This window comes from Dermacentor variabilis, chromosome 5, assembly GCF_050947875.1.
Source record: "Dermacentor variabilis isolate Ectoservices chromosome 5, ASM5094787v1, whole genome shotgun sequence".
Classification (NCBI taxonomy): Eukaryota; Metazoa; Arthropoda; class Arachnida; order Ixodida; family Ixodidae; genus Dermacentor; species Dermacentor variabilis.
Window position 1 is genome coordinate 12,031,922 of NC_134572.1, and position 72,089 is coordinate 12,104,010.

General features: G+C 45.6%; 2 protein-coding genes across 3 annotated transcripts in view; one reads left to right on the plus strand and one right to left on the minus strand.

Annotated features, from left to right (window-relative positions):
• Positions 1–18,044: 18,044 nt before the first annotated feature.
• Positions 18,045–49,998, minus strand: LOC142582250 (serine/threonine-protein kinase SIK2-like). The gene is made up of 9 exons (XM_075691721.1): positions 49,749–49,998; positions 48,785–48,901; positions 46,385–46,448; positions 42,487–42,602; positions 36,175–36,220; positions 32,918–33,042; positions 26,220–26,343; positions 23,481–23,701; positions 18,045–23,370 (listed from the first exon to the last, which is right to left on the minus strand). Exons 1-9 carry the CDS (start codon positions 49,869–49,871, stop codon positions 22,435–22,437), a joined length of 1,872 nt encoding a protein of 623 aa, XP_075547836.1. The 5' UTR covers positions 49,872–49,998; the 3' UTR covers positions 18,045–22,434.
• Positions 49,999–61,289: 11,291 nt separating this feature from the next.
• The window catches only part of LOC142582251 (homeobox protein engrailed-1-B-like), a 108,011-nt gene continuing 97,211 nt past the window's right edge, over positions 61,290–72,089 (plus strand). For both annotated transcript variants that reach the window (XM_075691722.1, XM_075691723.1), the window contains exon 1: positions 61,290–61,731. In XM_075691722.1, coding sequence (XP_075547837.1) covers positions 61,320–61,731 — 412 coding nt within the window. In that variant the 5' untranslated portion in view covers positions 61,290–61,319. The remainder of the gene's footprint in view (positions 61,732–72,089) is intronic.

Genomic DNA, 72,089 nt, shown 5'->3' on the forward strand with positions numbered 1-72,089 from the left:
CATAAGGAACGCCTGGGAGCCTAAATAGACTAGCAACTCTTTGGAGAAGAGCTGCAGGAAGCAAACACTGCGTAAAGATATGAACTGAGTCCTCACGAGCGCCACAGAAAGGACACACTCCACGAGCCGGGATGGCTGTGAAGGGCCTGTAGCTCAACGGCAGGCACCCTCGCGCCAGGCGGTACATAAAAGTGGTGTTCCAATCGGTCGGCCGAAGTAAACGGACGTGTCGTCGGCGCGCTCCGCAACCACCGAGACTACGCGACCTTCACCGACCGCCCTTGACCGCCCATGCCCGGGCCGCTTTCGCCGGGAGTCGTATGGGAAGCGGCTTTCACGCCGTTTCCCACCGACCGCCTTTTCTTCCCGGGACTTTGTTGCCGCTCCCCGCGCCTCTACAGCTCTGAAGCAGTTCCAACGAGGCTGCCCCTGCCGGGGCCATAGCTGCCTTGGCGTGTATTCTACACCATGAACCAAGAGCGCCAAGCGACCAGCTCTTCCGAGGCCCATGTTCTAAACGGGCGTGCAAAGGGCCTTCGACCAATTCACCGCTCTGTTTCGATGGAGCATTTATCTACCGCAACGTCATTTTCCAACGAGCAGAAGACGCAATCGGCGACGGAGAACGCCGACGCGCGTTCCTCGACAACAACGAAGACGCCCGAGGTGGATACCGCGGGAGTGGCCGCCGATCCCATCGTCGCCGATTTTCCTTCCCAACAACGAGAGGTAGACACTCCGACCGGGGAAAGGATGGAGGAAGATGCTGCCCCGAACATTTACGACGACAAAACTGACGACGACACAGGTGGCTGTTGGAAGACAGTCATACATAAGCGACGCAACCGTCAAACGCGCGCTAAGACGCAACCCTCCGAGAACATCTTGGGCATTCCGGACGCCTCCCAGCCTACCGTACGCAAGCGCATTCGGAATCAGAACCTGCCTCAACTTCCTTTGCACGATGAAAAGATAATTCTGCGGCCTCACGGAGGACTTTGTCTCGATAAGTGGACGCGCCCAGAACTCGCCAGTGCTCTATGGAGTGCTGCCGGCTTGACCACTGAGGATCGTCAGGACATCATATTCCGACTTCGACCTCAGCAGAACTTGGCAATCATCAGCACACCCCAGTCACACGTAGACGACGCATTGTACAAGGTGAGGGAGCTGAACCTTGGTCAGCGGGTTTATCCCATCACGACATATTTTGCGGCCCCAGACAACTCATGCAAGGGAATTGTTCCTGGCCTTTTGCCCGGTACATCGTCATCCAAGCTAGTGGATGAGCTTGTGGCTCCTGGAACTCAAATACTTCAAGCACGAATGATGGGTCAAACCAACGTTGCGTTGGTAACATTTGAAGGACTTAGTGTCTCGCTACGTGCGTTTCTATGGTGCCGAACTCCGCTGCTACCCCCATCGACCCCGCCAACTGGTTTGCAAGATATGTCACAAGCTCGGCCATTGGGCTGATTACTGTCCTACGCCGCACGTGGTCATTTGCGCGACGTGCGGGACTGACAACCCCACCCCGTCACATCCGTGCACCCCACACTGCAGATCCTGTGATGGCACCCACCCTACAGCGGATCCAAACTGCCCGCGGCGTGCTAGGCAGACACTGAACAAAGCTTGGGTGCGGAAAGCTCTCGAGAAAGAGCAGCGTGAACTCCAACCCTCCAGCGACCCGACCACTACCACAGATACGGCGGAGACCCGAACGTCGCGCGCCCCAACGAAGGAGACCAGAAAAGTCCGGTCGGAGACCCACCCGTTCGAGCTCCCGTCACAAGTTCCGGACCCGCTCCAAGTCTCGGTCCCCATCCCGCGAGGCATCGGTGCGCCTCCCAGAGAGGCGCCCTCCTTGCCCATCTTCCCGAACACCCTACAAGAAGGCCCTGCAGACCAACGCCCCAGCCAAGGTGACCCTGGTCCCTTCAGTGGTGCAGCGGACCCCGGAGAAGAAAACAGCAATGGAGGCGCCTCGGGAGATAGGTCGGGCGAAGGGTACCCCACAGCTCGCTCCGCCCAGTAAATCTCTCCCTACCCCTTCCCCTATTACCAATTCGTTACCAAATCCCGATCCTCTAATAGAAATAGCCCGCCTACGTCGTGACATGGAGGCGCGCTGTGAGCGCCTACAAAAACAAATTGACGCGCCGGTGGCAGACATGAGCACTAGTATGCAGGCGGCTGTGGACAGGATAGAACGCCAAATGGAGGCCCTTCAAATAGGGATTACGGAGCAAGTAAAATCATGTATAGAGTGCACTTTCGCACGCATGCAAGTTCCTGAGCTTAGCGGTAACAACGAAAGCGCGCTTTCCGACCAAGGCTCTCGGCCGCAACCTTCAAATGTGGGCACCCGGCGCCCGCATCCCTATGCACGACCGCCTGCTTCCTCTCGCGATGATGATGGCGCCGCGTAACGCGGAGCAACTAGTGGTGTGGCAGTGGAATTGTAGGGGATTCCGCCGAAAACTAGGTTCCCTACAGCAGTATATCGCCACATCCACGAACCCTCCCGATATCATCCTCTTACAGGAAGTCAATTGCACCCCTTTTTTATCCGGCTACAGCACGCTCTCGGGTGTCTCTCCTCTTGTGGGAGCCTTAGTTTCGAGATATGTTACATGTCGCATGCATAACACTAACATTGACATTCCTCACCAAAAATTGGAAATAATTACGCAAGGTAAACGCAGCAAGAGTTTGTTTATACTCAATGCATACAGTTCCCCCCGTTCGCGAACGCACTGTTTTCAGCACCTACTAACAGAATTTGGTAGGTTTGGACGGGTTTGTGTGGTGGCCGGCGAATTTAACGCTCCGCATACTGCATGGGGTTACGTTAAATCGCAGGCTAAAGGGACCCGCTTATGGAATGCCATCTGTAACATGAGATACACACTCCTTACCGACCCAGAGCACCCCACTCGGATAGGCAACAGCGTATCTCGTGACACCTGCCCTGACCTTACCTTCGTGCGCAATACTGGCCCAGTCGTTGCGCACGGGCTTTTAGAGGAACACCTTGGTAGTGACCACTACATTGTGGCGACCACCTTGTCATTACGGGGTGCGCGCAGGCCCGAGCGAAATGTGCGTATAACGGATTGGGCGAAATTCAGGGAACGTCGCGAGGACCCACCTGAGCGCCAAGGGTACGAACGCTGGCTTGACTCTCTCGCACAAGATCTAGAGGCCACCACGAGCACACTGCGCACCACAACCGAGACACCAGACATAGACCCGCATTTACTTCAACTTTGGAACGCCCGCAGAGGGTTGACACGACGATGGAAACGACAACGCCTCAACCGCAAACTTAGGAAACGTATAGATCAAATTACACGGGAATCTCAGGAGTATGCAGAGATCCTTACGAGGAATAACTGGCGAGGATTTTGCGATCGCCTCTCAGGCACATTGAGCACAGCAAAAACGTGGTCGATTCTTCGCTCGCTCACAGATCCCACCACAACAAAGGGAAAAACATTTCAACAGCTGCACATCCTAATGCACGAGTACAGGGACGATGTCTCGACACTCCTCAGAGAGCTAGAGAAGCATTTCATACCCACAGGCCCGCCGCCGCAGTACCCTGACTACCCTTATGTAGGCGAGGTGAACGAATTGCTAGATGCGGACATCACATCTGACGAGGTGCGGGTAGTCCTACAAGACCTACGCCGCAACACGGCACCGGAAGCCGACCACATCCGATTCGCCACCCTTCGTAACCTCAGTGACGCGGATATTAACCACCTCCCCCATATCTTCAATGATTGCTGGCGCAAGGGCATGCTTCCCCAAGCATGGCGACACGCCGACACCACACTGATCCCCAAACCGGGCAAGCCTGTTAAGGTTGAAAACTTACGACCCATCTCCCTAACATCCTGCATTGGTAAGCTCATGGAGCATGTACTCTTGCGGCGTCTGCAGCCCTTCCTCGAAGAAAAATCATTCTTTTCTAACTCTCAATTCGGATATCGGGCTCATCTGTCTGCCAAAGATGTGCTTTTACAATTGCGGGAGGAGGTCATAGGACCTCCTTCGTCCGCCCAAACGAGAGCACTCATAGCCTTAGACTTAAAAGGGGCATTCGATAATGTTGAACATGACCTCATCCTTCGCAATGTTGCACATTCACACTGTGGAATTCGTATGTACAACTATATCCGCGCATTTCTTCGAGATCGCACAGCCACCGTAGGAATGGGACCGCATCGATCCGGTACGATTCGCCTTGTAGGACGTGCGACACCCCAGGGCTCAGTTCTTTCCCCTACTTTATTCAATATCGCGCTCGCAGGGCTTTCCCGACTACTCGACCAGATCCCTGATGTCGCCCACGCTATTTATGCGGACGACATTACTATCTGGTCGACACGGGGTTCCGACGGAGCCATCCAGGACCGACTGCAGCAAGCAGTCGATACAGTTTCCGAGTACGCGAGAAAATGCGGCTTAAGATGTGCTCTGGAAAAGTCGGAGCTCATAATCATTCGCCCCCGGAGCCGTTCCTCTACTCCCCCTACACTCTAAGAACAGTTTACACCCTTTGGCTTGCCCCTTCTGCCACACAAGAATAATCGTCATCTGCCTTGATGCGTTTCCTTTCTTTATCGCTGCAAGCCCGGAACTTTCCAGTGACGAACGGCACACGCGTTATCAGAAGGGGCACTCCAAAGGGTGTAAACTGTTCTATGCTGATAACGCGCGTGCCATTCGTTACTGGAAAGTTCTGGGCTCGCAGCGATAAAGAAAGGAAACGCATCAAGGCAGATGACGATTATTTTTGTGTGGCAGAAGGGGCAAGCCAAAGGGTGTAAACTGTTCTTAGAGTGTATCACTGTGCACGTGGATGGCACACCGATACCACAGGTTAATCGTGCTCGTATCCTCGGCCTACACATTCAAGCGGATGGCAGGTCAAACTACACTGTTTCCCTTCTATCCAGACAGATTGAGCAAATTCTGGCCATGATCCGGAGGGTCTCCAACAGGCGCTCGGGCCTTCGAGAAGAGGACCTGCTGCGCTTGGTGGAGGCATGCGTGATCAGCCGCCTTACATACCATCTCCCATTTCAGGGGTTGACCCAAGCGCAACAACTTCGCATAGACGCAATGATTCGCAAAGCGACGAAGCTGGCCCATGGCCTCCCGAACTATACTTCCACACACCGTCTCCTTAACTTAGGGACACATAACACACTAGGAGAGCTGCTAGAGGCACATTGGGTCACCCATCGCCAGCGCCTCCTACTCACTCCTACTGGCCGCCATCTTCTCATACGGCTAGGATACTCTGTCCCACCCCTTGAGTCTGAAACCCGTCCAACGATCTTGTCGTCAGCGATACGCCAAGCACTAAGTATTCATCCATTGCCACGTAATATGCACCCCGAGCATGACAAAGGGCGGCGCAAAGCCCGTGTACGATGCATTGGCCGCATGCTTGCAAACATCCCGGAAACACACACTTTATACACGGACACATCACGCACTCAAGAGGGCTATACCTCGGTAGTTTTGGATGGCACCGAATCCCTGAGAGACTTTGCTGCAATGCGCGGAACAAATGCCGCTTACGGAGAAATTCTCGGTGTTGCTCTTGCAATTCGATACGCCATCCGTGTTTCTGAGGAAGTGTATATATTGACGGACTCGCAACAGGCATGCCGGGCGTTCCTATCAGGACATGGCATCCCGAGAGCGGCGCACGAAATTCTCAAACAGATCCCGCAAAATACACTAACCAAACCTCCCCGCATCCACTTACTCTGGACCCCTGGTCATACCTCGCTGCCGGGTAACGAACGCGCACATGCGGTTGCCCGAGAAATTTCCCTCCGGGCGACTCGGCGTGGTGAGGCGACTAGTTCAGAGGGGGGGGATCCCTTTCTCCGTTATAAAGACATACTCCGTCATTATACACGCATTCGTCGCACCCACGCCGCACCACCGCCGTCCTTCTCGCGAGAGGAAGCAGTGGCATTACGCCAGTTACAAACCACAACTTTTCCTAATCTTGTCTCTCTCAATAAATTCTACCCACACTGCTATGCAGATCGTTGCCCTGGCTGTGGCAGCTCGCCCACAATCTTCCACGTCACGATTGAGTGCACTGCAAACCTCTTTCCTCCCTTGCCAACTCTCCTTTACCCCCTACGCAACAAAGAGCTGTGGGACGATGCCCTCCGCGACGGACCTCCCGAAGTCCTCCGAGCAGTGATACAACGGGCTCGAAACATCGCCGGAATCATCTTAGGGACCCTGGACTGAGGGTTCCTCCCACACTGCTCTCGCCATTCCGATATTATTAATAAAGATGTTTTACTCTCTCTCTCTCTCTCTTCATTAACAGCGATCAAGACACCCCCACCGATACGAACATCGCGGTCATATCGATAAATAGCGTATTTCTTTTCACAGTCAAAGATTTCACTGCTTTGAACTTTTGCAGAAAGCCATGTTTCGGATAGAATAACAATCAGCGGAACAAGAATCAATATGAGCCGAGAGTGCCGCTCGCTTGTTGAGAACACTGCGCGAATTGCTAAAAAGAAGAGACACATCATTTGCGTGGCGGGAAGATAGCTACGCGGACGAATTGCTAGTATTGCTTCTTTATTTATTTATTTATTTATTTATTTATTTATTTATTTATTTATTTATTTATTTGTCACAATACCCACAGCGCCCGTAGGCATTACAGCGGGGGGAGGGGGGGAGAAGAGAAGGAAACAAAGAACCAATAAATAAAGCAGGCAAAAGAAAACATATACCCGGAATGCTTTCATACTCGCACATACACACCAAAACAAAAACACTATCTTACTACAGTGGGCGTATAGAGTTTGAAAATACATCATTTGATAGAATCATTGCGACAACGAATCGTAGCTTGTTCCATTGGCTTATGGTTCTGGGGAAAAATGACATTTTAAACGCTTCAGTTTTGCAGGCTATTTCTTTAACCTTATTTTCATGGTCCAGCCATTGAGAAACGTAATCAGGCTTGGAAAAATATTTCCCCGGATTTATACCTGTTCGAGAGTGGAATAAGTTATGAAAGAGTTTCAGTCTGAGATATTTCCTGCGTTGCTGCAGTGGCTCCCAACTGAGGCTTTCTTTTGCTCTTGAAACACTGAAATTCCTAGTGTAATTTGAATAAACAAATCGAACGGCTACGCTTTGAATTCTGTCTAAACTGTTCACGTCACGTGCCGTCCACGGAACCCACACTGCACACGCATAATCCAGAACAGATCGGACATTTGATTTGTACAATGATACCTTTGTCTCCAGTGGCAACTTTTTTTCATTTCTGCGCAGGAAACCTAGAATGCGGCATGCTTTAGATGTGATATGATCAATGTGACGGCTCCAAGAATGAACAGGTGTGAAATAAACGCCGAGATGTTTGTGCTCCTGAACCGATATTTTCATGGTTGAATTTAAAGAGTAACAGAAGTCATGAGGGGTTCTTTTCCTCGAGAAACACATATGAACGGTTTTTTTCATGTTAATGTGCATGTGCCGCTTGTTGCACCACTCATTTACCTTGTACAGGTCGTTTTGTAATACATTGCAGTCATGGGTAGTATGAATAGTCCTGTACAAAACACAATCATCGGCAAATAGCCTGATTTGCGATGAGATACCGGAGCAAATATCATTTATATAGATAAGAAATAAAAGTGGTCCTATGACTGATCCTTAATTGGGGCACTCCAGAGGACACATCAACTTCACTGGATGTTTTGCCATTAAGCACAACTTTTTGTTTTCTTAAATTTAAGTGTTCTTTTATCCAGTTAACAACCGTACTGTTTATATTATATATTTCCAATTTTTCTATAAGTAAAGAGTGAGGAACAACCATCAAACGCCTTCTTAAAATCTAGAAACAAACAGTCAACAGAAAAACCCTTATCCAAAGCTCCTGCTAAATCATGCGTCAGCTCAAGCAACTGTGTTGTACAGGAAAATCCACTGCGAAATCCATGCTGCTAGGGGCTCGGCAAAGAGTGCACGTTCATGTGGCTCATAACATTAATGTAAAGCACATGCTCAAGTATCTTACATGCAACGCTAGTAAGCGAGATAAGCCGGTAATTCAAAACACTACTTCGCGGTCCACCTTTATACACAGGGTGGGTTGCGACTACCATGTGACTCACGAGGGGAGTCAACTTCACAAACGTTATCAGTGAATGCGCACTAGATGTAGCGCTTTTTGTTGATGATAAGTTTGTTAAAGCGCAGCGAAAAAGGTTGGCCGCTAGATTTTCCATATTCAATTAGTTTTTTTCGTGACAGTCGTGTTGATCTGCAGCAGTCTTCGCCTACAGAGATGCCAGCTGTTTTCAGCTTAGCTTCCTGAGAAAGAACTAACTCTTTGGTTTTAAAAGACGCAAACTTGACGATAACTGGGCGTGTCCTTAGTTGCACAAAGGAAACCAGCCTGTGCGCTCTGTCGATCATATTATCGGTAACGTTCAAGATTAGATGACGCGACAGCACATCTTTAATACAGTCTTCGGACTGTGCCCACGTCTCGTTAGCATTGTCAGATATGCCATAAAATAATAAATTGTCCCTTCGAGACCGATCTTCCAATTCGTCGAGCCTTGAGTTGAGTACGGCACCTTTAGTTCTAACAGTTTCATGAACAAGGCGGTTAATTTCAGTTGGCGCCGACGCATTTTCAATAGATAATCAACAACAGATTCTAAGGTTACCAATCTTTCTGTAAGATCTGAAACTTTTTGCGTAAGTGCCCCTTGGTTTTCCTTTAACTCGGCCAAAGATTCCATTACTTCCGTATGACGCTTGTCAAATTTTGTTGACAAGGCAGTAATGGCATCAAGCAGTTCCTTGTGCGATTTGCTAGGGTCAGGCTGGGGAGGTCCGTGGTTTTATTCTACGTCACCGCTTAGCATCAGAAGTTTAACGACAAATATACAGTCGTTCAAGGTATCGCAAACAACACTTGGGCACGGGCAGAGCAAGAGACACCGGTTGCTTGAACGTTTACAATAAAGAGACGGCGCTGCACCAACCTGCATATGAAAGCAAAAGGGGATTTTGAGCAACAACATCGTCGCTGCTCTCCCGTGCCCACTGAAGGCGGGCAGCCGATGCAAGTCCTTTAAATCCCGGCGGCAAGATGCTGTCGGTGGCAGTGCTGATGCCGTGCTTGACCATGATGGGAATGTGGCACCAGGGCAAAGCTCGTATTGGACATAATCGTTCGCTGTCGCCGAAGGTATCAAGAGCGGTGATAACGGCAACGGCGTCGATGCAGGAGCAGTTGGTCCAACCGCAAGCGCAGGCGCGGATAGCCATCCGAAGAATAAGGCGATGAAATGCATATGAAAGGAGAAGGGGATTTTGAGCAACAACATCGTCGCTGCTCTCCCGTGCCCACTCCATTTCATATCATATCCATAAAGAAACCTATGAATTTTCTACTGTACTATATTTTTCTATTTTTTCTGATTCATTTTGAATTTCGTCCCCGGTCGTCTCAGTGATTTCTAAATAATTGTAATTATTCCAGAAACTTCAGTAACTCAACGTGTAACTAAACTTATGCTGTGGTATCATATCTATAATAAAACCCATAAGTTTTATCCTGTACTGTTCTATTTTTTCTAATTTATTTTAAATTTCGTCCCCGGTCGTCTCAGTGATTTCTAAATAATTCTAATTATTCCAGACACTTCAGTAACTCAACGTGTAACTAAACTTATGCTGTGGTATCATATCTATAATGAAAGCCATAAGTTTTATACTGTACTGTTCTATTTTTTCTGATTTATTTTGAATTTCGTCTCCGGTCTCAGGAGATTATTCGGAAGTGCTGCGCAAGAAACGAGAGTGTCACTGGATGCTCGTGCCACTAAATAATCACCCAACGATTACGATATTCCCTAATGCGAAATTTGAGCGCAGCTCTATACGTGTTTTCATTTCGCGATATACTGGCGGGAGTGGACAATCAGTTTTGCGTGACACGTTGCAAACGGAGCAAAGTGTGGCGTGACTGCCTCGCTAATCGGGAGACCGCGAGAGTCAGCGCGTGGGTGACGCGTACGTGGGCGCGATTCACAGCAGCTGCCGCAGGCAGACCTCCGCTCATGCAGCGCTTTGTTTCCACACGTGGTATCGGTGCCGTCATCGGCGAAGAGACGACGCGCGCTACTCTGGCGTCATCTCGTAGCCATCGTCGCCGCAAAGCCCGTCTTGCGCGGCGTTACGCTTTTCTTCTCACGCTTTCGCCATTGGCGGCGAGAATTTGGAGTGGCGTCCTCTCGCGAGTGACGTCACGGCGAGGACGCCGCTCGCTACTGCTCGCTCGGCTGCCGCGCGCGCTCGTTCCCTTCGTGTATGCTTGAAACATTGGTGGCTGGAGCCGCACTTATTGAAGCGTATGACGGCTTCTTTCTGCGTCGATGCCTGAACCACAGTTTCTGCTTCAAAAGCGCGTGAGTCGAGGAAATTTGCGGCTTGAATATCGCAAGCTATGTAGCGTTGACGAGGTCTACTGGTTCTACAATGCATATATGGGTCGTGTCTTTCCATAAATTTTGCGTACAAAAAATGTCTGCAAATTTAACAAGCAAAGTTGTGCATGATGCTTCACTGAACACTTAACATTCCCTTAGTATTTAGCTATGAGAGACATTGCATTTTACATGGAACAAAAATCTTGGTAATTGGCGTCAACATGGTATCCGTGTTAGAAAGACACTGCCCAGCGAAGCTATCATCATGATTCTTATTACTCTGGTAAGTTGTTCTAGTCAAATGTGGCCATTTATTAATGCATAGGAGAAAGAGTTAGGCGCGCATTTCTTATGAAAAAGTTTGCTGCTACTTTCACCCTCCTCTGAAACAGGCCTCCAAAAAACGAATTGCTCATGGCTGCTAACATGACGGCGCGTCGTGTAGAGTATTTGCATAGTTAATTCACAACTACCATAGTAGCAATCACGTGAGAGAAAAGCTACGTGCTTAAGATCGAGAGCCAATCAATTGCAAGCGATGAAATGTTTCATGGTGGCCCTCAGTAGCCTTTATCGACAATATGGCACATCCCTCACGCAACGGTAGCAACCGACTCTTGGTATGGCGAGGCACGCATTGTTCGAAAAACCCATCAGTCCACTACAACTTCGACTTGAAACCATAAAGCATTTTTTTACAGCGCCGATTTGAATGCGTAAAGTATTCTCAAGGTACTACAGCGCAGCTTACATTGCCTAGGAAAGGAAAATTCAAGCACCTTCTGCCAGCGCTGTTTAATTATACAAACGGAGAACTCTTCGCGCCGTCGGTACATAAAAGAGAACCTCGCAAACCTTCATAAAGAAAACACCACAAGCCTTACTTATCTCACTTGATTTTTCACCCTCCACCGGGGAATTATGATATCTTCAATATGTCCCCACATTACTAATCGTTGACGCTTCGTCTTCTTGCTGGCAGCAGCCATACGGTCCAAAAAGATGGCCACGGTTTCACACGCCACAAGTCATTGTATCACAATCGTTTTTGAATCCGTTAGACGTAAATATAAATGATGTAATCACGGAAAACAGCATCTCAAATTCACTAGTTATTACTTATGATGACCTATACCTAAATAATGCAAAGCAGCTTCCCTCGCCTATTCTTAACGGCTTACTCCAGGACCACTTGGATCAACTTGGAGCAACCAAGACTGTTGCGATACCGTATATACATGGTGTGTCCCATCGCATCAAGAAAGCCGCAGGCCGGGCTGGTATAAAGGTCGTGTTCACTGCGCCTAACAAGTTGGGAAGGATGTGCAAAAAAAAAAAAAAAACGAAAGCCGGAGTACACCTGCACCGTGCAATAAGCAACATGTCGCCAAGCCTGTACATTGCAGTACCAATGTAGTGTATTCCATTCCTACCACTTGCGGCTGCACTTACATAGGGCAAACAGGATGCTGTATTAATGAACGTTTGTGCGAGCATGCTCACTGTGTCAAGATTAAGACTGGCAGTAATCTGGCTGTTCATTGTGCCAAGTGTGGCTGTACTCCACTCCTTGACCACACACGTGTGTTGAAAAGGTACAGCAATCAGATGACCAGAGAAATCTTTGAGGCATTTTCAATGTGTCAGTTAGGAGCCACCTGTGTTAGTTCCCCTTCTATTGCACTTTGTGATAAAGAACTTCAGTTCCTTAGAAGTTAAGCAGTTTGGCCTGTGTCCACCATGTTATGGTTTCTTTTATATTGTTTAATGTCATTGACGCATGCGCAGCAGTAGTTGACCGACAATGACTCGTTTTCCCCTCCCCTTCTTTCACTCTCTTTATGCCTGTTGCAAATTGTATATATTTGCGCAGGCTCCAATAAAGTTGTTGTTGGCAGTCAGCGCTCATCCTGTGTCCTCCCTTGTCCATGTTATTTGCGCTGTTTTAAATATCAATGATCCGTACCAACTAGCTCGCACCCAAACCCTTCTGACCCTTGCTATTATACTGCCTAATGTCCTACCTAGGTTAAAAAAGAAAAAAACTCTATGAACTCCTACAAACAAATTTTCTGATCCCCTATTGTGAACTTTGCTTTTCTATGTCTCCGTTTTTTGTTGTTTCCCTACTTTTCTTCCACCAATCTTCCCATCGCCTCTTACTAACCTCAACTGCGGACATGTTTACTTTTCTACTGCTCTCATTGGACTCAAGAGCCTCAAGGAGGCCAGTGGCGCCTAAATCTACCGATGGGCCTTCACATTCTAATAAAACATGCTCCATCGTTTCCCTAGCTTTACCGCAGCAAGCATGTGCTTCTTCTTCCTTCTTCAAATCTCGCTTTATAGGTGCGTGTTCCAAGGCATCCCGATCTTGCTTCAAGAAGTAATGAGCTTCCCTTTGAGTTATCGTAAATGTTTTCTTTCCTGATTTCATTTTTTCCTCTTATGTAGTTACTCATGGTAGGTTTCTTTTCCATTGCCGCCACATATGAGATTATTTCAGCCTCTGTTACTTTCCACTTGACCTTCTTTGTTGCAGTGTTGCCCACCCTACAGGCCGCATACTTGTTGGTAAGCTTCCTAGTTTTTTTCCTCCACTGTGAATCAATGTTTTTCCTGTACAGATACCGCAACACTCTCCCAGCCCATTTACTTTCTTCCACATTCCTTAGTCGTTCTGCATAATCAATTTTACTGTGAGCTTCCGTCACTTCAAAACTAGTCCAGCCCATATAACCCTGCACAGCTTCATTTGTAGTCTTCCCGTGAGCGCCCAATGCGAGGCGACCCACTGACCTTTGGTTCCCGTCGAGTGCTGATTGTACCCCTGATTTAAAGCAAACAACTGCATTTCCAAAAGTAAGTCCTGGAACCCATTACACCTTTACACATACCTCGGAGCACTTCGTCCCCATAGCGCTCTGTGCTTCCATTATGGCTGCATTTCTCTTCCCCTTCCCTGTTATTGTTCTTCCATGTTTCCATATATCTATTGCCCTTGTTTATCTATATACCAAGGTATTTACATTCTCTTACCCGAGGCATTTCCTGGCCCTGTATTGCCACTGTCTATTCACTGTTTTCATTGAATGCCATAACACCTGATTTTATAACACTAAATTGTAAACCTAAATTGTTGCCTTCCTTTCCACAGATATTAGCCAGACGTTGCAAATCACTTTGCTTATTAGCTAGCAACACAATGTCGTCCGCATAAAATAAACCTGGAAGCTGCTGCTCTACTACTGTACCCGCCTGTTTGTATGAGAGATTAAACCCGATATTGCTTCCTTCTAGCGCCCTCTCCATCTTCACAATGTACAGTGCTCACGGAATGAAACGCGTCAATTTAGGGCTAAATAATGCGCATACTTTCGTTTTTACCGGCTGCAGTTCGTGTTGCATCGACGTAATCCTGGCGCGTACACTTACATCGGACTCATCGGCACCTTTGGTGACCAAATTCCTAGCGACATGACATGGTTTTCTCGCGTACTTTGCACATATGCAAGGCTCTACTAAATGCTGCGTGTCGCGTTTCATTCCGTGAACACTGTACATCATAAAGAGCAATGGAGATAAAGGACACCCCTGCCTCAGTCCCTTGTTGATATGAAATTTATCCTCGCTCCTCATCCCTTCCCATTCAACACAAACGGTATTTTCTAAGTAAATCTCTCTCAAAAGTTGTAGACACTCATCACCTAAACGTTCCCCTTCTAAAATATCCCACAAAATCTTGCGGTCTATGTTGTCATAGGCTCCTGTAATCTCTAAAAAGGCCACATATAACGGTCTGCTTTCTACTCTTGATATTTCAATACACTGAGTAAGAACAAATAAGTTATCATCCAAACATCTGCCTATTCTGAAGCCATCGTGAAGTTCTCCCAAAATGCCATTATTCTCTGTCCATGCTTGCGGCTTTGATTGCCTGCATTGCTAACCTGTATATTACCGATGTAATGGTCAACGGTCTATACGAAGGAATTCTATCTTTCTCCCCTTTATCTTTATAAATTAAATTCATTCTGCTTTGTCGCCAGCAGTCTGGTATTCGTCTATCTTTTAAAGCTTTTCCACTGCTTTCACTAGAGTTTCCTTACTTCTTGGTCCTAGTTCATTAATCAGCCTAACAGGAACCTCGTCTAGCCCTGTGGCTGTGCGCTTAGGAATTTTCTCTTTGGCTTTCTTCCAGTTGAAATTTGTCAGCACCAGCTCCTTTCCCACCTGACTCTCTTTCATGCTCTTTTTTTCTTCAAATACAACCTCGTCCTTGCCTTGGAAAGATTCGGCTGTGACTTTTTGGATGTAATTTATTGCCGCTTCTCCTTCCAGTCTGTTTTCATCTTCGTCTAGGATATGTTGTTGTATTGTTGTTGACTTCCTGCATAATAATTTTATGTGGTTCCAAAATATTCTAGGTGCGGCCTTCTTTTTCCCACGTATTTCTGACAACCAACATTCAATTTCACCTTTTAACTTTGCTTGCACCAGTACATGAACCATAGACTTTTTCTCCCGGTATATTTCCCATTTACTGGTTACTTCATCCTGCGGCAACTGCACCTTCTTTGCCTGCCTGTGCTCTCGGGAGGCTTCCTGTCGTTCAGCGATCGCTTCTCATATCTCCTTGTTCCACCAGCTTTTCGGTTTCTTTTTTACTTTCCAACGAACATGTCTGTATTTCTGTCGCTATTACACTTAGGAGCTCACTATATTCCCACTCCTGGCCATTTGCCAAGTTCTTCCTCTGCTGACTCTAGTGACTACATTTGTTATTTGTTCAGCGTTCAAATTTGGACTGGCCATTTTGCACTCCTTGCTCTCTTTCCCAACTACATACTCCATTTTCAACATGATGCGTTTATGGTCACTCCCTGTGCTGCTATAACCCTTCCTCATCAATTACCATTTCTCTCAACTTATCATGAATTCCTTCTGTCATCAGATAGTAATCAATGGTGGAATGCCGGTTTCCCACTTCTCACGTGATCTGCCCTTCACACTTAGGCCCTGTATTCATGATAACGAGGCTATGTTGCTCACGAAGGTCTAGCATTGACTTCCCGTTGTTGTCAGTATAGCCATCTAAATCCTGTATGTGGGAATTCATGTCATCCAATAGGATAATTTCAGCACCATTCCAGAAACCCTTAATATCAGCACTTATGCATTCCACTAACCCTTTATTCTTCTCTGTGCAATTATTTCCGGTCCACAAATACGTAACACCCAGCCAAGTTTTTTTCCCTCTCACCGTACCTGATAACCAAAGATGCTCTTGACATTTTGAATTTAGTCTTTTCCATTTGGCTCCCTGATGGATGAGCATTCTGACTACCCCTCCCTTCCTTTCCGACTTAGTTCTGTTGCACCCTTCCCAAACATAATGCTCAATCACTGGCGGCTTTTCCGAGTCTCTAAGGTGCGTTTTTATAACCACATACACCCCTATTTGTTCTCTGTGTAACTGCTCCTCAATCTCTGCCCACTTTTCCTTTCTTCTGCCGCCCTGCATGTTTATGCTCGCCATGGCTGCATATGTAGCCGTGGCGAGCTCTCTTCTTTCCTTTCCTCCTTTTTCTGTTATTGACGGTGACGCTATACTGAGGTCCCCTTAGGGGACCTTTTTGATTACTACCTACTCTGGCCTCTCCTGAGTGCCCGTGGGCTCCTTAAAAAACAGGTGTGGTAGCGCCACCTGGTCGAGATTGTGAGGCCTACGCCCCATCCTCAGCGGCCCCACCCCACGAACCACCCTGGTTCCAGCTTTGTGAAGACCCCACTACCCCTCGGTGCCCTGGAGATCCTGCACCACATAGTTGTTATCTCAGGTGTTCTCCGAAGGCCTCCATTTGCCAGTTACATGTGTCCTTCTGAAGCAGCGCTCGCTGCCTGAAAGTCCAACGTACGTGCCGGAATTGTCGGACATTCCGTTTCGGTTGGACATTCAGTCTCATTGGACTTGCGTCTCAGTTCCCTTCCCATGTATTTTGATAGCAGCCCCTGAGCTAGATCTTCCTCTTAGTGCTAATCGCATCAACGTTGACATTCATCGTCAATTGGCTGCTGTCAGAATTGTCTCATATCTTAACGTTTTGCATGATTCCCGCTTCTTCAGTTCAAATAAGGGTTCAATGCAGGAGCCTTCGCTGATCAAAAAGACCAAGTAGTTGTGAAGTTACGATCCAGTTCTTATTGCAATAGCAATTATATGGACACCCCGGGTGAATCGTCGCCGATGTGATGTCCCGTATAAAGTCCAAGTGCGATAAGATCGCAGCTACGTGCCGCATCTTGTATCTGCGAGTGAAAGCGTGCGCGGGTGAGCCGAGAAGAATGGTGGCTTTATTTCGCGCGCACGAGGGAGGGAGGCGGGGAGGAACCGCAAGGTCTTCAGTCGCGAATAAGGCAGCAGGCGGGAAGGCGGAATTCTACTCCAGTTGCGTATGGCATGGCTGAGCGGGGCTGCGCGGGCACCATCTTGAATGTAATCTGCCTTGGGTACAGAGTCTAGACAAGGCGAGGGCTGATAATTTTATCTATGCCGTTTTCTTGCTGCTTAGTTCGTGTTGAAGCGAGAGTCAGCACGAAGGGCAATTCGATCGCTGCTGCTGCCACTCTTCCTCACGGCGGCATTCTGGCAGAGTGTCTGTGGTGATCGAGTGAGATATGTTCATGTTTGCCTGTGCGAGCAACACCATGCTTGTTAATAGTTATTAAGCGAATATTTAAAAGTTTATGTGGCCAATAATACGACGATCCTCGCTTTGTACAGCGGTCTAATAATTTGCTGTCGCAACCGAGACAGTGCGGCATTTCTTTTTTAATCTCTCAATTTTCAGTATAATTGTTTTTGTAATTTGAATAAAGGTTCGATGCAGACAGTACTCCTCATTAGTCTACCACAATGCTGTTTTTCTAGCCCAAGTAGTTGTAAAGTGACAATGCAGTGTTTTTTTTTCTTTTTTTTTTGCATATCTGGAATGTTTATATATTATCTTGAGTTTGAATAGAGTTTGTACAATGGTAGTGCACTGCTGATAGCTATAGCGTGAATATTATTTCCATGTAAATTATATGGACACTCTAGGCGAGTTTCCACCACCAACCACCACCACCACAGAGTTCCACCACCACCACGGTGGAACACGAGTTTCCACCGTTGACGTGTCGAGTTTCCATGTTCGCAAGGTAGGAAGGTGAGGAGGATGCATGCCGTCTGCTCACGTGAGCGATGGGGGGGGGGGGGGTAGATGTGTGCATGCTAGGACGGAGGGGGTGGGGAGGGGGGAAGGCTAGTGGTGCGTATCCTCTTCTACTCCAGCTGTGGCGGCTGAGCGCGGCTGCGTGCATCTCATCTTGGAGGCAATCTGCGCTGGGTTAGTGTCGTTATGTTAGCTATGTCGCTATGTTAGTGGCCATTGACATGGTCTTCCATAGACTTCTGTCCAGCACACAAGCTCTGCATTAAAAATGCATGGAGGAAGCAGCACCACATACACAACAATGGCCTGCTGAGTGTGTTTTATTCAATTCCTGGCGACACATACGGCATACATTTCAAACTCTCACTCGTGGACAAGCAGGTTGGCTTGGTGCCATCAACCATGCACAGCAAGATGTGCTTTGTACCCAGAGGCTTCGCACACAGCGGACAGTTTGGCAGGCACACATACCAGTTCCACACATGTACGACTCTGGTAGCTTCTGATTAAGCTGGGTCTTTGGAAGTCCCACAGTGGCTGCCACCACAGTTATGGACACTGTGGGATGTGATTGCATTGCTGAGCCAAGGATAAGGCAATGCATGCATCTGGACTCGAGAGGAACACATGATGGACAACAAACACTGAGCCTTCTGGAGTCCCGGCATAATCAAAGCAGATCTGCATACATGCACACACACACTTGAGACTAACTCTAAATTCCTAGTGAAAAGCACACGTGGGAAAAAATGTGTGTGGGCAACGTGTCACTGCCTATTGTATACCAAACTCAACTCTACTATGTCTTTGGTGCCACTTTGATATATCAAGTTGACAGCACCGTTGCTATGAGGCGCTGCTTCATGAAAAAATGTATGCGAGGACTGAACTAACACACACTGCACATCATTCAGGTTTCACTCAGACTCTAACCTCCAAAGCTGCGAGAGGCCCTTTGCAAGGCGCTGTACAAACAAAGCATTGACAAGTGGAGGGCTACATGCTCTACTCCACGAAGATGCAGCACAGGCAAAACGGCAGTGCTTTTCAATGTCACAGCTTCATGGGGAGCACAAACTCGCAAGGGCTTTGGAGGCGCAGAAGCCAAGTTTCAAAAGCTACAGCTGCATCACTACACCTGCATCACTACGCTGCCTTTTTTTTTTTTTCTGCATGCTAGTTCACTAACAACGAGCAAATAAATGACAACTGCTGCTGAAAACACAACAGATATCTGCTTTGCAAGCTGCAGCAGAGAGGTCCAGCACAGGGGCTCATGGTAGAACTGGTACACACTCAACCCCACCCCCTTCCCCCTCTCCACATAAAAAACAACCAAAGCTGCCATGAACGTCACAAATTGACACATGTGAAACTTCATTAGTTTCCTGTTTCCTAGTAATAGTCTCAAATTTGTTTCACAATTGGCAGGTATGGCCCGTGAATAGTCTCAGTGCCTGACAAATCAGAGCCCTATTTCTATAACAAAGCTCCAATAACTTGTGAATGCACTCTATGCATTGTGCATTTTCTATGCACTAGAATTCTACGCATCATGAAGCAAGTCTAATGCCAAATTGGGAGCAAAAAAAAGGGCTGGCACAAGCGCAAATATACCTACTTTGCATGCACCAATCCAGAACATGCAACTTGCTGCAGTTGCAGATTATTCGGTGCATTTGTTGAAGGAGCATGAAGAAACTTTTCAATGTAGGTGATTTTTTCAGGAAGAAATCACTGCAACATTCTAGTGCGGCCAAAACAGAGTGCACAACACAGCTGTGCTGCTGACATGTGACTAGTGTGTCGAGTGAGACTTTCAACCCCCGCATTCGTACATACACAGTCAGATTTTAAAAAGCAGGCAGGGCTAGCTTGTGCCTATTAGTGCTTTTTCCATTAAACCAGGCAAGTTCAAAAGCTTAAGGCTCCTCTTCAAAGAATTTTATTGTTGCTTATTCAGTATCTGACGATGTCATGACTAGCATAAAGAAGCAGTAACACATACACCTTGCTAAACACGTACTATATCCACTCTCAGGGGCAATGGATAAAAAGGCATACTAAGGCATCGCAAATAGAATGGAGTCAGCTTAGACAAAATGACGATGTAGTCAATGTTAGTGTGCCTACTAGGCACCACAGATATCCATAAGAATATGGTGCCTTGACACTACATTAAAATAAATTACTCTCAATTTGAAGACTGTCAGAGCCCCACTAGCTTCTATCATGCTCTCTAAAAATTATGCCCCTGAGTGCAGACACAATGTACCTAATGGACCATGTTTAACCCAGTTACATATCAATGCTTACATATACAAACACTGGCTTACACTGAAAAAAATCCTATTTGCTAATCACTGGCTAAACAAACAATTACACAAATTTACATGACAAAAACAACACAAACAATGCCAGCCAGATTAATGAAATGATGGCAGATACATGACAATTTCTGCCAGCACATATTCTTTTAAGTGTATCTTCAGATATAGTGTCAACAAGTGAGTCAAATTGGCAATTAGCTGGAGTATGCCGGTAAACGTGCACATTTACCTGGGGCCGTGCTACTGAATGCTAAACCAACGAGTCAACAGCATATTCAGTAAGGCATGGTCGGTTTGGGGAAGCAGGTGACATTCGCACACAGCATTAACGTTATGCGACAGTTTTGCGAGCTCACTTGAAGCAAACATGGCCTGCAAAGGGACAAGATTAGGCAAGTTGTCAGGTGCCGCAACACAACAGCACACCCTACCCGCAAAGCGCAGCGGAATGTTTTTAAAATGCCAACTTTCCTGCCTTGCAGTATGCTCCTCTGCCACTGCAGCACTTACACTCTCCCCACTTTCTTACAGTCACACAGTGCCCCAGAACATCAAAGTGGCTGCATATTATGATGCACGAGAATACACTAACCACATGACCAGGGCCTTAACGCACAAACAATTGACCAATGCATATACAGGAGCTGACTAGATCGTCATGAAATGCCTTGTTTAGACTGACCCAATTTCAACCTGAACCAGCCACTGGCTTGTGTTCAGAAACAGTGCCGTCTTCAAAGCAAGAACAAAAAACGGTGATGGCAAAAGTACAATGCAATGTTGCATGCAAAATTGCCCATGACCATAGAGCCCAAAGACAAATTACCCAGAATATGGAGATTCAAAAAGCAATATATATATTTTTTTCATCACTGTCCAGTTATGCTTACACAGCTAAGCTAAGCACTCCAGCTGTCTTTTTAGTTTGGTATCCTTGTCTTAACCCCTCTAGGCAAAATACTGCTACTGATACAATCATAATTTAAACTTTTGCTTAGTTTTTAAAACCAGTCAAAGTATTTCAGTCCTGTAATGAATGCTTTTAAATCTGAGCTTGTTCTCGCCATTCATGATTCAAGGTGACCAAAAGCTGATGCATCCAGTTATGGATAGCGCAGATTTAGCAGTGCAGTTTGAAGCTGTCAACTGCAAATGTCAAACCTTACCTCAAAAAGCCAATGTTTGCATCTTGCTGCCCATGAAATACGAAAACAAATGTTCCAAGCCTGTGAGGCAACTGCTTTGCATGCTAGAATGCTAATGACAAGCATGACTAAGGGTATTCAGCATGAAGGTCTGTGTTAGTTGAGAGCTGCCAGCCATATACAAAAGTTCTCAGGAAGAGGCCCAACAAAGGTGACAAAACAGTATGAATTGAGCTTCTTGTTCTGAAGCTCACTCTCCTAAAATTACACAGTGTTGGCATTCACCACTAGGCAATCTTGGTGCTAAGATATGCCACCACAACCACTACTAGTAGTATGCCGCATATCACAAGGTGGCACTGACAACAGACATCACCACCACTATTAGTGCACCCTATGGGCCGTGAAATGCTTAAAAGCTGACACACTATTCAGAGCCAGAAACACAGGAAAACACCTTTGCCCAAAAGAGAGTAGCAAAATGTGTGAGCGACCGCAATGTCTGCAACGTCAATCTCCATTTAGGCTAAAGGACACTTCTGGCCGTAGCACAATCCTAGTGTACTCCTTCAAACGAGCATAGACAAATTACAAGTGGGTGGAGACAAGCGGCTGTTGCTGCTACTGCTAGATGCTGCCTCAAAGGACAAGCACAATTTGGTAGTTTTGGTAGTTTTGTCAGCAGTGGAAAGTGATCTGCACTGTTGTGGGAGCATTCAGGTTACCAGCACTAAACAATTAATTGCATAGTGGACGCAGGGCTGGACAGTGCACGCTTAGCAGGCAGTCTGCAAACTATGGCCAGACATAACGTGCTGCTGCGTGGGAGCCTCCTTGGCAGTGGCGAAGAAACCAAAAGCAGTTTCGTGGGTAGTCAATGATTCAGAAGAGCGGAAGCTGCAAGAGCACCTGGTCCTCTGCGACACGTCTGCAACTGAGGCATGCAGGACAGAAGAGATCCGTAGCATGACAGCAGGGACTCTTCAAGCCACTGCTGAAGATCCAATTCACAACTGAAGAGTTCCTGCATATGCATGCAATGCAACATAAAATTGCTGAAAATATGAAGAGAAAGCGGCGCCAGCAAGTTGGGTGTAAGACTGTGCCTGAACAAATTCATGCAAAGCCTAGAGTGGAGTGTGAGCCACCAATGAAACCGAGTGAACAATAACCCAAGAGTTCCTCGCTGGCTCTGTTGAAGAGGAGAAGAATGCACAGTTCACAGCGTGTCCATCTGCTCCAGGCTGGGGTCCCAGGAGGCGTGGTGGCTCGCACTGGCATGGTCGCCTGCACCGTACAGATGACTAGATGGGTTGGCAGCACGGCCACTTGCCTCCCAGGCACGGCCCGTCCACGGGCATGGCACATCGCCCAGTGAACCGCCGCCACAGGCTGCCAGTGGTGGCCGTGGTGGGGTGGGACGCCAAGCTCGTGCCCAGCGGGGCCGCCGCTGCAAGGGCTTGCTCTGGCTCCACAGTGTCAGTGGAAGCACCTCAGGAGTTGGCGGTGGCAGCCGCCGGTCGCTGCCAAACAGCTCATCGCGGGGCCCACTGCCCATCAGCGTTGTGGTGGCGACAACAGAGGCCACTGGTCCTGCCGGTGATGTCACGAGACCATCCGAGGCACGGCGGCCTTCACGGAAGTCGCCTGCCGACCGGTGCGGTCCCTCGGCACCACGACATGGCTCGAGGCAGGCTGGCGGAGGTGGTGTGCATGGTGGAGCATCAGACAGGCTCAGCATCTGAGTAAGACTGCACAGTGGCGGGCTGTCCCTGTGCTCGGGCCGGGGTGGTGTGCCGGGCGGGTCCAGGTCTTCCTCAACGCCTTCATCGATGGAGCCCGTGGCTGGCGGTGCGGCAGTGTGCCAGCCCTTGAGCAGCGCCGTAGCTGGTATGCGGCATGTGGCCAGGTTGCCATCTGTCGTCTGGCAGAAGGCATGCCCGCGCACACTGTCGATGGTTGGGTGAGCGGCCAGTGCGGCTTGCATGTGTAGCACGGCAGCAGTGGGCTCGTGGCGCAGCGTCTGCTCAGCCACTGTGCTGGGCCGCCGGCTGGCATCACCCGCAGCCATGGCGGCACCTGCAAGCCGTCGCGCCCTCTCCAGGAGCAAGAAGTAGATGGCCGAGTGGTGGTCAAAGCGCTCTTGCACCAGTGACTGCACACACATATGCCCGGTCTGCACTCACACTTATGCCAGAATACTTGTCCCAAACTGATGTTTTTCACTACAGCTTCATAACCACATTTTCAGTGCACTTGACTCACCTGTTGAGTACGGGTCGGATCAATACCAAGGCTCTGCATGAGGCGAAGGACGCCATCATCGAGAATCCCTCGACGAGCCGCCTCACGATCAGACGGGGCTGCAGGTGTGGCAGGGGCGTGCATGCCTGCTGGCTGCAGCCACCGATGCCTCTTCACCTGCTCCACTGTCAGCCGCCGACTTGGGTCCAGCACCAGCATCTTGCGGATTAGATGCTCACACTCTGCATATGGCGCCCACAGATTCAGCAAGGTCCGCATGACATGGAAGGTGTCCTCTACAAGTGTGTCTCAAAGCCACCTAATAAGCACTCTTTTTTAATAAACTGAACGTGCTTTTAGCATGCTATGCAACACGGTTAATCCATTATAATCATACGAAGTGTAAAAGAAAGGCACAGAACAAAGTCTGGCCTGCAAATAATCTCGGCAGGACAATATTGGGAAACAGCCAAATCCCTACATAACAAATACCAGCTAAACAATATTTCTGGCAGAATGAAATTTTCGTTATTCCCCATCAGTTTTTCATAGAATTTAATACATTAAAGGGACTGACAACCGACTTTTACGGATCTATTTTTTTATGGCGCAACGCAAAGCTCACTCTAGGTAGTGTTTACATCTGCAGTGGTTACTTCCAAAAGCGCATGGATATTAGTAAGCAGAATTTTTCAATTTGAGCAGCCTCTAAAAAAAATAAGAAGCCCTCCTCCAGCAATGTCGAGAAGAGAGAACCTTGCAAATTGTAAAAGCCACCCATTATTCTGCTTTCACAGGAGTGAGTGTAACTGTGGTTGACCACCTACATTTTTACCTTTTCAACCACTTTTGAATATGAAAAGCTGGTGCAATAAGTTCGCGTTGTTGTAGAGACATTTCTTATATTTGTACCTCGTTTTTACCCCAAGTACACGCCTACGTCATGGCTGGCTGGCCCCGTTGTCATTGTTCTGTCGATAGATGAGTCAAGCCAGCTTATCGAAAACAAATCCGAAGACAGCGCCACTTTTCTGCTCACTACAAACGAAGGCTTATCTGCGCATTATAAGTCAAGAAAAACTTATAATAATAAAAAGTATGCTGCATTTCAATACTAACAAAAAGACCACTAACTACACACGCTAGTATAAGATCACATGGTGGACCTGGGGTGCCAAAGGTCATTTTTTCGTGACTTTTAGTGATGAATTATAAATATAAATCCACGTTTCAAGAGAAAAACATGACTCGTTTTAGCCACTACGATATGGAATCATTCCACCAGCGGGGTTACCTCGATTAATGTTCTGAGCGGTCGTTTGTCCCTTTAAAGTTGCTGCCACAATGAAGTACACTATGAGTGCATTTTCACTTCAACAAAGTCTTTGTAGAGCAATTCTAGACACCAGCACCAGCGTAAGCTCTAGAAAGATCTGATAAAAACAGCACTGGCCAAAGCCATGTAACAACAAATTGGCAGAGCCAGTGTCATCACCACTGTCATCCCAAGATGGCGACAGAGCAAGTTTTCGCATAGTTTACGAAAAAAGCCGCACACTTCATTGTGATTTACAATGAAGCTGTGCTGCTTTGATTATGAAAGCTCATTCAAGAGGTACAATATTTTACAAGTTCAGCTAGCAGCAATAGAGTCGTATGTGTTTTTGGCAGTGTGGAGACATTTCTTCCCAAGAAAGTCCTGGAATTCATCAGCACGCAATCACTACTGTGCCGGTAAACTTGTGGCCGTTGAGGCCGACTCCCATGTTGTTGTTTGCGTCGAAATAAGCAATAACGATATCATCACGAGTGTTTACAATTTTGTTTCATTAGATGATGAAGACGGCACAAGAGAGCGTGCATCCATTCCAGCAGCACCATGTGTAATGAGCACCTTTATACAAACTGGAGCTCTGCCTCAGTGCAAGCCAATGGAAGCGTGATGACTCACTTGAAAGAATGTGATTTGTGTCATATCACCACTTGCCAAAACATGCTTGCAAGCCAAAATTATGATTTTAGAATTAAAGCTTATTTTCTGTGTCACTAAACCACATGTTTCATGGTTATTTGTACCATTTACTTTTATAAAACGAAGTTCAGCACAATGGAATTTTTTTGCGAGCCCCATCAATTTCATTGTGCCAGAGTTCAACTTATACAACTGCAAAAATATTGATACTGGTCCAAAGTAAAGGTCAGTTTCAGTCATCCAGTGCTCTTCTTCCTATGTCTCACCTGTTAAGGTCTGGTTAACTATGTTGCACTGTTGAAGTCACCAACTCACTCACCTTTATTCTTTCTACAGTAAAACCACATTATAATGAAGTTGTAAGGGAGAGCTGGGCTTACTTTGTTATCTACATCTACATCTACATCTACATTATCTACATCTACATCTACATCTACATCATCTACAGTTGTTTATTCTGACGATCAATATAGCCTGCCGGGCTGGGGCAGAAAGAGGTAGTGATGCAAAGCTGATGCAAAAGTCACAGTGCACCGCCAATGGACTGCAAAATGTTTACTTTTTACCAAGTCTTTGCCAGGGAGATATGTTTTCTCTAGTGCAGTTTCCAACCCTAGTACACCTTCGTCGTGGTTATGGTGCAACAGGTTTCGCCTCATTTCATGAGCATGCCAGCGGAGCGCTGCAAGCTTTTCCTTTTTCACAGCGCTTGTCGCTGTACGAGCTAATGATCAAAATTGATTAAATGAAATCGATTAATGGCAATGAAATGAAGATGAGCCACTCACCGGTAGACATAAAGAACGGTATGCGGAAACGCCCGGAGAGCACACGACTGCGCAGCACCTGCAGGCTGCCGCCGTCGAAGGGCAGTGCCCCACACACCAGCACGTACAGCACCACACCCAGGCTCTGTGTAGCAGCACGAGCGGGAATGTAAAATGCCCTCCTATGTGAACCTTCCACAAGCTTTTCTAAGCAACGTTCACTTGATTGATTGAGTGACGTTTAACATCCCAATGCAAGGGACTTTCACCAGAGGTGCACATTAATAGTGCTGTAGTAGACGGCTCTAGATTAATTATGACCAAGGTGGGAACTCTAATCTGCACCCATAGCACGGCACATGAATGTTTTTGCATTCCACCTTTATCAGAATGTGGCCAAAATGGCTGTGGACTGTTCCTGCAACCTCATGCTCAGCGGGACACCAATGCCACTGAACCATGGTAGCCAGTAACACAAAGGTAACTTATGGAACTGCTAAAGTGCTACAAATTATTCAGGATAGAGGTAACTGCTACAAGCCATCAAGGTTCTCATGAGAATTAAGCAGACTATTTATCACGTCAACATGCAACAAACAAAGCATGGAACTCCATGTAATATGCACTACCCTCTGGCTACATTCCTTGACGTGTCAAAGATTGTCAAAGGCAAAGCCTGTCAAGGTTGCACTCATACACAGACTCTATTTAACATTAAATTCAATTTTTTTACTGCCCTTAAAGGGCCCCTCACCAGATCCCATAGCAAATTTTGGTTATACGCTGAAAGGAGTTGCTACGTGTCCTCTAGGGAGCATTCTGCTGCAAAAATTTTTCAAATCGGCTCCCCCCCCCCCATTAATAGCCGAGCAATAAATATTTAAGTGCTGCAAACCCATGATTTCAGCAGGCGGGCTGCACTGCCAAGCAAGACGCTCTCTCCACTTGCCTCGTCTAGCCTATGCAAGCAGCATTCCTTCCCTGCGTTCTCCTATACCGGACCTCGAGGATCACATGACGCATATGTCACAGGCCCCCGGGGCGTCTGAATCTTTTTTTTTTCTCCTCTTTTTTTTTTCTCAACGCTACGCACTTGTATCGCTCCTGCATCTCACGATATTGCGTGCTGTGGACAAGGAAACATGACTAGCAGTATAATTCAGTGCTACACGAATACTGAGGCAGAACAAGCACATCGCAGAGCATGATCACGCGCTGGAACATGTTAGAAAATGGCATAGTTTCGGTACTTGTGCACATGACTGCGGGAACAAGCATACGAAGCGGAAGTACATCTCTCTTGCTTTGGTGCAAAGTAAAACAAAGAACACGCAGGCATTCTGTTTGTGTGTTTTATTATTTCTCTAAACTTCAATTCATCAATTCATGGAACAGATCGCACAGATAACAGATGTTGTCTTGAATAATTCTCGAAGTCACGTGTCACCACGAGCGACGTCACACTGCGGACACGACTACGTAGGTGCAGGGGCACGATGACGTCACCGTCCGGCGGAACGCAGCGGTCTCGATGAGAAGGAAAATCGGCATTCGGTTTGAAATTTCAGATTTTTCCACAATGTGTAGCAATGTAATACTTTGCAGACACGATCGTTATTGTGCAATGTTTGCTCTGTGCTCGTCAGCTCGAAATGGCGAGATCTGGTGAGGGGCCCTTTAAGGGCTCAAATCGCCACAGGCACATTCCAAAAAAGCTCTAAAGGCCTGCCAGTACACTTATTAGGCATATCAGTGCTCGTACTGTGACAGGAGATGGCAGGCGCAAGAGTGCATAAGTAAGGAATACATGCTGTGTCTTGTGACAATAGCCCCTTCCCACACTTGTTATGCTTCACTGCAATACTTCACATTTCTGTACTGAGGCGAAGCTGTCTTTCAGGAACTGGCATTATGCAAGGCATTGTTTTCCGAGCTTCGAAGCCAATTGCAAGGATCACAAGGGCAGAGTCGATGCCTTTGATGACAGCGGCGAATTCTTTCAATGAAAAACACAGCACCGAATGGCAAGAAGCTTTATAGTGAACGTCGAAGCAGCTAGGCCTAGCCACGGCCGGCCTAGTGAACGTAACGTTGGGCCTAGTATTGCCACGGTTACAGTGAACTAGAAGGGGCAGTGCAGCGCATAGGGCCACTTGACACCGCTGGTGGGGAATGTAGCGGCAGTGCTGCAATCGCTAACTCTTGCATGTGGTGCCTGCTGTGGGCTCGAAAGCGCCTGATAGGCGGTGTTTTGTTCGCTTTCTGTGAATGTCTGCTACTTTTAAATTTGTAAACATTATAGTTTGCATCAACAGCAAGGAGGCTTGCGGCTGATATTATACGACATTATGTGTTTCTGTAGTTCTTATTTTACACGGTCTCACTTAATGTGCTGTTGAAATGTGTGCCAAGGAGAGAACAATCGTACAATGTACTTAATCTAAACTCCCTTTAGTTGTTACGGAGACTAGGATGTGCCAAAGCAAAGCAAGCAGTAGGACTTCTGTAATGCAGAGTATTTGTTCTTGTGCCCATTACCACACCAATTAATGCTGTCATTGCACTAGTGTGGAAAACTATTCCAGATATCCTTCTTCAATGCCCTACCGGCTCTTGTGCGTTTCCCCATACTCTGTGATGCCTGTATAGCAAGCATTTAGTTACAGATCACACAGACTATGAAATTGTGCCCCATTTGTGAAATGCTGTACCCATATCTCCATAGGCAAGAATTGTTTCCTATGGATATCCTATCAACATCCACTGCTAGGACATCGATATCCTAGGGGTGTGTCAAACACGTCCTGCGAACATCCCTCACATGACCATTTGGTCGTACTTTCCATGTCATGCAGACATCCGTTGCATGTCCACGAGGGACATTATGTGGACATGCTGCATACGTTTTATGGACATATGCCAGGGTCTTCTGCATACTCCTCATTCTTCTAGGCCTTGCACCAAGTGCAACTGCCTTATTGAACTAATTGAAGTTTTCAAAGTAAATTGTGTCACAAGTTCGTGGTACGACATAAGCACGAGCTGCGGACATAATAGCTTCGGATTGTAAGTTGAACATGCCAGAAAACATAATTCTGTTAAGAGGAAACCCATGAGACGGAGCTTCAATTGGAGGGCAAATATTCATGTGCGTGTCAAAAAAAAAGGTCCATGCGGAATAACCTTGAGACATTCGTAACAGGATATCCAAGACTGATGTCCAGCAGATGTCCTATTTGTATCCGAAATGGTGCATGGACATTGGGTCATGATTCAGATGTCCTACGGACGAAGTGTTTTCACTGGGTCCTTAATGTTCTCGCCAAATCACTGTCCAACTAATTGTTTTTACATTTCAGTGAAGCTACCACTTTGCTTCTGGCATCATTGTTGTGCTAGTCCTCTCCTGCTCATTCGTGTTTACTGTGTGGGCGCGACATGATTTCTAGAAATTAATTTCAGTTACTTTTTCAGAATACCTAAGCACCTTCTGTGGGTGTACGTGACTTCAATTTGTGCGTGCAAGTTTTCTCTGCTGCTTTTCAATTAGTGAGCATTTCTGCTTGCGTCAGGAGAAACAAGTCCTGCTGTTCGATGTTATTCATTATCGCAATTTCTGTTTTCATCTAAGGCTGTTCAATGTGCTGTTGAAAGGTGCGCTAAGGAGAGAACGAACGTGCAACGTAACAGCTTGATTTACATTTACTTTCGATGTTGCAGGGACCAGTTACGTATAATTACCTTATCACGCGGTCCCTCAATTGCGATTATGCACAATCTGAATCTGCTTACTCAAGTTCGCATGGATTGTTGTCTGTGCCCTCAAACTGTAAGCTATACAAATTCGATCCTGATTGCTAAATGTATAGCAGTGATAATATTTTATCTTGCCGAAAAAGTTCATCCAGACGTGACTCGATTGCGATCGAAAGTACCCGTGTTCTCGGCAGCGTGGCTAGGTTCCAGCGGCTAAGACAGACATGCTATACAGGGTTGCCAGATCACTCCAACCACAGCTTGCCAAATCCACCTCTGTAGCAGCCCAAATGTAGCCAAAAGCGAAACTTTTGGGTAGCCTAAAAGAAGCCAAAAAGCTTTCTCTTTTTGTGAGTCATTTCTTAAGCATATTGAATTAATTTTCGGCAATAATACCTACAGATTAGTTTTTCTGTGCTGACCACGTGTGACCTCCACGCGCATCATCACGGTGGCCATGCGGTGTGGAAAGCAGATGCTGCTCAAGCGAAAGAAGTGCAGAAATGCAGGCATGCAGGCAAATTCATGATAAGGCAAATGCGGTCTTCATTGCAAATGCACTGTTTTATTTTTCCCAGAGCACCAAAATATCACCAAAAGAACAGCACACTAATAGCACCGCACAATAAACACGCTAAGCAATGGCATGCATTCAGGCGTTCAATATTATTACTTACAACTAATGATAATTTCGCTTAACACCCCACAATGCACTAAATGAAAAACTACAAAAAATTGCAAGACAAAGTCTAATGCAATAGATGGCGGCTGGTACAAAATCTAGTACGATATAGACAAAAAAAGTATGCTATGATTAAGCATCACGAGCTTATTGCGAACTGGAACTGCTTGGTCTGTACAAAATGCCACAGTTGAAACGTGACAAAAATTCTTGGCCTGGTTCAAAATCCTTTCAGCAGCCTCCATTCCTGGCCACGCCAGACTTCACGTGGAGGAGCGCTACCAATGTCTCATTCGACATCTTATTTTGAAGGTCGGTTTTAATGAGCGAGACCTGGCTGAACACTCGTTCAACGGCGGCATTTGATACGGGTAGTGACAGCAAAGACAGGAAGAGGGTTTGGAGTTGTGTAGGGAACAGATGGCCGTGGTGGCTGTGGGGCAACGAAAGAGGATATGTTCCGTGTTGGCGTTGGAGAAGGGGCAATTTGGGCAGGAAGGGTCCGAGCGAATTGCCACGTAGGCGCCATGCGGCAGGCAGAAAATTCGGCAAATTTCGGTTAAGTTCAGCTCAGTGTTCTCCCTCTATTCTGACGCCGAGGTCACCCGCGGCGCACCGTCAATGGGAGCTAAAAGCATATCATGCTTAAAACGTAGGACACCGAAAGCACACATGTGGAGACAGCAACAATCTATGTCCGCTGGTGCGCGCACGCGGGTAGCGTTAGTTCGCAGATGGAGACATGTTTCCTGAGGCCAGCTTTCTGAATTAAAATTATCAAAAGGCTGCGATCCTTGACCTTTTCACATGCATATGTGTTCTCTAACATAGAACTTGCAATTTTTTATTTTGTAGCAGACTGTAGATTTGTAGCAGATTTTGTAGCTCAATTTCTTTAACCTGCTGTCGTCTGCATTTTGATTCCAGCGAGCTTTTCATTTGAGCTTAACTATTTTTACTTTTTTCTTACACAGGAAAAAGGTGTAGCCCAAAAATAGCCACATAGCCAAAAGGAAAATTCTGACATCAACTCGGACAAAGAGTAGCCCAATTTGGCTATTAATAGCCCAATCTGGCAACCCTGATGCTATAGTGATTTCAGAAAACGCTTTAGCATCTGTGGCAAAAAAACAATATGCATTTCATTGTCTGATCGTAAGCAGAAAATACAGACCAAATAAACGAAGTGCTTCAGGCAAAAATCTGAACAAAACAGCCTGCGCTCGTCAAGCATGTAGGTACGTCGCAGTGTATGTGAGCGCCACCGCTAAAGCTACGCAAAGAGTGCTGCCCGGTGCACTGCCCTTGTGGTACATGGTACCGCGGTGGTGGCTGCAGCTGGCAGCGGATCTGCGTGCAGGAGCGCCGGTTCGAGGCAACGAGATAATGTAAATGGCGGCAGTAGTGGCATTGATTAATGCCATTTCGAACCTGTGGTCATAGCAAAAAGTCCAGAAAATCGGACGGCAATGGGTTCTTGCGTCCAAAATTTGAGACGTTCTTATACATTGACTCTATGGAGTATGTGGTGGTGCCACGAAGCCGCCCGAATTATCGGGCGTCCGGAAAGTCAGTTGTTGACTGCATGCTGGCAACTCCTCCAGCCGACAACACGGTGTCAAAGACGATTCGTTATAATTCCTCTCTGTTACTCGAGCCAGCCATATGGAGAGTTCCACTCCCTGTCAACAAAATTACAGTGAATTTTCCCTGATAGAAGCACTAATTCCCAAGTTTTCGCTGAGTCCTTCTAGACTATTCAAATTCCCTGAGAATTCCCGGTTTTCCCAGTTGGTCGACCCACCGCTTTAACCCCTTAACCAGCATGATAAATTTTAGAAATATATGAAAGTGCACAATTTCTTTCATACCTGCATATGTTAAACCAAATTCTTTCTAAAGATATACCAGGAATGTCTATTGTGTTTTTACTGATCTTGTTGAAAAAAATATAGCAAAAGTAATTGTGTATTTTTTATTTGTCAAAATTACAAGTGTACTTGTACGCATGTGCAAAAATTGTGAAAAGTTAACGAATTAACTTGTCATTGGCAGTTAAGGGCTTAAACTGTCATTCCTGTTCTCTTATCACTCATAGCACGTCTAGTATAGAATGGTTAGCTCAATCAGTGGCGTGCAGCAGTGATGAACACTAGCACTTGCCACGCATTGTTCTCAGGAAGTTGGAGCAACAAAAACAAAATGAAGCAACGTTTAAGCCACTGTCACTAGAAGAAGCATGAAGCTTGCTTCATTACACACATGAAGGATCCTTCCTTACCCAGACATCAACCTCGGGGCCCACATATCGTTTTCCCTCAAAGACCTCGGGAGCTGCATATGGTGGACTGCCACACCATGTCGTCAAGTAGCCCGTCGGTGAATAGAAGTTGCTGAAGCCGAAATCTGCGAAGAAATTTGTCTCAGGTGACATGACCGTACCTGTACATTCTACACAGTGTCATCTCAGGATGAGAGGAGAGCAGACTTTCATATGGCAAAATTACCACTGAAAGCTCAGGAACACTGAACAAAGCATCGGGACGAATCTGCTTCTTCGCAAGGTCAGTCCACATTGCAATGAAAAAACGCATTAAAGCTTATGTTAAGCAACTTCCCTAGCAATTTCAGCTCATAGTGCACTTTAGCAGCACACACTGCAACCCTACACAAGTGCCACATAGGCACTTCGACAAATGACAGTGGGGCCAACGAGTCCGAAGGGAACTAGGGCCTATCAAAAGAGGTGGAAAATACAAAAGTGTTCATTGCATGCTGTAGTGGCTGCTGCATATTCTTCACCATCACCTGCAGGTAGCAAGCTGCTGCTTGTAGCTTTGTTCATTGACCTCTGAGGCTGCACCCCCTGCACTAGGACCGTCCCTGAGCAATGTGTGTTATTTACACAACACCTCTCAGTTCCAAACTCATAACACACATATCCAATAACTGCATAAACATGTGACACTTCATCACCCACACCTTTAGACAAAATGCACAGGTTAGACAAAGTTGTCATTTATCCTATAACCAGCTGATCCTGACAGGCTGGTAGGCATCAGTAAGTGCATGTCTCCACACAACAGCTGATACTGCCACACCCTGTAAAAGACGCTGTCGAATTAGGAAACAGACAAGACGCATCTGTCCACGTGCCAGTACCTGCTTTAACGGACGCCAGTAAAGAAGCAGACGAAGATGCTTCAATCCATGCGCCGGTGCTTAGTTTTTTTCTCGTGCGCAGTGTTGACGGTTGGAGACTCAGACTCGATGCCTGTACCAACTAAAGGGGTGGCTGTTTTTCTATAATGTGACGTGACAATATTGTGTTATATCTTTATGTTCTATAAAACTGCAGGGTGTCCATTGTTGAAGTGTTAAATTCACTTGTTAGCATGAACATCTGTAAACAGACAGGCAACAGAAATGAAAGATAGACTTTAGGCAGCCTTTGACAGTACACTTCCCATTTGTTGCAAGCCCTTCTGGATGCTGCTGCCAATGCATTGAATTTTTTTTTCATTCTTTCTTCTTTACACACATTTATTTCAGGAAACATCACCTTGAGGGAGGATGTGGGTCATAGAACAAACATTTTTTAAATCTTTGTCTTTGAGGTAGTGCTAAAAGCTTGTACATATATGTAATGTTATATGCTTATTTCAAATATAAGGTCTATATTCATTTACATCCTTGATTAAAATTTTACGCAAGCTTCCTTAAATTATCTTCTGCAAAGACTTACAAAATATGTTTCAGACATTTCGCTAAATAAAGTATCAATGGCTTCTGTATGATTCTAGGAATGCAATAAGATAAACCTTATTGCTCTGCCTTACCATGAACACATGTTGTGAGGTGTTGAATTTGGAACTCGAAATTTTCTGGTGACTAACTCTAAAGTCTTGCAACTCTTGTTCTAGGTAAGGCAGAGCAATAAGGTTGGTCTTATTGCATTCCTTGAATCATGCAGAGGCCACTGGTAGCCTGTTTAGCTAAATTTCAGGAACTGATATTTTGCAAATTATGCAAAAAATTATTAGCATATTTGAAATAAGCACATTACGTTAAATATACGTACAAGTTTGCAGCACCATATTTCAAAGAATAATTTTTTTTTGTTCTACGACCCACCTCCCCCTTAACAATGCTCACTTGAACGAAGATTCAAGGTGAATGAAGTTGTCTAAAAATTTATGTGGCCGCTACATTGCACCCTACGCAGAAAAGTGAGCTTAATGAATTCAGTATGAGGCCAACTTTAGGCTCTATAAACTTTTTTGCAACACAACATTTTCCCTTTCAGCCTCCTTTGAAATGTTTGCAGCACCAGCTGCTTACTGAACGATGAAGTAAACCTCGGCACTAGAATGTCACACCTGCTCAGTCATCTCAGTAGGTCAATTTAACAACCTTGAAAGGCCAATTGCAAAGAAATTTTCTACATTTGTTATACATGAGTGCTATATACTATCGAAGCAATCATGGCGAAGTTGCACGGCTGGTAATAACCTAATTTCCTTATTAACAGCCTTTACACAGCACCTAAGCAGATATGTGGGCACTTGGTGGCTAGCAAAGGTTACGCTAATCCCAGCAGATTGGCTCCGACATTTTCAGTGCAACATGGGTGCCACTTTATCTTGGAGGTCACATCAAGGAGCCGCACTGGTTCTCATTTTTGGCATGTGAAAATGGCACTTTGCTTTCTCAGTTCTGGTATGGAAAATGTATATTTTAGCAATTTTTTGGTGAAGCAGCTACTGCACAATATTTTTCATGGAGGCTGCTCTGTATCTACACTATCTGAAACTGGGCTTTATACATAACTGAAAATTTAATCGCAGTTGTCCTATAAGCAGGGTGTCAGAATGAAATGTTTTTCGTTCTGGTTTTAATTTCATTCCACTTAAAAATTTGTTCCAGTTGTGCTCTGGAACGAGAAAAAAGAATGATCTGTAATGGTTTATAATGGTTTTGGTTCACATGGAAAAGTTTTCGAAACAATATAATGACAAAACATAGTATCTGTTTTTTTTTTCAATGAGGGAATTGTGAATTCTGAGATCATGCTCAGTGCCTTGAATCAACGCACTGAGCATCAGTGCACAAGCCCTAGGCTTTCTGGCGATGCCAATCTGCTAGTTCACCAAGCGGCAGGCTTGGATTGACAAAGCACTCCGCCGGCTACCGCTCGCCCTATCCCTGCCCGAGATACGCACTTATGCAGACACCCAAGATACGTGCCAATTCTGATGCTGCCAGACGTTAGTTGTTTTGGATGGCCGACTTTCCCTTTGAACCGAAAACAGATAAAAAATATTCCTGTTTCACTCACAAACAAAATAATAAATAATGTTTCTGTTATGTTTTCGTCCCAGTAAAAAAAACTTTTTTTTCTTGTTTTTCGTTTTTGTTCCGTTCTGACACACTGCTTACAAGTGTCATCAGCAGTGCCGTCATGAAAGACAAATTCAGTGCTCAAAGCATATTGCAACAGCCCAAGAACAAATAAGAGTGGCAGTTGCCATGTCTTACCAGCCAGCTTGACATTCATGTGAGAGTCGAGCAACAAGTTTTCTGCCTGCAACAAAAGCCAGCCTTCATTAGGCACTACAAAAAAAGAGCGCAACCTTCCAAACACAAATAACTTATCCACATTTCTTGTGAGTGCTGCACTAAGCTAATATGCGCAAATGCTTCCATCATGCCCTTGCACCCACAGACAAAATCTTTCTAGGCACAGAAACTGAAAAATCTGAACACCCTTGAGCTTCACTGCTCAGCGTGGAATTCACGTGTGCAATACGACTCAAGGAAGAATGCAATGGACTGAAGAATTCTAAAATCGATTCATAAGCTGCAACAAAATTTGCTTTCTTTTTTTTCATGGCTCGTGTGCTCTGGGAACTTCTGCGGTTGGGGTTACATGGTAAGTTAACATTGCTTTCTGGTTATACGGTTAAACGTAATGTAAAGCAATTACTGCATGAAAGAGTGTGCTGGTATTGTCTAGCTGATTATTTTAAAGGAGCCCTACACCTTGTAAACTTGTAGACAAACTTCCGTACTCACTAGATATGCTGTCATGAATGTCTAAGACATATGCAATCTCTGAATATGTAGCTCATAGCCCATATGCTGGCTTTTCCTTCTGACTTTTTAACCCTTTCACTCCTTTTCTTCCTTACAAGAGCAAGTAGTTATGGGGCAGCATGCTTCAAAGGATATTTTCAATGTTGTAGAGACTTGAGCAGACACTTCTCACATGTAAAATGATGCCATTTATCAAATATAAAGGTTAAGAAACACTTATAAGATATTTGAATTCAATAGCAAAGTCATGCAATGTCACACCTGGTGCCATAGACATAATCGTCATGTCATGACACAGAGTAAAGTTTACCGCATTGAGTAGCAACAAGGCTAGGTATGATGGTGCTGGTCATTAAAGAATTAAACAGAGTGCTGCGCACATTGCTTCAAAGATGCTGGCTTGTGGCAACTGCAGCAATCAAAGAAACATAATGAGTCAGTGTGCTGCGACATCATGATGCACCCACTTCCTGGGTACCAAAACTGAAGCTGGTTTGTAAGAATAAGTATGCATCATAGTCATTAGCTATGACATTCGAGTGCTTGTCAGTATTTTTTTCTAAGGTTTAGAATGTTTGGATTTTTCTGTAACATAAAGAAAATGATCAAATGAAGATGTCATGACTGTACCTTTTAAGATAGCCATTAACCAGCAAATACACAAGGTTGAGGATATAAGTGTTTAATACAAGGGTTGCTCAATAAAGATGGAGAGTGATGCTCTGAAACATTCATTTCTGGAAATTATTCATTAACACTTTTATCCCTTTCTATATGCTCCCAAGTAATAGAAATGCACGTCCTCCCATTTCTACCAAGCTTAGATAACATGAGTGAAGCCATTTCTTGCCACCATCCTTTAAATCATCTCCAATGTCTTAACTGCACCTTGTTCCAAGTCAAAGCAATCTCATTTGATACCGTGAGGTATGTAAAGAAGTCAGAGAGTGCTGCATCTGGAATGCAGAATAAATAAAGCAATTGTTATGATGCTTTGGGGAACGTAAAAAATGAAATTTTTTAATATGTAACAAGGCATAGTCAGGATGTTGGAGGCGATTTTTAAGAAATGTGGTAAAAGATGGCTTCACACACGTTATCCATGCTTAATAGAAATGGTGCAATGCGTGGATTTAATTCACTGGAGGAGCATATATAAAGAGATAAAAGTGCCAATGAATAATTTTTGGAAATAAAGACTTCATGGCATCAGTCTTAGTCTTTATTGAAGAACCCTCGTATATAGCTAAATGAGGGGTATTGTACGTTTGTCTTACACACCCCACTGACTTAGTGGCTGTGGTGTTGCGCTGCTAAGCAAGAGGTCACAGGGTTCAAATCCTGGCCACAGCGGCCCCATTTCGATGGGGGCAAAATGCAAGAACGTCCATGTCCCGTACATTAGGGGCACATTAAAGATTCCTTGGCGGTACAAATTAATCCAGAGTCCCCCACTATGGCACGCCTCATAATAATGTGGTTTTGGTATGCAAAACCCCAGAATTCATTGTATGTTTGTCTTTGTTTTGCAATCCCACAGGCATTCCCGAGGTATCCTTTCTCCCTGTGGCAACACTGTCAATGTGTACAACAGGCTATAAATCATGATGAGCACTGCAACCAGGACTTTATTTTGGGGAGAGTATTCACCCTACCAGCTACTTATTTATCATTCTCAGGAAGGTGTTCCCATAGTGGTTATTAAAATTTGTGGAGAAGTAGGCATGCTTTGGCATCACAGCTCCTCCCAGCTTCAAGAGATAACCACATCACATCTTTTTCTTCTTCTTTTATTTTTGTGGTAAATGAATGTCAAGGCCCTCTCACCCTAAAAGAATTAGTGCAAACATCATAGCACCATAAATAATGTACAGCACTTGTTCCAATGAAGCAGTTGCAGTTTTGATAGCTGGAGATGCATGCTCGCTCAATTTATGCAATCACTGCAATTGCCAACGTGCGAACATGGCTAGGATAGACAAGCGCAGCACAATAATTTTTTATGAGCTACATGATCATGTTTACCCTTACTGAATATAACTTGAAGAAGGGCGAACGGCCAAAGGCAGAAGCGAGAAAACAACCACAACAGGACGGGTGCTGACTGTCAGTGAAGTTTATTCGAGAAAGCACCCGCCATTTAAAATGTGTTGAACCTACAAGAACAATCAGGATCGACAGGCATGTGCATAGCGAGACTGCAGGTACAGATGTTTATCCAGAAAAACATATGTAAATCTGATATGCTAAGTGACACCGAGCTGATGCATTCATCTTGGTTTCTGTGGTGTCAACAGATGCTTGTTGTGGATCAACAGATTATAAATGGCTGGTTCTTTCTTGAATAAACTTCAATTGGCAGTCAGAGCTCATGCTGTCAGGGTTGTTTTGTTGTACCTGTCCTCATCTCTTCGCGCTGCTTCAAGTTGTATTCAAGATGAACCAATTGCTCAAACCAAGTTGTTGCTACCTTTACTGCTAACACAAAGTCAGAATATTTTGCTCTGTGTTGTGACATCGACAATGATGTCGACGATGCCAAGTCAGGCATTTAGAGAAGAATTTAATTGTAATTATAATATGTATATCTTAAAGGTTCCCAAACCTTCCAAATCATACAGCTCCTGCAACTTGGAAAATAAGTGTCAGCAGCGCCTCCTTTAACTAGATATCGGAATGCATTATGTAACCGTGCAAATGACAATGGACGAAGAAGGAAACACACAGGACAAGAGCAGACAAGCATGCTTCCTTCTTCGTCCGCGATCGTTTGCGTGGTTAAATAATGCATTCCAATATCAACCACCAACTAGCCCGCCTCTCCTTGTTAAATAAACTCTAACTAGATGCCTGGGATTTTGCTTCCTTTCCCACTGGAGGGGCCTTGCCGTACTTCTGGAGTCACGCGACTCTCGTCAGCACAGCTTGCTGCCAGCAGACTGGATTGCTAGCTCCTGCACTTGAAGCCGCACTTGAGGCCATGCTCGAGGTCGCACACAAGGCAATGGTCTAGTAGGTCTGAGTTGATCAAAAACTGCCTAAGACACTGGGCACGAGAACTGGTTTCAGCAGCCACTTCATCAGTCTTTCCTGAAGTCCTCAGTGTGGAAGTACTGACTGCACATTACAGAGCACTCGCTACAAGTTAACTTGATGGCACTTTATCTTTACTCGAAACTGCCTTAGCCACTGGTCACACAAACTGCTGTGGGAAGGTATTTCGTAAAAAGAGACACCTGGGTCTCCTTTTCTCTGACTACAGACGAGCATTGTAGCATGCAGCAATGGCACATTACTGAGCAATTAAAATAACATATGCCTCAATTAAACATACTCCTGCATGAAAGCATAAATCCAATGGCAAAAGACCATCTGAGAAATGGATGCTGCAGTTAGCACCAAGCTGGTGGATGAACAAACAAGCTCACTTACTGTGTCTGGCAGAGAATAAGCACACCGTCTGCAAGCTAGGTGAAATAATTTGGCACTTTTCAACACTCTACGCCCTTTATTTTTTTATGGTGTGGTATTTGTACATCAAAACATACGGTAATTAGCTGCGTGAATGAAGAAACAGCATTAATGTTGTGTGCTTATACTGTTACGAACGGCCCGCGGGGGCTGGCGAACTGGAGGAGAAGCAACCGACGAAACCTGCCTGGCCCGTTGTGATGACTCGCTTTGGGAAAACAATGCACCGAGTCAGCAGCCCTTCGCCGCCACGATGTCTACGGCGGCAACTCGTTTTGTAAGGATGACAATGTGACAGTCCCCAACCGAACAGCGCCGGGATGTATACACGCAGTCGGCGGACCAAGCATTGTTAGTGGATTCGCCGTCACCATCACTGTTTGTTTGAAGAGGTGAAACTCCTGGAAGGAGGTGTTTTGCGGCGCCGTCTCATGGGTCTTAGAAGTCGTCAGCCAATCGACAGATGCGGCGGCCACTGCCTGCGGAGTCAACACTGGGATGAAGAGGTGCCTGCTCGGGACAGGACCATTGTCTGCGAGAACCCTCTCACCTCGGCGTGGTCCCCTCCCCCTCAAAGGCGGGTCGGCGACGATGACTTTGGACGCTCCCATAGGTCGAGGGTTGAGCGGCCGTTTTCCCTCACCTAGGGATCTAGGGAGGACAATGTGTATTCAAGCAGCCGTCGTCGGATATTTGGTGTACATTCTCTCTCAGTCATGCTAGACTGATGAACTGTAACGTTCTCATGTAGATACTGTAAATAAATCCTATACAGTAGAACCCCGCTGTTACGTTCCTCACTGCTGCGTTTTCCCGGCTGCTACGTCGTTTTCATCTGGTCCCGGCATAGCTTCCATAGGATCCAATGTATAAGGAACCCCGCTGTTACGTAGTAGCTGTGAAAACGTTCCCGCATGATGCGTTGCAACCCGAACCCGCCTGGGCTAAAGTAGGCAACGCGCTCCAACCACCATTTTGGTTTTTGACGAGTTTTGACCGGGCGTGGCCGGGCTTGGCTATAGAACTTGCTGCAAGAAGCTGCACGCCAGTTCGAGAGGCCGCCAATAGATGGCCATACGTGAAAAATGCTCTCACTATCACTGTGATTACGGTCACCACATGGTTTGTTGGATGGGTCGACTCACGGAGGAAGGAAACTCAGGAGAGGCCCTGACGTCACTCTTCCGGAAGTTGGCATTGCTCATGGCGTTGCTCCGCCTATCGGGCCAGCTCTCCTCTCTTGTTTACATTTCTCACGAAACCACGCCGCACTGTGCACAACCGGGCTGCTCGGACGCGCGCGCTCCGCAGCAATACTAAACAATCGTTAGCACGTTAGCAAGATTACGCCAAAGAGGGCAAAATTTCCCACGGATATTCCTTCGTCCGTTGCCATTGCCGTGGCGCGGTGACGACGAGGAGCACGAGCCGCATGATGCCGGGGAGTTGCCAAATCCTAGCTTTGGAGAAGCCGTCGCGGCTCTGGACCTCCTCCGCAGGTACGTCGCACCTCACAGCGACGCTGACAGCAATGCAGCCTTCCAGGCTATTGAGAAACGTGCGGCGATTTCTAGCGAGCGAAAGAAACGGCAAGCCACCATTCTGGACTTCTTTAAGGTCTAAGCGCACTCTGTGGAAATAAATTGTCTATAGTTGAAGCTGCACTTTTTTCATTGATTTTCGGAACTTTCCTCACTTTTGCATTTTCCCGGCTGTTACGTTTTTTTTCCTCGGTCCGGTGAAAAACGTATGAACGGGGTTCCACTGTATTCCTTGTTCTCGATGAGAACAAGTCTTTCCCTTCAACGTTTTCAGCGTGGATAAGTTGGACGACGGCATGGGCCAGCTACCATCTATTTCATGCCCGACCCCAACCATTACAATACATAGATCACAACGGGTGTTCATTGTCTGCTTGAGATTTACCAGCAGCACGGTGGTGGCTGTGCAGCTGCCGGTGTGTCCCAAGCGTTCACCACAAGGAGCTCTAGTGGCCATACCAAGTGCAAAGGAGGAAAAGCAAAAAATAAGTGCAGCAGGTTTTGGCTCATGTTCCAGGCATCTAGTTAGAGGAGGTGCTGGTGTCAGTATTCCTTCACTATAAAGCATCCCCTTCAGCTACCCCAAGGGCAAAGTTTGGCACTTCTTCAATGGCTGTACTCCATAAAGCTGCAACACCTTGCACAAGTTTACATAAAAGTTGCAACAGTAAAGTAAAGGTCTCGGTTCCCTGCAGAATCGACAGACAACGCCGAACACTGATATTCCTGATTTGAGGCCCACCTTAAGATCTCGATGGACGATGTGCTGGCTGTGACAATACTCAACTGCCAGCAGAACCTGCCAGAATTTCCGCCGTGCCATTGGTTCAGGCATACGACCATGCCGTGAGATGAACTCTGCGTAGAAGGTCAAAAGGCAAGCTTTGGTCTTCCCTACTTGGAGAAAACAACTTATATATGATAAATACACAAACACTCTGCACTTAATCCTTTGTTTTCCTCTAGTATGTCAATGAAAAACGGTTTTTCTGCCTCCTCCTTACTTATAATGCACAAGGAAGACAAACTTGAGTGCTTTTTAAAGAGCGGCAATATAAGGCACAGTCACCATTACATTTAAGCTAAACATGCCTCCAGTGCCTTTTCCATTCTCTTGTAGATAGTGCTGAATATTTCTGGTTGGGGTGCTTTGAATGTGCTAGTTTAAAGACCAGCTGCAATGAAATCTCACATTGGCTAAAGTGGTTATATACGGAGGATCCAAACTATCATGCACCAAGGTTTAAATATATGCAAATGCCACATAGCTGGGTAAAAACAAGATAATGTTGTTTGCCGTCGCTTGGAGATACTCAGATAACCTTTTTGTTTGTTTGTTCCTCTATGTTTGTTCCTTACAACCTTTCCTTGTTAAAATTAAGCTGCTATATATGTGTATTCATTGTTCAGGTTAAAACTGACAGCAGCTGTACATTGCCTTTAAAATTGTAGTTTTCCACTTAGACAATGGAACTTAAGTGACAACAGCAGACTTTGATACACTGGCAAAGGGAACATTGGTAAACAAAGGGGACAAGGGAGCACGTACCTTTTGACCCAGACAGAAATAACTATTCTCCACCATGACCTTTTAAAGCAGGACTAAAACTTTAAGGCCACTGGTCTTCTACACAGACTTTCTTGTACAGAACTAGTACTAGAAATAAATGTGCAATGAATTCATGGGACTAGGCAAAATAAATTGCAATCCAACTAGTGTGTGAATGATGAGCTCAAGCAGCAATGAAATGAAACTTTTTCTCAATGGCGAAGAAAGGTTCCTGCTAGGCCAAGAGGCCTAGCAGGAACCTTTCTTATTCTTATATTTAATCTGGCTTTTACTGGCAATGACAAAAAAAAAGTGAGGAGGAGGAAAGAGAGAGGAGTCCACTGGAAATACCAGTGGCCTTCAAAAGCAATTTAAATATACATACACAAATGGCAAAGTTCAATGCATTGATTGCAAAAATGCGCAAAGTAGCAACTATAGGTGAAACAAAATTAAATGGTCCCTGAACCACTTTTCGTTGCAGTCAAGAAATGAATTTGAAGTTAAAATATACTCTTTCAGAAATACTTTGCACAAAAAGTATTTCAATGCATTCAGCAGAAGTGGAATTATTGGCAATCGAGCATCTCTTACGCGGTGCTTGCTCCTTCTTCAATGACTTGCACTGCGAAGGCTATGATGAAGCATGCCCACAACACTCCTACTATACTAAACATCACCATGGCGCGCTGTTCAAATTTGATTCTGGATGTTAACTTAGACAGCACTACTTCAGATTTTGGTGCCAATGGCGTGCCAAACGCAGTTGCCCTCAGCAAGCTGCGCTGCGCTCAGTCAGTGGACTCGTCGCGGCAACCTGTGGCAGCTGCAATTTCTACGCTACGTAGCAGACCACAGCTACATGCAACTGTAGTGCGTATGCACGGTGCTTGCTTTGTGAACGACTTGGCTTGAGTGCACGCTCACGCTTATATGCTGCAGATTGGCTGTGCTACGTGGTGCAGACCGACTTTGTCTTACACCAGCTTGACTGATGGATAACAGCCACATCCAATTTGTGCATTTTGAAGCACTATTAACAGCTCAATATGTAGCAAAGTCTGCCAAGGCGTCTAACCAGGAGCACCAAGGAGTGAGCGTGCACTGGCAAGCATGCGTGTGGTCTAACCTTAAGTTTTGCACGGTTCGAGACTAGTTGAGTGTTCAAAACCAGTCAAAATCAGTGAGACTCGATGGCTACGACACCGATGAGCAGGGTGGCCAAAGTTTAATTTCTATGTGGCCGAGCGTAAGCAGGCAATAGTTGGCTTCTTCTGAAAGTGTGTATTTATCATCAAAATTCAAAAGCAGATTTTTGCTAACTTCAACCTGTTTATTAAGAGAACAAAGTGTGTTTATTAAACTGCGTCAATAAATATCCACAGTAACAGTGGGATGAAGCCAAACATCCAAACACCCTTTTAGATTGATGTCAGCTATTGGCCAATAGCACCCGCATATAGGAATCTGCTATATTGCAAAATAAAGCACCCAGAAAAGAGCGAGGAGCAAACTTCTGTTGAAAAATGAGCGTTTGAAAAAAACGTGACTTTGTGTTCTACATGCGAGCTTCATATGGCGCCCGACTGCAAAATTTGGTTGAGAAGTTCGCAGCATCATATGCTATCTGCGGACTGTTTTTTTCACCAAGCTCGAGGGGTCGTTCAGGAGCCCTTAAAACAACAAGCCCATAACAAGAGGAAATATGAATGTTGCTGTGAGTTCATGTGTGCACTTTTTGCCAGTGTGGCTTTTCAGACGAACTCCAAGGGAGGGTGGCACAAAGAATAACATTCCAGGCACATACCTTTATTGAACACTTAGATATCATGTACAGTTTAAAAGTGCTATTTTTGTCATAAACAATACTGTGTAATCTTTCAGTTGAATTATTTATTTTCTCTATATTGGCCATGCATGGAGATCACAGGGATTGTGTTACATCACACCCACTAAGTTAAAGTTTGTATGGGCCAAAAGTACCCAAACACACAATTTACAAGCTTAAACATTTACAGGAAGCCTTCCCTGCTCTGTAATATTTTAGCACAGAAATGTATTCACTCTATCAGTAACATCTGCAATGCCAACTTTAACTTGAATAATGAATACCCATAATTTAGAGCATAAGTAAGAAGTGCACACAATTCCATTTTCATGGTCACACGACTAATATCAATTCACATGGCAGTTATTCTGACAAAAGTGCTGGAGCAGTCATGCGTTTACACTAGAGTACCACAAGTTCAGCTTAACACGTTTACAATGCTAGCAATTTTTGAGGTATCAATTCCTGTGTATCATGAGTTACCAATAATGAACTGTGGTCAATTGAGCGACGCTGATAGGGCCGACATTCCGACAAGGTGTATTTGTATCAGGCCATCACATTCCGAGTCCATGTATGTGCTTGTGGGTTCATATCCCCCTTCTGACACCATGTATCAGCCGTGGTTTGGCAAAAAGAGAACAACTCGATCAAGTGTAAACAAACCAGTCAACCTTAGATGTTAATCGAATGCACAGTTTATACTTAGAGGTAGTGAGGGGAAGGGTGACTACTCCCGCAACCATGAGCATTGATAGTATATGTGCTTTCTGCACACTTCAATGCGACACAGCCTTGTCTTTGGGCATCAGGGCGACAACTTGTTCCTCTGACAAACTACCATGACTGACCAATGACCAGCACTGCAGTAAACATGTTAAAAAGCTCAGCACTTTATGATATGCAGAGACAGTGTGTTGAAGACGAAGACAAGCACTGACTTGCGACTTCTGGAGGCAGTTGCCTCACATGGATGCAGTATGAAAGCACATAAGCATGACATATAGTGATGGCTACAAGGGTGACAACAAACAATGAGTGCAAAAGCAGAGTTGTGAAGTCCCAAAAACACAGAGATGAACTGCAACAAGGTTTTAGGGGCAACAAGGTTAAGAGGTGTGAGGCAACTGCCTCCAGAATTTGATAGTCAGCATCTGTCTTCATCTTTTCCTGTCTTTGTCTCGGTGTGCACAGTAATCCATAGTATGCTAGGGGCAGTGTATGGGAACTACTGCTAGAATGCAGTTATAAGACAAAACTTACCAAACACCTCGCCTTGGCTGGCATACTCTGATACCAGGTACAGCATATTCTTTGTCTCCATCACCTGCAAAAAGCCAGTCAGCCACTATAAATTTATGACACTTATCAGAAGCAACTAAGACATTTTGAGGATTTGGAAGGCCACTCCTACATAGTTCAACCAGTGTAGTTCAGCCAGTCTAACCTTAGAAAAATCACAAAATTTAATGAAAGCATATTCAGCCTACAGAAAAGCCTTCTAGAGAATGTAAAATGAGTCTTTACTGTGGTATACACAGTCAATTGCCTTTACGATAAAGTGAGTGGGGCCTCCAAAATACTTTGCTATACAGGTCACTTCGTTGGTAAACATTGCATATGTACCACTCACAATAGAACAGGCTAAGCACGTTCAAGAAGAGAAAAGCTTATTTAACATGAATTCAAGGGCGACTTAGTGAAATAAGTAGCTTTTTCTTTTTTTGCACACTTTGACTGAATGTGCGACTGTTGGCAACCTTATTACACTGAGGTTCACAGCATGCTCTATGCTGAAATTCGGGAGCGTTGAATGTCACTACCCCCTCCTTTGATGTCAAAACTCTTGTTTCGTTTTGAAACTCATCATTGTTGCCTTCAGTGACACTTGCACGCTTTTCACCCTAGATGGCTTTGACTATGTCATCGGTCGTCAGTTACGATTACGTCATCTTGTCATCATCAACTGCGACATGCTCACCAGCTGTTGTACTTGTTGCTGTGTTACAACAAGCAGCATGTGATTTAAGCAATTATAGAAGCAGCGCAGCAAGACTGTAATGCTTGCTGACATTGGCACGCTTGCCAAGTACATTGCTAGCACTGCCGTCAGTGTTAGCACAGAGCTCAGGTCAGTGGCACCTGCAGAGCAAGTGGCAGCACCACTACATGGCATTCGTTGTAGAGTAAGAAATCAGCTATCAGGAACACCTGAATTCTTTTGTTGTACAGGCAAATTCGTTGTAGTGGTCATCATTGTAGAGGCGTTCACAATACATGTGAAAGAGACGAATTTGGCCAAAACATAATTAATCCTTTGTTACAGAGGTCACTTAATTTAAGAGGCTTCCTTTTATTTTATTTTTATTTCATATACCCTCAGGGTCGAAGCATTACAGAGGGAAGTGGGAAACAAGAAATATAAGGGGAAAAAGAATACATGAAAGAAGCATGTAAAACATAACAAATCAAGCATGATTAACATGGTTATTATATAAGCAACAGGTGTAAAAATGGGTTCTATCTATACAACATTAGCCCTTTTGACTGTAGCAGGTGTACAAAGCAAATTATTCATCAAACGTTTGATATGTGGGGTTGTCACTAACTGTGCCAGCTAGAATGGTGAAAGTTACATTATGAGGACAAAACTTTTTGACTGAGAAAGCCCAGTTGTAAGACAAAACGAGTTTCTTTTGCCACAAAAGAATCCTTCGGCAGCACGGTCTCTGAACAGAGTACGATCGCAGATAACAATTTCTGTAAGTGGGCCCATGTATTTGCAACAAGTGTTGTAGTACATTGAACTTTTGTAAACGCATGAAAAATGCTATGTGCCATGCATGTACCCTTAGCTGTGTAATTAAAGAACACTCCAGATACCATGTGCACTTTCTCAAGCTTTTCGTAAGGTTTCAAGGTTCCGCAAGGTTTTCAATTAAGCATCAGTAAGTAATTAAAGTGAGCCTACTAGTACTGGCTATGAGTGGTAACAAATTTACGAACCATCTGTACAGACAGTTATTTCGATCATTCCTGTATGTGGTACTGAACACTGCACATATTCCAGAGAAGTGCCACCAAACGAACATAGTTATCCTATAAAGCATAAATTATTGCAATGTCTGAGTAAGTCTTGCAATGTCTGAGTGTGATAAACATTATTACATTCAAGAAATTAATTAACTACCAAACTGTACCAAGATGTACCACACTTTTTACAGCACTTCAACAGCCAACAGCTGTTATGTATGCAGTCTTTTGTTGAAAAAGGGTGCGTTCATGTGCAATATGGAAGAACACTTGGGGCATTGGGCTTAGGTACATGCTAAAGAAACTCAGACAGTCAAAATTAATTTGTAGTCTCCCACTACAGCACACCTTACAATCAGATTGAAATTTCGACATATAAAATCGCTGAATTTATTTCCCTTTTTTTTCGGGGGGGGGGAGGGGGGGAGGCATTGGTATTTTCGTTTTGACATCACCCTGAAATGTGTACATGAATGAACGTATATGTGTACCTATATCATTAAGCTAACAGCAACGATGACAAAATGCAGGCCGTGCACCTATATCAATGAATGAACCTACAAGCTATTATCATCACGCCAGTTTCAAGTTTCGAGAAAGATGGAAAAGCAGTCTACCTGCACAACCTACCTGATACAGCTTCACAATGTGTGGGTGGCTGAGCATCTTCATGATGCGCACCTCACGGAACACCTTCTCCAGGCTGGCTGCATCCAATTGTGTCTTGTCAATAATCTTGATGGCGACCTGCATGTATCACAGATCAGTTAACCAAAATTGATGTGACACCTCTAAGTATCCGGAGACTTGAGAGGTTCTCGATAACATGTTCAGGTAACAAATACAAGTCGTTGGAGTTGAGATAGCTTTAGACAAATGTATTCTGAGTGTTGAAATAATTTCCACAGACCGCGCAAAACAAGTGCCGAAGGCAAGAGCAAGGACGAAATACCGCAAAATCATTATTATAAAGAAGAAACAAAGAAAAGTGGAGAAGCAAGCGCCGATTCGCTTGACTCTTTCTTTCGCCCTTCTCCCCAGCAGTGGTTTCGTGCGCTCGCCGTGGCACGAACTGTCTTTGCGTCAACGCGCGAAACCGCTGCTAAATGAATTACTGTTCACACTGTGCTCTCCATTCAAAAGACCAACAAAAAAACAGCAAACTAGCTCAAAGTTCGTGATCGAGTACTTTTGGGCACTACCGGGCACAGTGCCGACGCCGGATGCTGAAGCTTGCGACGCTATTTACCGGTTTCCGTAGGCGCAGATTATTTTCCCAGCGTCTCACAACTGACCACCAACGCGCTGCAAAACGAACCAGCGCAGGCTTTGTGATTAAAAATGCTTTAGTGATTGCTTCACAGGGCAGTAATATCAGACGGGAAGGTGTAGATACGCCGAAGGAGACTCAGAAATGATCGCGCGGACGAGCATGCACGGAATGATAACCGATGCTCGCGTCTCGTCCACGAGGCGCTACGATTACGCAGGACTTCTGATGTCCGCAGGTAGCCACCGGAGGAAGCTGCGGTAACACACGAGACTCTACACGCGTTAGCACGGAGTTTTCCCAACCATCGAGACCGACGCTAACCTCGGTCTTGGTGATGCGATGTCTGGCCAACTTGACGACGGCGAAGTTGCCCTTGCCGATGGTGCGCTCGATGTCGTAGAATCCCACCCGGATGGGGCCTTTAAGCTTGACTGCCATGCCCATGGCTAGTGGGGGCCCGGAGCGCCCCGCGAGGGCCCCAGCAGTGCACGCCTGCTGCCTTCCAGCATGCAGCACCGGCCGTACGGGTCCGAGAGCCGACAACCAAACGGCAGCGTCCCGGAAGCGCGTCAAACGCCGCCTCCGTGACGCACTTCTCTTACGCACGAACGTTTGAACACAACGTACGGGCAAAGAACGGTGAACTCTACCGCGCGCGGCCATGTTTGTTCAATATATCTGCCTCGTTTCGGTTTCGAGTAACGGGATGTTTCGCTTAGACGTCTAGTGTGATTGGTGTTCAAACTCTGCAAGGTTGCTAAAGCACACGTACCGAGACTAGTTCGAGTCGAAGCTAAAATATTTGTATGTACTTAATTTTTAGCGTAAAGTCACTTCGTTTCTTTTAAAATAAATTTTGCCGCATTCCACTGGCTCGAGCTAGTGGCAGGTACGTAACGGCAATTTCAGAGCTCGCAAGCATAACAGTCGATCGAACGAACTTGTCTCTAACAAGTTCGTTCGAAGTAATAATGAAGACGGTTTTCCCATGGCCACTCGGGATTCTTAAATGTAGTTTTGACAGAATAAATGATTGTCAAAGAGCACACTCGGGCATTTTGTTGAGCTTACGCACACTACTGAACTACATCTGCATTAACGGCAGTCATGACACCGGAAAAAGAAAAATTCATCGCTAATTGTCGTCTTACGCGGCTTTCTAAAATGCCACACAGATTTAACACCCCCAATATATATATATATATATATATATATATATATATATATATATATATATATATATATATATATATATATATACACACACGGGAAGGAAGGGAACCGAGGGGCCCGATTTTTATTAGTCATAAGAAGCCAACGAGCAAAGACAGCACAGGGGAATTAATTCTACTTATTAATTGAATTAAAGAAATTATCAATGAATGGAAATGGAAGTGGATGAAAGAACAACTGGCAGCAGGTGGGATACGGATTACGCGTGTGGCGCTCTTACCAAATAAGCTACCGTGGCGCAGCTTTCCCATCCACTTTATTGGGTATTTATGTTTATCTACTGGAGCTAACCCTGGAAGTGTTAGCCAGCGCCACCGCTATATATATGGTTATGCACTTTTAAAAAAAACTCTGTATTGTGTCGACGTTTCGACCGGAAGCCGACATTTCTCAAGACCCCCTGCCGAAACGTCGACACATTAAACATTTTAACGCGAAAGCTTTAAGGGCCCCGTGTCGCAGAAAATCTGGCGTCGGACGTCGTTTCGGTAAAACCATTTTCGGACCACCCATACCCAGGCACTAAATGTGGCCCAAGTATGCTAGTGAACTAATTGAATTTGTCAAGCTAAAATAAGTAGAGAAATCGCAGAGTACGACTTACACACAACCTACAGACATGATAGCGTCGGATTCTTTTTTGACCATACGAGAAAATATAATTATGTTACGCGAAAACTCAAAGAACCCCCTTTCCCACCGTTTCTACCATTCATAGTCCGGCCACGGCGTCGGCCATTTGCGCGCGCCGGTGCGTGAGTATCGCGGGAGCCACGGAGCGGGGTGCCCGGTTCCCTGCAATACCTCCAGGTACCCCCAGTCGCGCCCGCTCCTACTCGAGCCTGCATACAAACGGCTGGCGATCCCTCAAATGAACGTCTCGTGCTGCGTTTCTACCAGAAAGCCCACATTCGGGCATAGCGTTCGTGGCCAGCGTTTCCAGGTAAACATTACAGTTACGTACGCTCCAGTTGCCGGGAAGCGTGGGAAGCAGTCAGGGATCAGATCTTTGAACGATGTCGCGTTCCACTGCTAAATGCGAATATATATATATATATATATATATATATATATATATATATATATATATATATATATATATATATATATATATATATATATATATATAATTCAAAATTTATTTTTGAAATTCTACTGGTTGCATTTAAATGTGTTCAGCGGTTGCGAAATAAACATGTTCCTGTGCTTGCAGCGGGAAATGGGGCGCCCGTCACAGCTTTACAGGCGAAGAATGAGCTGTCTTGCTTTTTTGAAGTCAATGTAGGTCACTTGTATTCAGGACAGGTAAATGTTTCGTCCGCAAGTTTCATACCCAAATTTTACCAGTCCCGGCCGTTCTCACTACAAAAAATAATTTTGTATTAAAGTCGTAAAGGAGTAGCTGGTTTTCACACATACGATGTCTTTCTTAGAGCACATGTGCTTTATATGTACTCCCAACTCTGGCTTTTTCGCGGAGGGGCTAGCTAGTAACACAGTAGCGTACTTCAACTCTACTCTGTGGAAGAAGAGTACTGCAGTGGTGCTGGTTTATTATATTTCAGCTGGTTAACCGCAGTGGTGCTGATTTCAATCTATTGCAGCTGGAGGTGGTGTCGACCCTGCATGTAAAGGGTATAGTACCTGACGGGTTGTTTCATAAATTACAAGTGCATGCAGAACACCTAACATTAAAGAATTGTAATTATTTCTACGCACGTAGCACAGCTTATTCCTAGCTCCCCAGTAAATTGTGTAGCATAAAGCATATTTTTATATCATATGAAATGTACAATTATAAATGAACATTGGAAAACTTTCTGCACTCCTAAAACTTTATATGCAAAATACTGATTTCTTGCAAATAAATTCCCCTGTGAACTTGTGAATATCGTGAAAAAGAACTGTTTCCCTGTTCTTCTGACGCCCGACAGTCTGGTGCAGTTTCATGCTGACCGCGTGGGAAAACAAGCGTACACTCAAGTGTCATGTCCGGCATTGTCTGCCGGTGACTTTTGCCCCTTTAGGCCGAATCATTGCGCACGCTGCTTTCGAGCGGACCCCGACGTCTCGAAGGCGCCTTTGAGGGGCAGCCAGTGGTTGGGGGTGTCCGAGAAGGTGCCCCGGGTGGCCCGGCGTCTTCTTTCTTCAGAAGGATGGGGGAGGGCGCGCTTTATTGCGGCCGGCCGCAGAAAAGGGCGGTCGCCACCACTGCGGTTCCTACCGCCACTACCGGAGGGCGCTCTTTCCCATGGCCTGAACCTCCGTGGGCGGGCGCCCCCTGTTGGGCGAGCGGGGCACCCAGGGCTCGACCGGGTGCCAAGGTGTCACAATGGCACGGCGTGGGCCGCCGCCACCGAAAAGGCAGATGTTACCTGTGAGGTCTTTGTGAGGCCGCCCTATTCCCCATTGTGGGAGCTTCTTCCTATTCACCAGCGGACCGCTCCAGTCCGAACTAAGCGAGACACGACGAGCGCGGAATTTATCGCGGGACGGCACAAACCCACACACAGCCAGGTGGTCCAAGCGCGCGTGCAGTGTGCCGCGCGATCTCTGGGTTAAAACCGTTCAGCACCGTGAAAACTTGGAAGCACAGCGTCAGTCACCTTAAGAGTGAAATGAGCGCTCCAGCTCACTGCAACTATTCGCATCTACGTTGTCTGCTGCTAAGCACCGTCCGTGCGCAGGAGAAACTGTCAAACGCTGCGTTTTGATTCGAGTTGTTTTGTCTAGGTTGGGAATAAGTTGGTCCCCTTGCTGATGCGACAGAAACTTGTTCGCACCCGATATATAGGCGACGCCGAAGCGCGCACTGTATTATGCTGCGCACTGCTGGCTTCCTCGTACACGCGTTGCACATAGCTTCAAAGGCACTGCGCCGTTTTAGAGATACAAAACAACTCGGAGTTCTTCCGCGGCAGCGTCGCCCTTTGAAATTCCTGCTCCCCGACACCTACCACGGGATGGCGGAGCAAAGCCGCGCTCGATGATCGCCTCCTCCACGCAGCAGGGGTGGCGTTAATGGCGTTAAGTACGGCTGCCACACTGAAGCGTGGGGTGCCCCTCTAAAAAGCACCGCTGACTGTGGTCCCGTAGCGCGTTTTCAAATGTTTACGCCGGTATCGTTCCTACAAGAGCACCATCTGTCGTGCTGGATCGTGCAGGGTATGTACCGCCTTTTGGTGGTTTTCAATGGTGCCTCCTCGTTTCCCGAACCCGGACGCAAGAGACGTGACAATTAGACTGTATGTCATGTTAGGGACAGCGGCAAGCCAATGTGATGCATCAGCGATAATCGCCTATGGCGTTATATAGACGTATGTGCTAAGGGAGAGAGGCGTATACTGTTCGGGGTGTAAGCGACGTAAGAGAAATGTAACGGCTGGTTAGTATTATCCAAGTTCCTGTCGTCTTCTTTATATATATTTTTTTATTACATCAAGCAGCGTCAAGGGGGAATTTCCTGCATAGAGTTGCAAGGCGTGCTTTAAGATGAAAGATGCTCTCTACAGCGGTACGCATGGCTCACGATTGTTGCATTACTCACGACAGAAAAACCACCAAGCTTTAGGGATTCTGCGTAATGAAAAGAAGCCGCGCGGGGACAAATATCCAGCTTTAAAAGGAAAACAGCTCAACTAAAGGTAAAAGAACGGGACGCAGGCACAGTGGTTTATCTATTTTGCTTCCTTGTCCCATTATATTTTGCGCTGTTTTCGTTATAGATATGATGTATCAACTGCTGAAAAACAGCACACTCTCTTGGAATGCCGCCTTCATTCTAATGACTGTCTCCTACTTGTTCAATGGTCTTGTTACTAAGGTCAATTTGCTCTCTTTTTCAAAGCGTTGCTCAAACACTTGAGTTTATTCGAATAATGCTTTTATTGTATTCTCTTCGCGCACGCATATATCCGCATCGGTGGATAACTCTGATAGTTAATAAAGAAAACCTGTGAATTAAAAAAATATTGAAGATTTGCAAAAAGCGATAGAAAGGTCTAGCGTTGCGCTCGAGCTTATCGTACGGCGTTTTAAAATTACACTGAGGTGACAGGCTGGCCCGATGCCGCACGCGATACGGTTGCTGTTGCATGCGCAGCAGGACCAACACCTCGGCAGATACCAGGCGTCCTATACAACGCTAGCACGAAGCGCAATGTCGGCAGCGGCATTACAGCGGTGTGGCGCACCTCGGTGGTGCACGAGAAGAGATCGATGGAAAACCGCTGGCGTTTAGCTTGATCACGGACGCGTGCTCGAACGGTAAAACAATGTCAGCTCGGCCTTATTTGCTTGACGCTTACTGTCCGTGCCGCTCCTACAAGCACGCATGCATGCGCGGCGTGGTATACATGCACAGCTGCCCAGCAGAAACGCTAATGTTTTCGCGCACGAATGTTTTCGGCAATACGCATCCATGCACCGGTGCAGAGCCGGTTGGGCAGAGAGAAAACTTGCCCGTAGCCTCGTTTCCTTGTGCCCTTCGCGAGGCATGGGCTGATGTCGAGTGACAAGACTCGTCGCCACCTGCTGTTGCCATACCCGTGTTTAACTTTGCCACATCGTCCCCTTCCGGGCAGCCGAGCGTTGTGGCGAGCAAAGCTAACGCAGCAAAACATGGCGATGCGCCCACTTCGCTTCGTCGATTTTGCAGCCACACACACTGGGCGACGCTAGCATATATCTGAAGCCATAGAGTTTCTCACTATATTACCTAGAGGGAAATCTGGCGCTGCTGCGCTGTGGTATGCATGGGAAAGCCGGTATATTGTGACTTCGGATTGGCATCGTTCTCGGAGAGCCAGGTAAGCACCGTTCCGTCTGTCACAATGATTATCTTTTCTACTAAAACAGCACGTAACAAGCTGCTTTGGCTTTATTATTACACAAAAACATGTTTTGTTTAACTATGAGAACTTGTTGCTGCATGTCCAATTGTATTAAACGTAAAAAGTATCAGCGGGCCACTAAAGTTGTAGGACAGACGACAAAATTCGTGCTCGCATTGGAACAGCTGTCGTATTGCCTTTCTTCGCTTGGTTATGCATTGTAGGTGAGTAAACTTCACTGGAAGATGTAATATGCGTCAATGAAAACATTTTATCAAGATTTTATTTTAAGAACGCGTTATTAGCATAGCCACATTACGTTCTAGACGAATCCTCCTATATACAACACCAGCCAACACGAGCTTCGCAGACACATACCGTCATTCCCATGACGGCGCGGCGCCCCTTAAGAAACTCCCATATACGGTGGCGCCAGATTTCCCTCTAGGTGTTATAGTGAGAAACTCTATGTCTGGAGCACGCGTGGACCGCGCATGCGTAGTCGATACTTTGACAGCACGGCGGCGACGAAGCCGGAAATGCACCATGAGCGTCCATACAACTGCTATCATATATATATATATATATATATCATGAGAATGGCGACATCGTGTAAAAGCTGAAACCATAACAAGGATTGAGCGCGAAACGAACTGGCATTCAAGACGGCCGACGTGTTTATTTTCACAATGAAAGACAAAAATATGTTATACGACTAGAACAGCAAAATTTTATCTTAATGGAATCACATTTGGTATAAACTGAGATTTGACATTTAGCATTTTATGAGGGCATCAATTTCTCATCCTTCGTTTTTTTTTCTGTAGAGCACAGTAGATAAGCCGTATATATTTTATGAAGATGTTCGCTGTCTTCGCAGTCTCTAAAACCATCTCTATCCTTGTTTAAGGTAGACAACCAGCCAGAACGTTTCCAGCACGCATATGCACGAAAAAACTTACATGGTAACAATATTTAAATGTTGAATGTGAAATGTCTACTGGTTGCTCCGCGCTGCATCTTCGCTACGGTACGATGCGCTATGCAGTGAAGAAGGAATACAATGCGACCGCGGGAGATGGGGAGGGGACCCGATTTCAATTGAATAAAAATAAGTGCAGTTAAACTTTTTGATATCAATGTCAGTGTATTACGACATCAAATACACCATCCTAGATATCCAAAAATACTATAAGAAAACCCTTCAGTGCACTGTTTATGAATAAATACAAACCAATAAAATTAGAATTCTTTTTTTCTCGTGCGTTTCGCTATCGTTTTATTCCGCAATAATCTTTAGCCGTTGCTACGCTAGTCCTGTCACCGAAGAGGTCTACCTCAGAAGCTCCTATCTTAATACATGGGAAGGGAGAAATCGTTGCGATCGGAATTTACTGCATGGAATTTGATGAGGCTGGTTGCATTGAAAAGAAAGAAATCAAAATCTACCAACTGTGAGATGTAGATTTTCAACTGATGCCATAGATTTCTTAAGAAAATTCTTGAAAATTGTAAAAAAATATAGATCTCTAGTATAAGTATACAACTCCGTAAGTAACCAATATAAAACGATATCACTGTCCTGTAAACTGCACCTATTACTACATCTAAAATGAGCACAACTGATGCAGTATACATTACACCTCTAGTTATATAATTCATATAATACACGTCTAGTTTGAAAAAATCTCGTAAACAGTGTACCATTTTCATCAGGTACACTGAAAAAACTCATAACATATTTGTCCACTTTAGATGATCTAATATTACAATTTACAAAACTGCGATATCTGTTTTTGGTGCAGCGTTACCGGTTTGTAAGTTTGGTACTTCAGCATTTATTACTAAGTTAACCATATTCTGCAATTTTTGCAAAAATTTCGAGGCCCCAGATCAAAAGTCTGCCTCCTATACCGTCTATATAATTCGACTATCTCCCAGTTTCATTCGAACGGGTTCAGTGGTTGTCTAGCGAAAGCATACATGTCTGCGTCTTACATGTACTTGAATGGAGAAATTGGAGTTAGCCTTGAGATAAAGCTGCAGAAAAGATAGTAAAGTGGTTATGTTATGTTATCTGTGGTTAGGTTGTGTCCCTCATAAGGCGGCGACCAGGAAAGCGCGCGCGCGCACACGCACGCACGCGCGCACACACACACACACACACACACACACACACACACACACACACACACACACACACACACACACACACATACACACACACACACGTGTGTGTGTGTGTGTGTGTGTGTGTGTGTGTGTGTGTGTGTGTGTGTGTGTGTGTGTGTGTGTGTGTGTGTGTGTGTGTGTGTGTGTGTGTGTGTGTGTGTGTGTGTGTGTGTGTGTGTTCGGGCGCGCGCGCGCGCGCGCCCGAACTGATCGACGCTACCGCAGAACAGAGATCGTGCACGTTTCCCGCCTGAAGCCCTTAAATTTCATCTCCGTTCCACTGTCTAATCTGCGGCCAGGCTGGCCGCTTCCGTCCACGGGGGAAGTTAGTGTAAGCGTTTATGCGGACTTCATCTTCATCTGTATAAAGTCATCATCAATCATCGGCTCGTGTTCGCTTTTGCGTAGGCGCCATTTTTCCTTTTTGGAATAGAGCGTCGTCTCGACCGTGGTATTTCAAGATATATATATATGCACATATATTTGAGGTGCCCAACAACGTTATGATTGATATGCTTGCGATTAAATCAATAATTAAGAAGTTCATTAAATAAAAGTAAGCAATTAAGTAATACTTCGTGATGAAAAAGAAACTGGCCGTAAGTACATGCGACTATATACGGCTATACTATGCAGTCGGTACGATTTCTCTAGAGTTCTTGCGTATATTTAAAATCTTGGTTCAAGTTAGCTGGGACACCCTGTATATGCGCCCCAGTTCCACGTATACCTTTCTTTTTTTTGCCGCCAGAAGCATTAGCTTGCTCATTTAACGTTTTGCGGAATTGTTAAAGATCTTCTGTTGCAGATAATAACATAATCGTATGTGCATATATCGTCCTTGAGCTGGATTATTCAGAGAGGCGGACATTACTTGCTCGAGAAATCGAAACAAATACTCAGATAAATAACAAAAAACGCACCTATTATCTTCTGAATTCCTATAATTCTTTTACTTGGAGAGAAGGGTTTTCTTCCCACCGCCTCACTCCAAGCTAAGCAGGCCGCAGGCGGTCACGCTCAGACTATTGCAAACTAACCCAAATCCGGCGTCATATATATATATATATATATCCCGAGATTTATCCGAACTGTTCTTGCGCGGCCTGTGGTGAGGTCGCTACTTTGCCTCACACGCATGCTCTGTGAGCGCACGCGGGTCATTGGGCCCCAAGTTCACCAAGGAAAGAGAGGACGCGCTCTCGAGGACCAAATCCTGCAGCCGTCCATACGCAGGCACTACAGACCTGTCAGTCCCGTCGTGGGATTAGCCGGGTGCGCGTTTTATTGCGTTTTGCTGGACCCAATAAAAGTTTATTCATTCACTCACTTATCTTCTGACTTAATTACTTTACGACATATATTGCAATTTACGAATCGTAGCCGTTGAGCTTGTAAGACGTATATGCACCTATACTTGGAATGACTTTCCAGAATGACGCCAGCTTGCGTGGAGATATGCGCCATCAAACTTGCGGTAAAATGCACTGTTTTTGTTCCACTTACTTTTTAAGAAAACGCTCTTTTATGCATTGAAGCACAAAAGTAACTAATGCCCATGTATTTCGTTACACACTTTGGGAAATAATATCTTGGAACTGGTGTCATCCTGGAAATTCATTTCAAATGGATACGTCCTGGAAACTCTCCGGCTACAATTTGTAAATCGCAATATGTGATGTAAAGTAAATAATTAAGAAGTTAAATAGGGAGCTTGTGTTAATTACTTGAATATGTGTCTCGATATCTCGTGCTAGTAATGCCCGCCTCTTCGAGTAATTGAGCTCAAGGACAAGAACTAAGTTATCTGCGACAGGCGATTTTTAAAAATTCCGTAAAACTTAAAATGATCGCAATGTATATATCTAGTGAAAATGCTAGGCGCGTAAGTGCGAACTCCAGCGTGATTCGTGCTGTATATGGATATTCGAATTAAATTAGGTCTAACGCGAGAAAGTTGAGAGATAGTATATAAATACACACCAAAACATAAATTTCCTTCAATAAAGTTTTTTACTCACACGCCCTTGATTTTTGGTATTTCTGGTAACCGTATACCTTTACTGCTCTGCGAAAGCGGTGGCTATTATATAGTAGGAAAGAGGTGCAAAATTTTCTGCTGAATTAAGGCAAGGATTGAGCGTGATGAGGCGAAATATTTCTCAAATAATTCATTCCCGTCGATTCCTTCTTTATGGGACAAAGAAAACTAAATTTAAAAGAAGGAAAGAAAAGTAAGCAGGGAAAACAAGTGCACATGTTACTCCCTATGCTAACACACCTTCTATATCAATCACTCAGTACAGTGGCGGACGCACTGACCTCGCCAACAGTGGTCCCTTCAATGGGACTTTCACGCCATGCAGTGGTCAACTTAGACGACGGCCAGCAGCGTGATTCAAATCGTGGCCCTTGTATACTTGCATAACTATACATATCGTTTGCGCAGGAGAACTGCACCTTGGTGACCACCTCCGTCGGCTCCTTTCTCCGAGGAGGAGTGTTATTTCTTGTGCAGAAGCAGATAGATACGCGCTTAGTGAGCGAATGCCGTAAACTGAAAATACATAAATGAAAGGGGTGTTAACTGCAACAAACTGAAATTCGGCTGAAACATAGTGCGCAATAATAGATGACGAAGGTCAACGACAAATAATACGCATTTACGTAAGGAGAAAACTATGAAGTTACATTACGTCGAGTGAAGCGGGAAGACGCAGAATAACGCGCATCTTCAGTTGAAGGCATTTGTTTGGCATGGTTCGATAGAAACAGTTGCCGAGAAAATAAAGGACTGGGAAGCAGATGTCACGTGATTGACTTAAAAAAATAAAAAAGGAAGCCGCCTTCGCATCTCCGCGACCCTGTGCCACATCAGGGTCACAAAACGACGCATGAGCTGTGGCTCAGCTCTGTGTGCGCGCACTGGAGGGAGCGTGCAGCAAACAGGCGTCCTTTATTCTCGGCGGCGCTGCGAGGCCGCTGTCCTCCGGCGGCGAGCGCAGCGTTTGTGTGGCTTCCGACGTGCACGGGAATGGGAGCACACTCGAAAGCGGGCGCTTCTTGTCGCGATGTCTTGTGGCAGCGTCAAAGTGAGCGAGGAATGTCGAGCGGCGGGATTCGCGCGGCCTGTGTCAACGGCGTGATCAATCCGCAAGGTCTCTATTATTATCTCCGGCAGGGAACCTCGTCGCGGCGACCGGAGCGAGTCGCTTTGGGACGCCTCGAGGGGGGAACCGCGAATCACGGCGCGGCGGAGAGGGCGCCTCTCTCGCTGCCGAGCCTACCCACAAATGGGCGGAGCCTCCCACCAAAATGGGCGCGGCCTCCGTTTTGATGGGCGGGACTACCGACATTGCTGCGCTGGCCGAGAAAAAAAAAAAGAAAGGGCAACCGCAGAGCCGCGACGGCGGCGCGACGGAGTGCTTCGGAAACAATTTTGCGCAGAGAAAAAGGGAGGTGAAGAGAGGGCGCAGTCGGACAGGTAGCCTAAATAATAGAAAGGAAGATGGAGAGAGAGAGAAAGCAACGTGTGCTTGGTGGGCGGGGCGCCGGATAGTAGGCGTGGCTCATGGGCGGTCGCGGAACGCGTGGTCGGCTCGAGGGCCACAGTGGCGGCCGAGCGCGGCTGCTGTACGTGCCGCGGCGTGTCTGGATGCGCGCGCCCATGGCGCTGGACTTGGAGAAGCAGCGGGCGCCGAGCCCCGGCCGCCCGGGCTCGCCGGCTTCCTCCGAGCGACGGCACAAGGTGACTGCGGACGGGGCATCGGCGCCGCAGCCGCATCAGCAACCGGCCGCCCAACCGGCACAGGCGGCCGGATCGACGCCGCCTCTCAAGTTCTCCATTGAACGGATCCTGTCGTCCGAGTTCGGCCCGACCGGCGGCCGCAGTGTTCCCACCATCGCCGCCGTGCTCACCGCCAAGGAGTCGCAGCAGCCTCGCAAGGACGAGCGCAGCAAGCCCATCGCCGCCGAGCCCCCCACGACGCCTCCTCAGCAGAACCAGCCCGGACTGCTCTGGCCCGCCTGGGTCTACTGCACGCGATACTCAGACCGGCCGTCCTCAGGTGAGCTGATGATGTTCAGCGCTGTGGGGTCGGGACTGGGAACGCATGCCACCGCTCCAACCGCCACAGTGAAAATACGCCGGCTGGACGCACACATCGTGAGCATTTCCTTGGCAGCACGCGTCGTGTGCACAGGCGTCAGAGACGCGCGCTTGTCAGCAACAGCGCGACGTGTGATCAAATTTTCCGCTTTTGGCAAACAGGGAATACCACTTCGCCTGCGCACCATCACGAGAGTTATTAGGTACAAGGAATTTCCCCTTTGTCGTCCTTGGTATCTTTGTTTATTGGCCTCTTACGATATCGAGGGAGTGAAAGTCGCCCGAGTATAATTTTATAGCGTGCAATCTAGCTTGCTTGGAGAGATGAAATAGTGCAAAGGGAACGCAGGCATCCGGTGCGCAGGCTGTGAGCACAGGAATGCACTTTCGTTAACGTGGGACAGTCGTCAAGATAGTGAGATATATCGTGTCTGCGCACTTTATAGCCTACGAGACGCAATGGGACGGTGCTGTATATGCACCGTGCGTAGTCGATCCCTGCTCTTTAGACCTTCGGGAGTTTTACTGCTTGGCATATGAAAACGAGGCGATGCTGCAGTGATCGAAGTAGCACAATCTGTCTGCAGTTGCTTCCTCATTCAGAACGGTATCTAGGGACATATAGGTGGGGTGTGAACACGGGCGCGTGCAATTTGAACGAAACCAAAACAGCGCGAGGCAGATGCTGACAAGGCCTGCAGTGAAATGGGAAGAATTTACGCAGAATGCAATTTCCGAAGTTTGTAGCCGGTTGAGTACTCATCATATTCAAAACCACTCTATACCGGCGATTGTCCAAAACTTTGTCACATCGAGTGCATATATATATCCCATAATATATGCGCGTATTTTCGGATAAATGTGCGCTCTGTTTCATGCGCCGCATTAGTATATATATAGTTGGCGGCTTCTGCGGATACTATACTTTAAAGGCTTGACAGTTGACACCTGATGGTGACGTCGAAAGAGCGGATTCAACGTGTGGAACCAAGTGTGATATATAGTATATATATCTGAAACTGTGATGCATTCATAAGCATTCATGAAATAGCACACGCGGTTTATCCGTGACAACCCCTCCCTGATGTCAGCAGCCGATCGACACGGAGAAACGATTATATATGCACAGATGCTTTCGAGGGTACACACATGGCTTAGCACGCACGTATACGTACAGCTCCGAAGATAGCAGTGTATACGTTCGCCGTACGAAGTCTCGAAAGCTAAAAACGCACCTCGTACTCTTATACTGATGAGGCCATTTCATCTGCGATGCCCAGCTCGACAGAAGTCCATATCCTCATTTCTCAAAAAATGAAAAATAAAGAAAAGGCCACAGTGCCGCTGAGCTGCAGCCACCAAACGTGACATGGGAACAAGTCTGGTCGGGACACGCACTCTCGCCGTGCAGCGTTTCGCACAGCCTGTCAGCGGGCTCACCGTCTTATCTTATCGCACCGAGACACGCCGGGAAGCACGGCTTAAACGGCACGGGTGGGCGCCCGTGAAGACCGAGTTCGCCCCCCCCCCCCCAGCCGCCGGGATTGCAGGTGAGCGCCCTTCACGAAACAAACCGCGAACCCATGTACTACGTGTCTGTCGCGATCCAGGCGACACTCGTGCACTTTAGATTGCGTGTGCACGTGTACACCGACAACACGTGTTCGTTACAGCAGACGCGCACTCGCGTAAGCGCTAGTGTATACTGTGTAAAGTCCATTTCCATATCATGACTCTCACTTTCGTGAGTTTCTTAAAACTAATAGAAAGAAATCACTACGGACACAGCGACAAAAAGTCGCTGTCGTAGTATATTTATTTATTTATTTATATATACCTCACAGGCCCCGAGCGGCGTTGTGTAAGGGGGGAGAGTACACTCAAAGATTATACAATAACTAGAATACATATGTGAATACATATACAATAGATAGAGTGTAAGAAATGCGCTAACATGTAGTATTGCGGTGCTAAAATCGTACAATTGTAAATTGTACATATCATAAGAAAAGAAAAGTCTTAATTGCGAGCTAATGAACGCAATATAAAGTGATTCATAACGTTACTGCTGGTCGACTGCAGCAGGTTCCAACATATGCGTATCCCTATAACAAAATGCATCTGAAAAGTTAATGTAGCAGACTGTGCAAAGACTTTCAGCAATGTGCAATTGCATGATGTCATTATTCTACATACAGTGCACTTCGTTGCAACCAAGTGTAACAATCTTGCCGAGAACTGTGTTATCCTGTAGAGTTTGTGTTGAAAGGTGGAAACTAAACTTGAAACAAAAACGAAATTCTCAACAACCCACATGTGTTTTTATTCGCACGACTGTTCATGGCTTCATGGCTGTTTTCATAGAAAGCTGAAGGCTGTTATTATACTTCATGGCGCATTCCAAACCTCTAGCTAACTTAGCTGGACGCTCAAACACTTACTGTAAAACACAAACAGTCTTTCCTATATATTCTGTTAACGACAACAAAATTTAAGCTAAACGCTAAGGACGATGGTTATTATAACTTGACTGCACTGCAGCACTCTCCCAGTAGCGTTGTTCCCGCATCTCACTGCTATACTATACCTTTTCATGACACTTATATATTTACTTTATAAAACTGAACTGAAACTAAACTAAACTAGCTATCCCTATACTTACTATATAGAAACGTAATGAATAACTGAGCGCGAATACTGTATACATATACTGTTCTGTTCTCTGATATTACGGTCTTTGTTAGCGCCATATAAAGCACATCCGAATTCATTGTGTATCGCGAAAAGAATTGCGACCGTAAAAACATGCGTCTAAGTTATCCATAACCGTTGCATTTAATTATGCAAAGTGCATGGGGACATAGTTGTTACATTTTAACATGTTACATACATGTTAACACAATGACGCTATTCTGTACAGTCATTCGTAGCATCTGTATCTTGTGTGGAATCTTACTCGGCAATGTATACCATGCTGAAAAACGTATACCATCCTTCAGCACATATCGTATATACGTCTGCGAACCAGCTCGGCATATGCGTCAACGTGGCCTTACAATACTCAGTGGTCATCATCGCCAATGTGCTTCGCATGTAATCAATGCCCTCGGATATGTATAGCGCACCCTGTTAATAAATTGTCCGCCGCACATATGATGAGCGGCAAATTTCACGAAACGGCAGCAGTAGCTGAGAAGTTTACGAAACTTATGTACATGCATGTATATATACTCTTAGACATACAGTGTCATCGGCATATATGCAGCGTAGCATGTGCATATGCATGCAGCATATGCATGTCGGATATTTACGGCTTACAACATTTACGACTCTGCGTATACATGTGCGGAGATAGAAATGTGCCTGTTCCGCACAATGATCACACTGAAAAAGCATTCACTTGGGCACCTGTATTTCCCATTTTGCCTGTAAATGACTTTATTGTTCTTCCACAGGTGCGTGTTTTATATACAGCTGCACCAATTTTCACGGATACATAACTGCATCCTCACCGCATATATATATATATATATATATATATATATATATATATATATATATATATATATATATATATATATATATATATATATATATATATATATATATATATATATATATATAATAATATATATATATATATTATATATATAAATATATATATATAATATATATATATATATAATATATATAATATATATATATATATAAGAAAGTAACTGGAACGCCAATGCATTTCTCCGCAAAGTTTGGAAATTAATATCTCGAAGTGTCATCCTGAGAATTCATTCCAAGTGGATCCATCGCCTTGCGGGCTCCACGGCTAGAATTTGTAAATTGCAATACTGGCCATAATTATAATTAGTTAAGCACTTCATTAGTGGTTTGTTTAATTAGTGGATTATACAGCTCAATATTTTTGTGAAAGTTTAATGTCTGCCTCTTCGAGTATATATAGACCAGCTCATGAGCTAGAATTGTGCTACATGTCACAGGCAACCTTAAAAAAATTTGGAAGTGTTCGCCGAGGCACCCGGTGTATATATGTGCATATAGCGGGTTGAGGGAATGCAATTACGAGGAATTATCCGAGCTTCCCGTGACACAGCAATGAGCCGCGTGTTGAGCTTTGCCGCGGATCGTTACGTTCGGCACAACTCATTTATCCTTCGCGACAACCGCAAAGAGAAGCACAAGTATACATAGATGCTCAATTCTGTCTGAAGCGTTGGTGCCACGATGACTGTGCGTGCGCGTGTGTTTGTGCACACGCCCACTTTATATGCACTGCGCTCGGCAATCATGCGCTATACGTGCATACCATAGTGGCCCCTGATTTTGCATGCGCTCGAATGAGTATTTTCTTTTCTACGTGCCTAAAATCCATCCCGCCAGAGTTGACGTGAGAGGATGCCAGCAACGGCGAAATGCAAACAGGACTCACGCCCGCGTCGAGCGCGTATTTGACGACTGCCGTGTGAACTCACACACACGCCGGGGCGCAGGTTATGAATCGATTGAGTGGCTTCGCCTACGGCAAACACTCGGATCCGCGCAGCCGTTGCGTGCCAGCTTTTAAGGCGGCCGTAATATTCCCTTTTGCTTGCTTTATAGGCGGGTATGTATGTGTGTATATACATTTATCTATAGAAACGGAGCGCGCGTTTTCTGGCGAACAGCAGTTGCGCATACGACAATTGCGTGCACTTGTGCTGCGGGGCGCTCTTTGCACGACAATGTGCACGCACGCATCGCCCTATGTATATGTAAGTAATGCAGTGATTATCGCTTCTCGTGTGATCGCAGCGTGCCAATTAAACGCTCTTCGCGCTAACACATCGTTGCAGAGCTATGTATTTGTTTTGTATAAATAACCATGTATATATAGAGCCACGGGAAATGCGTATGTTGCATGCACGATTACAGCTGGGACAAGGGCGGTATCTATATGGCTCATTTATCTCCTAAACACTCTTCTACGTGCACCTGCCTTGTAAAAAATTACGAGCCGCAAACGACCGCGAGCCTTTGCACAGGCATGTGTAATTGGCGGCAGAAAGAACAAAGAACGACGCTCGTGCGAATAGACACGCGAACAACTAACTCACCCTCGTCATTGGTGGAAACGAGGAACTCTATAGCTATAGACGTTCACAAGTATAGGCCTGAATGGCGACCCGCAACAGCATATATAGTGCAAAATGGCTTCTTATGTGCTATGTGTATATACGCACAAGGGTGAATAAGAAAGTCTTTGCCCCTATATTTTTTTAAGCCAAATTACGGCTAGAAATCAATGCTAAGTCAACATATCCGTTCCCAGTGGTGGACTCTCTTGAACCGGCCCGGCCTTATCTGCCGGTAGCTCCGCGGCACGGCGCTGCTGTCAGTTGTTGAAGATGGCGGTTGTGCTTCACACGCCCGCGGCGTGCGAGCAACGAAGTGTGATTCGTCTTCTATGCATGAGCAAGGGACGAACTCCCACCGAAATTCACAGGGATATGCAGCCCACGTATGGGGAAATGTGTCTCGCTTTCAGAATTGTGAGGTGGTGGTGTGAGTTCCCAAAATACCGTGAAGACTTGCATGACAATGAGCGTTCGGGGAGGCCGCGTGCGTCGTTGACTGACGACAACAGCATCTCAAATTTAGTGCTGCGATAGGACAAATGTCTGAAACGGTGTGGGGACTATGTATAAAGATAGTGTAAGGTGCGTAGATTAGTATGTATATTTGTAATTGCCTCTATTTACCTTATTTTGGATAATAAGAATAGGGGCAAATACTTTCTGATTTGCTCTCGTGGCTCCAAATTCGTCGTGGATATGTCGGAAAGCAAAGTTGGGGGCAGGGTGGTAAACGACGGCGAAGCTTTAGTCGCGAGGTTAACTTTGTGAACCAGCTGACACCGATGCGGCAAGCTCTCTCGCCAGCCGACAACAGAGACAACGAATCACAATTATATATCGGCATTGCGCCCATGAGCATGCATTTCGAAATGGACGAGAAGTTACGGATTCTCTATAGAATATTCAAACAAATTTGGTCGATACAATTCAGCAGAGCTCCAGTTTAGCCAAGGGAAAGATATGCCCCGGTAAATAATCAATTTTGTGCAGCCAGCATCGCTCATGGAACTTTATACGACAACAGCAAGCACGAACACAAGTCTTAAGAACACAAATGACGTCACCATGCACCAGCTGCATATGGCACAGTCCCTCATCACACAAGGAGAGTTCACGCAATTTCTTTGAGTTATACATATATACCACGTGTGTCCCAGCTAACGTTAACCAAGCTTTTCAACGAAAAAAAGGTTTTAAGAAACACGGTGCAAAGTGCAATTATAAGACCCGTTGTTCGGTCCTCAGAGGCCCGAGGACCGAACACCGTATAGGCCTTAGAATTGCGCCTTGCACCGTACGTGTTCGTTCATTCTTTTCTTTTTTCGTTGAATAGCTTGTCTAACATTTGCTGGGACACCCTACATGTATTAAGCATCCGTATTTGAACATAAACCTAGCCGCGGAAAGAACACGGCCGTGACATGAAGACATGCCCTCGAAATACGTATGTATGCATCGAGAACACAAAATCGATATAATACCAGCACAGAAAGAAACCACTCGATGTCAACAGCTAAATGAGTATCTTGTGTATTTCTTATTGTCTTTATGTATAGTATATCTATAGTGTTTCGTGTTCCCATATGTTTCAAAATTTTTTGTTGAAGTTTAGTTTTGCGTTTCTGTTCAAGTACTGATTGTGTAACCCACCCTTGCAAAGGCCTGCGGAAGAAGAGCATGCAGATCCGTAAATAAAATAAATATATGCACGTACTTTCCATGCGTGAACGTGCACGTGGATGTGAATTATATATGATACATATAATGTCGAAAGGGGTTGTTGTGCATAATAAATGTTGCGATCGACTTCACGACGTACTTAATTCGTATATATGTCACGCAGGGTACCACATATTTCGTGATTTCGTTTTATTCGTTTAGAATATGGGGAAATACAGCATTCGATGTCTTGTCTATTACCAACCGAATGCATAAAAAACTGATAAATTACGGTATAATTGGCTGTACGTCTGTATGTAGTTTTTTTTTTATCAAACTGCAACGCACAGTTATTTATCGCAACTCCTAACTAATAGCTGCAATTTTCCACTGAATATCTAATCGTATATGCGGTTGATTAATTACTTATGCACTCGCTATCATGATTCAAACTGCGCACCTGATCACCACAATTATGCAGCACAGTTGAAGGCTTAGCATATAGTTGTATCAACTGCTTTATCGGGAGTGCAGATGCCTTTCTTGTGGTATATTTACATAATCAATAGCAACATATGTGGCTGGACTAGTTAATAAGCGAGCAGTGTGAACAACGTGATAATTTAAAACAAAAATATGACAGCAACTTTATTGAATGATAGCACAAGATGCAGAGAGTAGCGGAGTAACGGACATCTCGTGCAATGTTTTTTACACACACACACACACACACACACACACACACACGCACACACACACACACACACACACACACACACACACACACACACATATATATATATATATATATATATATATATATATATATATATATATATATATATATGTGTGTGTGTGTGTGTGTGTGTGTGTGTGTGTGTGTGTGCGTGTGTGTGTGTGTGTGTGTGTGTTGTGTGTGTGTGTTACAGGGGATTTCTTCAAAGTTCAGCACGCAGGGCCCGGCGTAACATACGCAGGAAAGAGACAACGAACTTCTAGGAAGCCTTATTTACTGAACGTTTTCGGCTTGGTGGACCAGCCTTCGTCAGAGTACTTTGACGAAGGCTGGTCCACCAGCCGAAAACGTTCAGTAAATAAGTCTTCCTAAAGGTTCCTCGGTATATATATATATATGTATATATATATATATATATATATATATATATATATATATATATATATATATATATATATATATATATATATATATATATATAACAAGCATCGCAAATTTTCAATCCTGTAGTCTTCTATACGTTTAGGACAACATGCGGGTTTTCTTTCGGCTACAACAAGAAGTCACACATTTAATGAACTGTTCCTGTATGATCCGCCATGCCGGATATGGGTTTGGCTGACGACTCAAAGCATGGCTTATAAGGCCGCCTTGTTGTTTACTTTTCTATTTATTACTTTGTGTGTGTGTGTGGTGGTGGGGGGGGGGGGGGGGTGCGCGCGCGCACGCGAGTGTTATTGTAGACGACTGCCGAAATAAACAACAACAATTATTGTGCTATATATATATATATATATATATATATATATATATATATAGTCTTAGGGAAATCAACTATAAGCAAAACAGTTTTACGAAAATAGGAAAGCCCAGATGCGGGTGCTAGCTGGGATTACGCGCCTCGGCTATCATTGGTGCAGTTGCATAACGTCGCACGCCATGCACTGCACGCGCAGGTTTTCCAAGGGCGTGAAACGTCGCCCCTGCAGTCGTTGGTTAACGAAGCCCCATCGCCCACAGACGCGTGCACACACGGAAGCGACGTAGAGCTGGAACAGAGTTCGTGCAATGTATACACGGTCCTCTACTTCTCCCGCTTCCCCTCCGTCGCCTCTATCGGCAACTATTCCATGCACTGCGTGTATATTGTACACACCTGTACTGTTTAACAAGTAAGATATGGCCCTTCTGCCCAGCTTCTTGTTCAGCAAGTCTATACTGCATGAAGTACCTGTCAGAGAAGTTGATCATTCTTTTATTTTATCGTTTCTTTTTCAGGCAGTAAATCGTCGCACAGTATAGCAAATAACGAGAAAGGCATCCCCCCCCCCCCCAGCCTCTCTCGCTCTCTTTTTCTTTAAGCCTCACTCGCACCCATCCCTTTCGAACAGCAGGACGGCGGTATACAAAACCTTCGTCGTCATCTAAAGCACCCACGGATGGCAGTGTCGAGCAAAAAGCTTTCGAAAGTGTTTTTCGAATCCCGATACAACTGCATACGACTGCGCGAGGCAGTGGCCCACGCCAGCATGCTCAAACTGGTCGCGACGTTTCTCTTCTCTCTCTGTGCATATATACCCTCCCCACTTCGCGGGAAGGGAGGAGGCGCATGCGTTAAATTCTCCGCGCGCGCGCGCTCTGAGAAGGAAGCAATTTAACGAGGGGCTTGCATCGAAACGCGCCAGTTATGCAGGCGAGCCGATATACGTTCGCACGTGGCCAATCGTTACAAAGCCGATTTATGTCACGAACGGTTTTCTCTTTCCAATACTTTGTTATTTTACTCGGAGAGCTGTCGGGCAGTTGACTGCAAGCGGAGCGAGGGCGACCAGAGCTTGCTGGCCTGCGAAAAGCCTGTTTCTGTGCAGCTGCTTACGCTGCTCGATTAGCAACGGTTTGCTCGCCTGCCACTTGCGTCCAATTAATGCTGCTGGGCGACCACAGAACGCCTGTAAGATACACAACCGTAGACACGTGTACTCGCGTTATGCTGTTGACATGAAAATATCGGCGCAGGTGATATACAGAGAACAAATTTGCTATGTTCTTCTTTTTTTGAAACTTGTCTTACTATATTTTTTTAAGGACAATTCACGTCCCTTCATAGTCCCCATACTTCTGTATATAGTATTCTTCCGGTAGCAGGCTAGAACGCGCTATAGCTCAGGCCGACCTTCCTGCCATCTTTCCAATAGATTCTCTCTCTCTCTCCAGTCTCCTTCTGGTGGGTGTCAGTGCATAGTCTTCTGCCCCTTGCCATGTTAATCTTGTGCAGTTCCCGAGGATACATAAGCACCCAATTTGCCATGTTGTATAATAGGTGGCAGCGGGAAGAACTTTGCGGAGTTCACATGCGGAGTTGGCTTGGTTAAGAAAGCTCTGTAGCGATGAAAGAAGAGACGTATGGAAACATTCCAATGTTCTCAGCAGGGGAAGTCCATTATGTTTTTCTTTCCATCTTTGGCGCTTTCATTCTTTTGAAACGTGTAACAAAGTGGCACACTGACTGAACATGCAGATGCTCCAAGTTTAATTCAACTGAGAACCTGCATGCTGAGAGGCGAGCTCCCTCCTCTAAAGTTATTTGTCCCCTTGTGGAACTTGGAACTATATAAGCTATTTGGGATACGTATCACAAGAAAAAAGAACATGGTTATGAGACCATGTCCATTGTAAGAAAGCAGTGCGCAATATGCCAGCAGTTTTCCGTGCTTTGCTCGACGACAATGTAAGTGGGGTCGCGCACAACTTACTAATGCGAAGCATTTCTTTTGGCTTCGGGCGTGCACACGG

What these genes read in the sequence shown, in the direction of transcription:
- LOC142582250 (XM_075691721.1), bottom strand. Translation starts at nt 49,871, where the DNA reads ATGGGCATGGCAGTCAAGCTTAAAGGCCCCATCCGGGTGGGATTCTAC. An exon ending in CATGAATGTCAAGCTGGCTG is followed by an intron (nt 33,043 to 36,174) that starts GTAAGACATGGC and finishes ATTTCTTCGCAG; the next exon opens with ATTTCGGCTTCAGCAACTTC. An exon ending in ATCCGACCCGTACTCAACAG is followed by an intron (nt 23,371 to 23,480) that starts GTGAGTCAAGTG and finishes ATGTGTGTGCAG; the next exon opens with TCACTGGTGCAAGAGCGCTT.